This window comes from Brachyhypopomus gauderio, chromosome 7 (assembly GCF_052324685.1).
Source record: "Brachyhypopomus gauderio isolate BG-103 chromosome 7, BGAUD_0.2, whole genome shotgun sequence".
Taxonomy (NCBI): Eukaryota; Metazoa; Chordata; class Actinopteri; order Gymnotiformes; family Hypopomidae; genus Brachyhypopomus; species Brachyhypopomus gauderio.
This window is the reverse complement of record NC_135217.1, coordinates 28240950-28312326: the sequence shown is the minus strand read 5'-3', so window position 1 is coordinate 28312326 and position 71377 is coordinate 28240950. Positions and strand designations below refer to the sequence as shown.

At 42.4% G+C, this 71377-nt stretch overlaps 4 protein-coding genes and 2 long non-coding RNA genes across 21 annotated transcripts; 1 reads left to right on the top strand and 5 right to left on the bottom strand.

Moving 5' to 3' along the window:
• The first annotated feature begins 1537 nt into the window (after window positions 1-1537).
• LOC143518276 (uncharacterized) lies at window positions 1538-4245 on the top strand. 2 transcript variants are annotated; one of them, XR_013132133.1, is made up of 3 exons: window positions 1538-1708; window positions 2702-2874; window positions 3922-4245. It is a non-coding gene; the product is annotated as an uncharacterized LOC143518276 (long non-coding RNA). The 2 variants fall into 2 exon arrangements; XR_013132132.1 differs by having other exon boundaries at window positions 3919-4245.
• A 22729-nt stretch (window positions 4246-26974) lies between these two features.
• On the bottom strand, window positions 26975-27994 carry LOC143518275 (uncharacterized). Of its 2 annotated transcripts, XR_013132131.1 has the most exons (4): window positions 27762-27994; window positions 27600-27685; window positions 27457-27518; window positions 26975-27344 (listed from the first exon to the last, which is right to left on the bottom strand). It is a non-coding gene; the product is annotated as an uncharacterized LOC143518275 (long non-coding RNA). The 2 variants fall into 2 exon arrangements; XR_013132130.1 differs by having other exon boundaries at window positions 27457-27685.
• A 4616-nt stretch (window positions 27995-32610) lies between these two features.
• Window positions 32611-33810, bottom strand: LOC143519510 (protein kinase C delta type-like). Its single transcript, XM_077013029.1, has 5 exons — window positions 33699-33810; window positions 33477-33539; window positions 33230-33368; window positions 32939-33127; window positions 32611-32792 (listed from the first exon to the last, which is right to left on the bottom strand). Exons 1-5 carry the CDS (start codon window positions 33770-33772, stop codon window positions 32661-32663), a joined length of 597 nt encoding a protein of 198 aa, XP_076869144.1. The 5' UTR covers window positions 33773-33810; the 3' UTR covers window positions 32611-32660.
• Window positions 33811-41457: 7647 nt separating this feature from the next.
• On the bottom strand, window positions 41458-45659 carry LOC143519507 (protein kinase C delta type-like). Its single transcript, XM_077013023.1, has 11 exons — window positions 45555-45659; window positions 44916-45011; window positions 44419-44730; window positions 43600-43730; window positions 43164-43331; window positions 42836-42927; window positions 42646-42708; window positions 42401-42539; window positions 42086-42274; window positions 41793-41918; window positions 41458-41626 (listed from the first exon to the last, which is right to left on the bottom strand). The coding sequence occupies exons 5-11, from the start codon at window positions 43263-43265 to the stop codon at window positions 41468-41470; spliced, it is 870 nt and encodes a 289-aa protein (XP_076869138.1). The 5' UTR covers window positions 43266-43331; window positions 43600-43730; window positions 44419-44730; window positions 44916-45011; window positions 45555-45659; the 3' UTR covers window positions 41458-41467.
• Window positions 45660-49749: 4090 nt separating this feature from the next.
• Window positions 49750-62371, bottom strand: LOC143519506 (uncharacterized). Of its 14 annotated transcripts, none has more exons than XM_077013018.1 (5): window positions 57972-59542; window positions 52492-53097; window positions 52323-52371; window positions 50171-50282; window positions 49750-50097 (listed from the first exon to the last, which is right to left on the bottom strand). In XM_077013018.1, the coding sequence occupies exons 1-4, from the start codon at window positions 58107-58109 to the stop codon at window positions 50245-50247; spliced, it is 831 nt and encodes a 276-aa protein (XP_076869133.1). In that variant the 5' UTR covers window positions 58110-59542; the 3' UTR covers window positions 49750-50097; window positions 50171-50244. The 14 variants fall into 14 exon arrangements, with proteins under 14 accessions (XP_076869133.1, XP_076869135.1, XP_076869137.1 ...); XM_077013020.1 differs by having other exon boundaries at window positions 52749-53097; window positions 57972-59541; XM_077013022.1 differs by having other exon boundaries at window positions 49750-50025; window positions 52749-53097; window positions 57972-59541.
• A 172-nt stretch (window positions 62372-62543) lies between these two features.
• Window positions 62544-68618, bottom strand: LOC143519782 (uncharacterized). The gene is made up of 4 exons (XM_077013516.1): window positions 68444-68618; window positions 67224-67396; window positions 66503-66654; window positions 62544-62726 (listed from the first exon to the last, which is right to left on the bottom strand). The coding sequence occupies exons 2-4, from the start codon at window positions 67243-67245 to the stop codon at window positions 62544-62546; spliced, it is 357 nt and encodes a 118-aa protein (XP_076869631.1). The 5' UTR covers window positions 67246-67396; window positions 68444-68618.
• Window positions 68619-71377: the final 2759 nt, after the last annotated feature.

Sequence of the window (71377 nt, the reverse complement as noted above, 5' to 3'; positions counted from 1 at the left end):
TTTCTTAATGACAGTGATGAGAATGACGGGCTCAGTTACAGGAGGATCACAAGGGCCAATAGATCAATACCCAGTGCCCACCTCACCGGTGCCTGATAGCCAACAGGGCACATTTTTAGTTGCCACTACCGGTTTTTTTTTTTTTTTTTGTTCAATCTGAAAAATCGAACTATGCATTATTTATAATATATACGTAAAATATCCAATGAATATCAAGTTCATTTCAGCACCTTGGACAGTTAAATGACTTCATGACTTTATTTAATTGACTTCCTTCGTGTATATCAAAATCACCTTTCCACTATACAAAAGCTGTTCAGTCCATCTCATGACATTATGTCAATGCACAGAATTTGAAATGTGCCGGATATCCTGACGTCGTAATCGCAATGCGCATGCGCATATGTCGTGTATTTTAACTTTGTATATATATATATATATATATATATATTTTTTTTTTTTTTTTTTTGATGGGGCCATGTTCTCTTTAATATCCATTTCCATGATAGACACAGCACAGCTCAGTAAACAAGGCATAAAGAGACAAAGGAGCATAGCGTGCTCACACAATCACTATAACTCGGCCCAGACAGGAGAACAGCAGCAGACGTCTAGCAGGTCTGAAATGCACAAGGAATGCACAGCACTGACTGCACGAACCTGTGGGCTTAAAAATGGAGTGTGTGTAATGAGGAATTTCTTTTAGCAATTTGCTGTTAACAACAGGAATAAATAAATAAATGATTATTCAGGAAATAATATTTTTAATGTTTTAAAAATGAAAAACACAATGTGACATAAAATCACAATAAGGAAATAATATACATGAAATAACCCATGTAATAAGATAATGTGTGAAAACATCACTGTGCAAGATGTTAAGACAAAACTTTTTGCTTTGAAGTTTTTTTTTTTTTTTTTTTCCTTTATTTACAATAATCGCTTACAAACAAAATCAAGGCACAAATGGTAATACAAGGAATCAGTTAAATAAGTTGAGTAGCATATGAACAAAAAAAATAAATAAATAATACATAAATAAATAAATAAATAAATAAATAAATAAAATAATAAAACACATAATAAAACATGTATATTATATAGAGGTTTACATCAGACCAAAGTTTTTCATCAAAAAAATAAGTTTTTGAGCAGAATTACTTTTAACTAAAATTAGAGACTCCAAGAAACAATTAAGAAAATTTTTCAAATAACCTAAATTAGGATTCGTTTTGAAAAATCTACATTTATGAATAAAAAACTTTCCCATTAATATTAAATTATTTATTACAAATTCTGCACTGGAATTCTGCAGATAAATACCAAATTTAATTATTGTCAGATTCAAAGTCGGCAAATCGATTCCTTGACCTTGGAGCCAATCCCAAATACTACACCAAAAGTCTTGTATGACATGACACTGAAAGAAAAGATGATCTAAATCCTCCTCTTCTTTAACTTTGTATATTATGAATTCGCTCTGTGCACGTGACGCTTCCGCATGCCCATATACCGGCAGTATCATTTCCGGCTCGACTACAGAGACACGTCAACAATGACGTTTTACACGCGCTGTTTGCAGGACCTCCCTCGGGTGACGGTCAACGATGTTCATCGGATCGTCAAGACACACATGCCGCGGCTTCTTCGAGCGAGAAAGAGAAAGATTTCAAGATGTACATATCTAGTTATATTGACAACTACGAAGGTGAGTGTTCCGTGTTAGCGCTAGCACACAGCTAAGCGTAAATTAGTTAGCGTTAGCATTGTGTGTGTGTGTGTGTGTGTGTGTGTGTGTGTGTGTGTGTGTGTGTGTGTGTGTGTGTGTGTGTGTGTGTGTGTGTGTGTGTGCGTGCGCGCGTGTGTGTGTGTGTGTGTTAGCTAGCTGGTCGTGTCTGAACACTAAACTTCGTAAGAGCTTAAACTCAAGATCAACACAAACCCGGCGGATCCCTGTGTTTAGCCCGGCCATGACTGGGTTAAACAGCGGAATCTGTGTTTGTAAACAAAGCGCAACTCGACGGTGTTCGCCGACGCGTGTTTGTTTACAAAACAACGAATATTGTGCTTTGTTTACAAACACGGAATCCGCGCCGGAGACTGCTGTTTAACCTGTCTCAGGACTGAGTTATCTCACTTCACTATTAAACACATACTGTGATTAAGTCTATTCTTTTATTTGCATTTTAGTGTGGAACAAAGATCAGGTGACAGGAGAGATGTGTGTGAGGGCGACCTGTTTTAGGTCGATGAAGAAGTCGGAGAAGCCACACAGCTCGAGTGTAGGGTGACAGTGCTTTAGAAGATAGATGCTATGAATGTTGTTTTTAGATTTATGTTTATGGGGATTAAAAACATTTTGTTGGTGAAAAGTAAGTAGTGGAGTAATGTTTTGAGTAATGTTACCTGGCAATGTGAGTATGACTTAATGTCAGGAAAAGTGAATGTTAAAAGGCAAAACCCCCAGAAACTGTATTTGTTCAGATGTTTCCTGATTTACTTTATTGTAAATACTATTGAAGCTGGTAAATTGTTTATGTCAAATGAGGGCCACATTAGGCAACACTGTAGACTATTAGTGACAGTGTATTCTAATTATATAGCCTTTCCTGGCGGATTTTATTTTGTAAACAGTTTTTTTAAATTAAATTGCACTTGATACTGTTTCTCATTGTATTTGCTACATTTTGTATTTTTGCAGATTTCATTAGATGATTCGAGACCTGCTCATGTGTTGCTGGGACAACTTTGTGCAATCATGTGGTGGCATTGCTTTATCAAACTGCACATTATTCACAACTAAGAGTTCCTGCTGTTCCTCCTGTCCTGAGCTGCACAGAGAGTGAGCAGCAATGGCACAAGCCAAGAACTTTGGTAAGTAATAATATTCTAAACTTTGTACATTTGTGTAAAAATGTAGGGTGCTATGAAAAATGTCAATAAACACAGAATACAGTCATATTGTCACGTAGGGCTACGCCTCCTCTCGTAGCTGTCACTCTGGGTTCCCTCATGTCTGTATTCCCTGCCTGTTTATCCCGCCCTGCTCGTTGTCTCTGTGATTTCCCATTGTTTGCCACGCCCCTGTTATCATTGTTCGCACCTGGTCCTTGTCTAGTCCTGTGTATAAAAGTCCCTGTGTCTCCCATGTCCGTATTGGTCTTTTTGTTCAAACCTGTGCCTAGTCATTCCAGCTGTTCGTAAGTTTGCGCCTTTGTGTTATCCGTCTCCCATGTGTTTTGCCTTTTGTTCCTTAGTCTGTCTTGTTGTTTTCTGTACCCGTTGTCATGCCTGTGTATATTTCATGTATGGACTGCCTTCCCGATCTGACCTGCGCCCGTTATTTCGACTCTGTCAATGGAATTTCCTTTAATAAATCTCGCTCTCCTCAGCGTTTGTGTCCGCCTCCCTGTTCTGCCCAGCGCAGGTCGTTACACATATACTACTTATTTTAAATTACAAAGACATCATTTCAGATATTAAGACTGCAAAATGTAATTGATTTAAAAAATAAAAAGCACATATACCACTGCGCTGCTGACAGTGATCCACCACCCATATAATATCTGCTCAGGGGTGGTCTGGGCCATAAATGAGTGGAGTGAAGACAATCAATCTATGCAGAGAAATTGAATGATCTTTAGTTGTTGAACTACTAAGCTGGCCTGAAAAGAATTGTGCCAACTAAAGTGGCCAATAATTATACCTACTCACCATAACGGAAGTACTGTTTTGCATAAACAAACTTTAGTATGCATCATTACAGTAACATACAAATGAATATAAAATACCACAGTATAGATTGAGTTATTCAACCATGCACATTAGCAGTATGAGTATAAATAGTGATCTCTGTAGATATATCTCTGATCATTAGGATCCTCTGCTCTGTAAGTTATGTTGACTGCTCTTACCTAGAAGCAAAGCACGGCACACTGCAGCTGAAGCGTCATCATAACTACTACTGACAGATCCAGGGGCAGATGCTCATCACAGGAATGGACTGGTGTGACTTTGTTGTTTTTGCTGAGGAGGACATGTTGGTGCAGCGCATATTGAAAGATGCACAGGTAATTAACACCATTAAACAAAAGGTGGACCATTTCTTTTTTCACATATACATGCCCAGATGTCTATAAACTCAGTTTGTATGTTTGTATATATTGTTGTATTTGTTTAAAATGTTCTTATAACCCTGATAAGGATCTGTAGAATAGAAAAACATTTGAATGTCATTGGCACAGTTCTGATATTTTAAAAAACAACTCAATAGACAAATCACAAGCACTTTGTTTCAAAATAAAAATTTTTATTTTCCTTCACTTTGTCATTGTTTTACATTTCGTCAAGCTTAAGTACAAACAAGTGAAACATTTATATTAAATATTAAACATTAAAAGTGAAGCCCATTAGATGTGTACATGAAAAGTAAACACATGGATAACATGCATATGCACCCTTAAATATTTATCACAGATTTGCAACATTGGTCCTGGGGGCTATTCCACGAAGCGAGCTTATGAAAGCGGCGCTTATTAGAGTGAGCCTCGCTTGAGTTAGCCAAACAGTTCACTTCCGTCTAGTTCCGTTCCACTAACGAAATCCAGACTCAACCTGTTCCCGCTAATTCAAGCCCGGCTTTTGTAATCGGCGATCATGCGCGTGCACACAGTATTTACACAGCCTCACTAATCGATATTCGAAAAGGCAAGAAAATGTCGAAAGAGCTGAAAGAACGAGCAGCTTTTTTTTCTTCTGCTGAACAGGAGCTACTCATACGTCTTTATGAGGAATATAAAGACGTTATTATGAAGAAAGGCAACACGTCCTGTATTAATAAAGCCAGAGAAGCTGCCTGGCACAATATTGCAGACAGATTAAATGCGTGAGCATATAATTTAACCCATTCATTGGCATTTAAAAAGTGTTATAGTAAATTAATAATGTTAATAATTTCCTGATGTAGAAGTAACATGAGCGGGGTTAGGAGAACATGGCAACTGTATAAAATATTTTAGCAACCAGAAAGAAAACTGCTACTGCTGCTGGTGGGCCTCCTGTAGCAGCCCTCACTCCTGCAGAAGACCTTGCTTTAGAGCAAAACAGCGGACGCCCCATCATTGTGGGAATCGAAGGAGGAACATCATCTGATCCTGTCTGTCCTCATGATACACAGCCTTATGTTAAAGGTAGGTTCAGTTGTTTCTCAGATTTTACATTTTTGTTCTTTGTTTCTTCTGTCCACAGGCTCAGCAAGACAATTAATACATTTCTCTTTCCAAAAAAAACGCCTCTTGTTTTATGTTAATAGTGTTAATGAACAAATGCAAACAAAATATTCCCTTAACTAAAGTAAGTGTTTGCATACATGTCCCTCACAGCTCTACCATCCATGTGGTCTGCAATTAAAATGTCGTCTTCCCATTGCTCCAACTGCACTCTTGGCATTTCTTCTTTTTGCAGTATTGCCACATTGTGCAAAACTGCACAGGCTGCTTTAATGTCACAGGCTCTCTCAGGAGTCACTCTGAGATGGCGCAAGCAGTTAAATCTGCTGTTTAACTGTCCAAATGCCATCTCAATGCATGCCCTTGTCTTTGAATGTGCACGATTGAACCTCCTCTCTGCATCTGTTGTAGGGTCTGCATATGGGGTAAGAAGAAAAGGTTGGCAGGGGTAACCCCTATCCCCAAGCAGTAAGCCAGGAAAAGCACCTACGATTATAAGGAGAAGAGTTAAACACTGAGGCCAAATCTGCACTATTTTGTGTGGTTGGAGTATTCTTACCTTGGGCAAACCTCTGTGCCAGTGAGGACGCACGAAATATCCTGGAATCGTGCACCGAGCCGGGCCATTTTACCTCAATGTTGGAGAATAGAAATTGGCTGGTGCAAACCATCTAGAACAATGGCAAAAGTGACAAAGGGTGAAAGTTATTCAAACCCATGAACTGACATGCTTTACAATTTCTGTTGGGTAGGCAAAACTTGCATGTACCTGTACATTGATGCTGTGAAATAATTTTTTGGTTCACATAGTCTGCCTCCATGGGTACAGATGGAGCCTTTATCCAGATGTGAGTACAGTCTATAGCACCAATGACATTTGGAAATCCTAGACAATTCAATGCGTTTTGAATTGAAGGAATTTTAGCATGAAATAGTTGATTAAGATGAATACAAAGCACTTTGGTAAGTGCTCTGGATAAGAGCGTCTGTTAAAGTCATATAAATTTAACTCCAAGTTACTGATCAAACCAACACTACTTCTCATGAATACATGCCAGCTGTTCTGAAAAGGATGGGAAGGATGCCTCTGTGACCAGGGAATTTAATGAATATATTAAGGAAGCGCTTAAGCGCAAGGTAAACCTTTCGAATTTCGCTGCAGAACGTTGCCTTACTAAGATGTTATGCATCCCCAAAGCTGTACAGAAATGCACGACTGGCAAAGAAGCACAAAGCGATACAGACTGTTTGGGGTTTGGTAAGAGCTTTACTACGTCTAGTGGTCTTCTCAATATATGGCCCCGGTAATTTACAAAGATATATAATACTGTGTCTTCTGAACCTGTAGCATCGGCGCAGATGGAAATTCTGAAGTGAGGGGGACCAAGCTGTACAATATATGCGTTTATGCTTGTAGATGCTAGATTTCGGATGGGGTCAATATAAATCTGGAGGGGACATGTCCCCCCCGTCCCCAGTGCCATCTGCGCCCCTGACCTGTAGTGCTCAAATAAGTAGCCATCCGGAAAGCCCAGTGGATCTGTCCTGTCCTGGAATGACCTTGGAGCTGGTAGCATGAATGCTCTGTGCACTTCACACGCTCCCTCATCTACTGGATTCTCTACAAATGGGCATGCCATGGTCAATCAGCCTTCAGCCTTCACTGTTAGCTGCTCTTTTTATAGCTTACATTTTGGATTATTTGTATCACCTGTATGAAAATCTTGGTAAGGTATTTGTCTGTATCCATTTCCTTTTTGCACCATTAAGTTAACCACACATTTACATTATTTATACTGAACATATGTAAATTGCAAAGTGATATGATTTGCTTGTAATTTGAACACAAAAGAGGAAGTATGGGGATAAATATATACCTAAAAGTATCTTCAACTAAATTACTCAGTATTAATAATTATTAATACTCAGGTACAAAGAATTGTATTTTTTGTGATATAGAGTTTATGCTAATGTATGTTTCTGCACCATAACTGCGATTAGACACTGTATTCCATTTTACACTGACCTGAATTTGTGAAGATTAAACCAATACATTAAAATGTGCAGAAACCTCACTGAATAACATTGAATATGTACTCTTAAGATCGAAATATAAATTGCATTTTGAAATATAATTATTAAATTTTGATAATAATAACCTGCAATCATTCCAAACTAATAATTACAGTACTCAATTAAATGTATAAAGATGTTATAATATATGCTACATCCACAGCCATTTAATGGATAGAACTGCAGCGGAACCTTGTTCCTCAATTCAGTTTCCCGGATGGCGAGACTGACATCACGCTGCTCAGCCAATAGAAGCGGTCCGGCTAAGCTAAGCCTCAACTCTAGCCTGGTACGGAGCAGGTTAGTTCAAACGTATATGTTGCTGTAGTAACTGAGCGAGGCTCAAGTCTAGCCTCTTTTGTGGAACCGAATTTGAGCAAAATGAGCCAGGCTTGTCTTTAAAAGCCCGGCTTACTGAGTTAGCTCGCTTCGTGGAATACCCCCCTGGAGTACCATTGCCCTGCTGTTTTTCCTTATTTAGTAAACCTACCTCAAATCATGAAAGCCTTAATTGCAGCAGGGAAACATCAGGAGAAATTCTGTAACATTTCTAAAATAATAACAAAAAGCCCTGTACATGAATATAAAAAGTATTCTTGGGAAAGAGCAAATGTTATATATTCTGTACTCATACAGACCTTTCCACCATCCGAGGCCCATTTCTTGACAAGAGGACCATTCTGGTAGTTGGAGAGAAGACATGCCACAGTAAAAAATTTGATTGATACTTCCTGTGATGGAGAGTGGTATTACAGTGTCAAATAGTTTGTTTTCTTTAATTCGTCTAATCATCCTCTCCACAAGTACCCATTGACGTGCAATATGCTGGGTCTCTCTCACATCATCTTCCAGCATCTGTGTTCTCTTGTGCAGGAAAGCAGGCCTCATCAGCTCATCAATTGGTGTTAGCTTCTGGATTGGGCAAAAACAAAGAGAAAAGATTAAAATAATATACACAGTCCGGTCACATTATGAACACCCATTGAAACCATACTGTGAGCGTGGTACTACGAGTGGGTGAATATGGAGGTGGGTTCACTACAGAGAGTGAGGTGAATACAGACATTGGAGTTCCCAATCCAGGTGTTTTAATTGTGTATTCCAGCAAAGGAGTAAATCACCAATACTAGTAAACGAAAAGAAAAACTGTATAAAAGGAAAACAAACATATAAAAAGTACTCAAGCCCACAAAGGCTTATAAGCAGTACCTCCAGTAAGCACTGGCAATCAGCAGCCAGTCTAGCCCCTAAGTTTCTTGGGCTCAACACAATAACATCCAATATCAAACAACCAACATTAACCAACCAACCTCAACCTCCTTAGCCTCTGAGAGGAAGGCCTCTTATACTAGTAGCCCCTCCCCTTAATTAAGCTGGGACACACCACTACTACTAGCAGGGGTTACCTACAAACACAAACATGACATACATTACTGCAGTAACATAACATTTTACATTTAGTGCACTACTATGACAAGAATAATAATTAATATGTCCATTTGTTGCATACAACTCCGTCCTCAGGTATTCCCAGGAACTGTAACCCCCTCCCCTCCTTCAGTAGGCCGAGGGCCCTTCGGCCACTATAAGAGGAGGAGCTGGATGGGCCGCCAGTCCCCTGAGAATCCCGGAACAGATAAATACAACATTATAATCAATCACATGTCTTTTAGAGACTTGGTGATGGGTGAGTGTATCATGTTTTGTAAATTGTATCTAAGCATTTCTGTCGTCAAAGCAGTTGCTTAAACATGAATAACTTCTTTAAAGGGCTGTAAAACGTGCATTTTAAACATTCCAGCCACACCTGGAGAAGTTGTGTCGGCATTCGAATATTCGGGTTCTCCACAGGCAACATTGTCGACTCGGAATGCAAAAATTCGAGACATTTGAGTTTTTCTTGACAGTTTCACGATAATTTATTCAGTTGGTTTGATGTTCCTCGAGACCTTGTTAAGAGTAATGATGCTGTGATTGTGATGGTATACACCAGGGGCGTCCCAGCCCGCCAGGGGGTTCAGTCCAGCCCACGGAATAAACCTGCATTATTAAAAAAGAATAAACTCCATTTAGTTAAAATCTGCAGTTCCTATAAAAAAAAGAGAAAAGCGGACACAGAGTGTCGGATTTTTCAACAAAAATGGAATTACTTCAGAATAGGCTATATGCACACGGGGTGCTGACATATTTCCGTTTAAATATTAGCCAGGTCAGCCCATTGATCTATATATCTATATATGGATTGCGCTGCTGTAACACCAATTTCCCCTCTGGGATACATAAATAAATCTATCTATCTAGCTATCTATCTCAAAAATCCCAACAGAGGATGTAATGTAATTATCTGTAGTTATGTATATATATATTCATGTACATTTTTGTACATTAAATGTGGTTTACATGTGTTGTGACCAAATGCTGATTTACTGCAATAAATTCACTGTTTAAGTACTGTTTAATTTATTTTAGTAATAATTTGTCACCCACCTGAGAGTTCTGATTGCTTACCATACTGTATCAATTACACAAGACACTGACCAGATGAATGCTAATTTCTTTATTATAATAATTCATTTTCTATAAAATTACATGCATTTTTTAATGAATATAATTACACCTATAATAAAACAATGAAATATATTTAAACACACCTTTAAACACAACTTACACAATGTGTGAAACACACATTTAAGTACACACACAGGTGAAGTGAGCACACGTGCCCGGAGCAGTGAGCAGCCTCTACAGCAGGGATGGGCAACTTCCATGATAAAGAGGGCCAAAGATTTTTCAGCACTATTATTGGAGGGCCACATGACCACGCACTTCAAATAATTGGATATGAAAGACACTACAAATTATTCTCAATAAGAACATTTTCAATTAATTCAGATCTGTATGTTTATTGCACCAACATACATCTATTTTCTGCATATAAATGCATTAACATGTCCTTAACCCTACCAAGTCTATGGGCATTTTTGCTGTTTAAGCATGGTTACATAAATGTGTCTCTAAACATACTTAATTATAGCATTTTACCCACATGTCTCTTTTTTTTTTCTTTTAATTATTAAATTATTATTGATCTATTTGCGGGCCGCCAGTTGCCCATCCCTGCTCTACAGCCTCTAGGGCTGAAGTGCCCTTGGGTAAGGCACCTAACCCTGAAGTGCCCTTGGGTAAGGCAGCTAACCCTGAAGTGCCCTTGGGTAAGGCAGCTAACCCTGAATTGCTCCACGGGCGCTGTAGAGGCTGCTCACCGCTCCGGGCACTCATTGACAACTACAAATGATTATAGAATAGAATAGAATGCCTTTATTGTCATTATACACATGTACAATGAGATTGAAAGCTTACCTTTTTCAGTGCAAACATACAGAATATAAAAAGTATCAGAAAAATTTTTACACTATAGAATAATAAAGATTTGTAAATTTAAATACAATAAAGGTGTGGAGAATTTCCAGTTCTAGTTTAAACACTAAGATTTGCATGTTAAATAGTTAAATAGTAATATTGCACATATTCCACATATTATTGCACTTATTATTATTGCATTTATTATATGGTGAGAGTCTATGGGATTGGAGGTTCAGTTATGGGATCAGTGCATGTGTGAGTTCAGTGTGGTGATTGCTTTGGGGAAGAAACTGTTCTTGAATCGGTTTGTCCTTGTTCTGATGCACCTGTAGCTCTTCCCTGAGGGCAACAAGTCAAACGGATCAAAGCCAGGGTGGATGCTGTCCTCCATTATGTTTTTAGCTTTTTTGAGGCAGCGTGAGGTATAAATGTCCATCAGGGATGGAAGAGGGCAGCCAATTATTTTCTGTGCTGTTTTAACTACTTTCTGGAGTCTCTCTCTGTCTGCCATGGTGCAGCTGCCATACCACACTGTGACGCAGTACGTCAGCAGGCTCTCGATGAAGGCGCGGTAGAACACCAGCAGTAGGTTGGAGTCCAGCTTGTGTTTTCTGAGGACTCTCAGAAAGTGTAGCCTCTGCTGAGCCTTTTTGATGACTGCTGTGGTGTTTCCAGTCTAGGTTGGCAGAGATAAGGACACCAAGGAACCGGAAAGTGTGGACCCTCCACATACTCGCCGTTAATGTATAAAGGGGCTAGGTTGGTGTATAAAGGGGCTAGGTTGGTGTATAAAGGGGCTAGGTTGGTGTATAAAGGGGCTAGGTTGATGTATAAAGGGGCTAGGTTGATGTATAAAGGGGCTAGGTTGATGTATAAAGGGGCTAGGTTGATGTATAAAGGGGCTAGGTTGATGTATAAAGGGGCTAGGTTCGTGCTGTGTTTCCTGAAGTCGACGATTATCTCTTTGGTTTTCTTTGTGTTCAGAGATAAATTATTTTCTGAGCACCAATCTGCCAATTTCAGGATCTCCTGTCTGTAAACTGTCTCATCTCCTTAAGATGAATTGGGGTGCCCAAACTTTTTCAAATGACTGTACCTACAAATGTTTCCCATAAAGCAGCGTCTGAGCATGTATCTCTAAATATGAGAATCCAACAAAAAGCAGTGTATTATAAACCATTTGATCATATGCTCGTGTTTAATTGGCAAGTAGTAAAAATAGCTTAAATGCACCAATATTCATACAGTGCACATATATACCACACATAAAGCCAAGAGAGCCTATACCAAATATCTTTCCACTATACACCATACACATATACAGTATAAGACAAAAAGATTTTACACTTATGTAGCGCCCCCCTAGTTAGTAAGTGCCAAACTACGCCACCCCTTAATTAGTGCTTTTTTACTTAGAGTAAGGGGAACTCTAAAGAAGGTAGACAAACGTCGGTGATGCAAAAATACAGTCTTTATTGAAGACAATAGACTGTCAGTTTAAATTAAATAAAACAAGAAACAATCTAAGAGGTGTTGACACTACCTGTTTGTGGTTTGGAGACTGAGTAAAGACAGCCAATTGACAATACCACTCGTGAATAATCTCTAAAATTCAGCCACACACTGCAAATGTTTCCAAATCACACTCTAAAGTGAACACAGCACCCGATATGGCTGCCTCTATCTCAGTCTCAACATAGCCACATCTAAATAGTACTGGATCAGAATACTCAAGAGACTCAAGTTAAAAAAAAGGTACATCGACCAATAACTAGACACACAGGTAGTCACACAAGAGTAAGGGTTTTTAAAACAACGGGTCACTTAAATACCCCTGAGCAGCATATCATTAAAAGACCACTTTATGATTTGCTATGGTAGGATCTTTTAGATAAAAGAACACAAAATAAAACAAAACGGTAGAAAACAGCAACTGACACCCACTGAAGCTGTGGCCCTTCATATACACAAAACAGAAAGAAACATTACATTCAGTCAATAAAACATTGACTACGTTCAACATTACGAATATGATTTAAAAAGACGAAACATACCACATTCATCAGGGTTGACCAACTTCACTCATGGACAGGATAGCAGCTTGTCACAGAACACTGGATATACAGAGTGTAATTAAAAAAACCATATGAAACCTCTGGTTTAGGCATACTAAAACATTTTCAGGTGTTTATAAAGCTTTAGAGAATGCACGGTGGCTAATTGTACCTGGTAACCGATCATTCGTAAGTCAGTAGAAGACAGAATGGATGTGGCGTGTCACCAACAGACTAAAATAAACAAAGGAGCTTTACTCCGTATGTCTGAAAGGGTGCGACTAAAGCTCGAGCATGATTACCAAACTCGCATACCTCGTACTCTGTACACACACCGGCTGTTGCTACCTTAATGACCTGCGGCCACTCCACCTGAACACTCCTATCCTCGCGTCCCCACACTAATTAAAACCAAACCATGTTTAGTTGCTCCATCAGTCATCAGACTGTTACAGACACGCTTCTTCTAGACGCCGCCACCTGCATGCGCTTTAGCCACCACGCTATCCTCTAGGACCCCACAGGTGTCCCTATATATGCCTACCTGTAAATGGCTCACCCAATGCAGGTGCTACTCTACTCTAGGACGTCATCCTTCATGTGCGCACCAAAACAAAGAAAGCGTCGCCTTGGCTATGCTGGCTACAATCACCCCCTCCAAATGCATCGGCGACCCGACGATGGCACTCCAAAACGTTAACCCATCATTCTTCTTGTTCAGGCAGCTCTTCATACCTCTCAGTTATAACTGCCCGAGGGAGTCGGTGGGGGTTAGAGTGTTGACCGGAGTTCAGTCTTGTCGAACGGCGTAAGGGCATTGGCTCTTGTGAGGCTCCCTCTTCTTCAGGGGTAACGGGGTCATGTGGTCCAGGTCTCTCCTGGAGTTCTTCCACTAACAGTATAACATCCCCATCTTCATCTTCCTCCAGAACTGGGGAGTGGGGCCCACTTTCCTCACCTGTCATGGGGACAGTATCTTCTATATCTTCTGTGCCCTGTTCTTCATTCAGTGCAGCTTGTAGCTCAGACCGGTGCACCTGTCGGATTGGCCCCTCTTCATCAACCGGAGCCACAGAGTAAACCACCCCCGTTCCCACTGGACTTCTAACCACTCTGTACACACAGGGGTTCCAATGATCTTGGATCTTGTTTCGTCCTGCTGGGTGATTCCTCAGATAAACCAGCTGCCCTTCCTTGAACCCAGAGTCGTTTATTTGGTCGTTATGGTTTCGATTACGCCTGAGGGCCTGTTCCTCTGTCCTCTGCCTTACATGTTCATGGACAAGCCGTAGACTCTGCTGATGTGTCTGAATCCATTCATCCAACGTTCCCAAGTTTTGCGTGGGTTCTTCCAACCCCAACAGGAAATCTACTGGTAGCCTGGGGTGACAACCAAACATGAGAAAATAGGGGGTTCGACCCGTGGTCTGATGAGGAGTAGTATTATATGCAAATGTCAGTTGGGGCAAGTGCCGTGGCCAATACCTCTTTTGGTCAACAGGGAGTGTCCTAAGCAGATCATGTAAAGTGCGATTGAAACGTTCACATTGTCCGTTTCCTTGGGGATGATAAGGGGTGGTTCTGCTCTTCTGCACTCCATAAACCTTGCATAACTGCTGTATCAAAGTGCTTTCGAAATTCCGGCCTTGGTCGGAATGTATACGGGCTGGAGGACCGAACCGATGAAACCAATGTTGTACCAGCATCTGGGCTACTGTACTTGCCTGTTGATCTCTAGTGGGAACAGCCTGGGTGTATTTTGTAAAGATGTCGGTCAAGACCAGGACGTTTTGCCTACCATCCGATGCCGGTTCCAAGACTGTAAAGTCCAAGGCCAGGATCTCATTTGGCCGTGATGCTTGCAGCGTACCCCAATAGGGTCGAACTTTAGGCTGAACTGCCTTCCCCAGCACACATCTTTGGCATCGACTGCACCACTGCTCTACATCCTGAGCCATATTAGGCCAAAAGCACCTGCTCCGCAACAACTGTAGAGTTCGCTCTGTCCCTTGGTGCCCATGATCATTGTGGACACTATGTAAGACCTCTTCTTGTAGACACTGAGGAACAAGCAGCTGGAAATATTCTGGTCCCCCACCTGGGGGATGGACTGTTCGATATAGTACGCCCTCTCGCTCAACCAGTCGCTCTTGCTGGCGAACGAGGGCTCTACTGGCACTGGACAAAGTTCCACGTTCTGTTGCTGTTGGAGGTCGTCTTTCATCATAGAACCTCCATACCGGTTCAATAACTGGATCAGCCTTCTGCAGTAAGCCCAGATCTTGAGATGAGCGTCCAGGGAATGCAACGACTTCACCACACAGGGCCCCAGAACCACTGGGCTGCTCGTTCCAAGAGGCTAGCACCACTTGTGGAGGCATGCTTGTTCCAACTGCAAAGCGCTCCACGTACTGTCGGGACAAAGCATCGGCATTTTGATTGCTCTTCCCTGGACGATACTTGATAGTAAAGTTAAATGATGCCAATTGAGAAGCCCAGCGCTGCTCCACGGCCCCCAACTTGGCAGTCTGCAAGTGACTCAAAGGGTTATTGTCAGAAAAAATGGTGAAGTGATTGCCCAGCAGGTACTCTCTGAACTTCTCTGTCACAGCCCACTTGACGGCCAGCAATTCCAGCTTCATAGAACTGTAGTTATTCATGTTTCTCTCAGTGGGCCTCAGCCCTCTACTAGCAAAGGCAATTGGACGCACTTTCCCGTTCTGTTCCTGTGAGAGCACCGCCCCAAGGCCTCCATGGCTAGCATCCACTTCCAAAATAAATGGTTTCTTAAAATCAGCATATGCCAGAACTGGGGCAGAAGTAAGTTTCTCTTTTAATAACTGGAAGGCCTGCTCGCAGTCTTCACCCCAAGCTGTAGCTAGAGAGATTTTGGGAGTCTTTCCTTTTCGTCTGGGTCCACTAAGCTTCCCAACAAGATGGTGCAAGGGGGCTGCAAGTTTAGAAAAGTCTTCTACAAAACGTCTGTAATAACTAGCGAAGCCCAGGAACGAACGAAGTTCAGCGAGATGTAGTGGCCATTTCCATTCTTTGACCACCTCAATTTTAGCAGGGTCGGTCGCCACCCCCTCAGCAGAGACAACATGGCCCAAGTACTTCACCTGATGTTGGAAAAAGTTACACTTGGACAGTTTCACTTTCATTTTCTGTTTCTGTAGCCGAGCGAACACTTCTTCCAGCCTTTCCAAATGTTGTTCCACGGTAGCAGAGAAGACCACGACGTCATCAAGATAAAGAAGTACAGACTGATATCGACAGTCCCCAAACATGCGTTCCATGAGACGTTGGAACGTGCCAGGGGCATTACATAACCCAAAAGGCATTCGATTAAATTCAAATAAACCAAAGGGAGTGCAGAAAGCCGTCTTAAATTTATCCTTTTCCGCTACTGGGACTTGGTTATACCCACTGGCCAAATCGAGTGTAGAGAACCATTTTGCTCCTGACAAGGCATCTAGGGATTCCTCTATCCTAGGAAGTGGGTATGAATCACGACGGGTCTTCGAATTCAACTGCCTATAGTCTACACAAAGTCTGAGGGTCCCGTCTTTCTTGGTCACCAACACGATAGGGGAAGAGTAAGGGCTACTGCTTTCTCTGATGACCTGGTTATCTAGCAACTGTTGGATATGAGCTTTTACTGTTTCATATTGAGAAGGAATGATCCGACGATAAGGCTGGCGCACAGGAGCATCATCTAGCAAGGGAATCTCATGAGTAATAAGGGATGTACAGCCCAAGTCCCCCTCCCCTTTGGAAAATATACTGCCATATTTGGAAAAAAGAGCAGTAGCCTGAGCAGCCTGTTGTTCAGTAAGCCCCTCAAGATCCAACACAAGCTGGTCAGAAGAATTATTGGACGAGGTGACGTCGTGCGTGGATATAAAAACTGAACACTCTTCCCAAGAAGACTCTACAGAGACCTTTGACTCACTTCCCATTATCGTGGCTGAAACCGCTTGCACCGTGCCGACCACATGACGAGGAGGGAGCCACACATCGGAGCTACTGACATTTACTATGGGCACATACAGCAAACCCTTTCTTGCAGAGACCAGAGTAGGGGATAAAAGCAAACCTTCAGGAAGGGGTCCGTCTTCACAGCCCAATGGCTCCAACAAGAGCTCCACTGAGTCTACCTGAGGGCACGTAGCGGGGACCATGGTCATCGTACCAGCCTCAATACGAACAGGAAGTTGGCCATGAATGCGAACCTTGAAGGGTTTAGCAGCGTTCAAAACAGCCTCTACCTTCTCACAGTGGCGTAGTGCATGCCGAACCGCCGGGACCGCCGACTGCACTGGGGGGGAGGAAAAGAGTTGAGGACCATGCTGTCCGAACAGGGTTCTGTAACAATCACCCAGCACATTCATACCCAAAATGCCTGGCGTTTCTGCTTTACGACCCTGAAGCACAACATCCGTAGGATCCTTAACTATTAAAATCCCTCTACCCAAAATGCACTGTCCCAGGACTACCACGTCAAGCTCGAGATAGCCTATATAAGGAATGTCTAACCCATTCGCTGCTTTGAGGCCCAACCATTTACAGTCTCTCGTTTGCAAATGTGTAAAGTGCTTAGCAAAAAAACTCTCTGTGATGGTGGTAACCATTGACCCGGTATCAATTAGACATGGGACTGTTACCCCCCCCCCCCCCATATGCACACCTAATACGGGACAATTTCCAACTAGTTGACTGTACAAAGGGCGGTTAACATTAGAGCCAGGACTTCCCAATCCCAGCGTGTGGCTCTGCACACTGGGGAGTCCTAGTTTTCCGACTGGTTGACCGAGTTGCTACGGGATACAGTGAGATCCTGACTATTGGTAGCTGAAGGAAGAGGAGCAGATCGACAATAGCGAGCGATGTGACCTGGCTCGCCACACCTAAGGCAAATCGGTTGGCCATCTGATGTACGTCTAAAACGACCATTCCTAACGGAAGGACCTGGGGCATTACCACTAGGCTGACAGAAGCATTTAACTAACATATCAAGCTGAGCTTGCTGTCTCAAAACCATCTCCTTTAACTCTGCCAATTCGGAGGTTTGAGCGATAGTAGCCTCACATTGTGGCGCAAAACGCACTTCGTGACTACGTGGCAGAGCACGCTGACCCCAATCGCGACCTGGCTGACCCTCCTCCAACCACCTAATAGCCTCCCGCCTTACATCTAAAATAGACAGATCCTCGTCGTCCCGTACCAATCTTTTGAGCTCTCTACGTAAAGTATGATCTCTAACGTTCTCACAAAACTGATCCCTTAACACATCCCCGGAATTAAAAATAGCATCACCCTCACTCTGCTTCACTCTGTCCATGAGTTCCATTAGCGCATGAGAGAATTCGAACAATGACTCGTTCTCCCGTTGTTTGCGATCAAAAAACGCTGCTGCCAATGCACATAGGATTTAGTACACCCATACATTTCCTTTAAAATGCGAATAATTTCATCGGGGTTTTCTCGGCTTGCTACTGGTCGATACTTTATTTCATTACGGGCCTCGCCCTCTAAATGATCATATAAAAACATAGCTTTATCTAAAACAGACATATGTCTGGATCTAATACAACTTTGTGCCTCCTCAGTCCACTCCTCTACCGAAAGGGCTCCTGCAGCTGTCGAACCAGAGAACTTTGGGCACTTTCTTTCTTTAGGCAAATAAAAAGCATGTTCCCGCCGTACGGGTGGGATTTCGTCTCCAACATTTTCCCCAGTACCTCCATTCTGCACCCCAGAAGGTCTCGCATTTGCAGTTTGGAGCTGTTTCACTTGCTCCCGCAGTCTCTGTAGCTCCCCCTCCATGACGACTCCTTGCTGACAGCGTCCTCCTGTTGGAATGCCAGCTGCTGTTTTCTACCACAACAAATCACTAATACTGCTCGAATCTACTTACACTTTATTAAATTAAACTGACAGGTCAAAAGCGCTAACTGATGTTCGATCCTGCCGACTGCGCCAGATTGTAGCGCCCCCCTAGTTAGTAAGTGCCAAACTACGCCACCCCTTAATTAGTGCTTTTTTACTTAGAGTAAGGGGAACTCTAAAGAAGGTAGACAAACGTCGGTGATGCAAAAATACAGTCTTTATTGAAGACAATAGACTCTGTCAGTTTAAATTAAATAAAACAAGAAACAATCTAAGAGGTGTTGACACTACCTGTTTGTGGTTTGGAGACTGAGTAAAGACAGCCAATTGACAATACCACTCGTGAATAATCTCTAAGGGCGTACTCACACTAGGCACGGTTTGCTGGATCCGTGCTGGGGCCCGGTTATCCCCCCTCCCCACTCCCCCTCTGGCCTGCACTCACACTCGCTTCAGCAACCCGGCCCGAGCACGCTTACGTCATCACAACGCCGCTTTATTTGGAAAAAAAGCGCGCTCGCACAACACTATAGAGCTCATGATTTTCTTTTTATTGTATTTTTGGAGTCGTTTTGGAAGTGCAGAAACACGGTGCAAACACAGATTTATCGATCATTTAACACAACGATTGTCTGCTAATCGCTTTGCCGCTATGACTGTTTAACGTGAGCGTCGCATCACTGATGTCATGTTTGAGTTCCAGCGAAATGAACCAATCAGACGAGGCACCAAGCGGGCCCGGGCACGGATAGCGCTCACACTAGAAGCGAACCGTGCCCGAGTCCACATGAATCGTGCCCTGGCCCACCTCTTCAAAGCGGGCCCGAGCACGGTTAACTGATCCGGGCCCGGGCACGGTTGGAGCGCTCACACTAGCCAAACGAACCGTGCTTCGGCAGGCAACCGTGCCCGGGCCCGGATCGCAGAGCCTAGTGTGAGTACGCCCTAAAATTCAGCCACACACTGCAAATGTTTCCAAATCTCACTCTAAAGTGAACACAGCACCCGATATGGCTGCCTCTATCTCAGTCTCAACATAGCCACATCTAAATAGTACTGGATCAGAATACTCATGAGACTCAAGTTAAAAAAAAGGTACATCGACCAATAACTAGACACACAGGTAGTCACACAAGAGTAAGGGTTTTTAAAACAACGGGTCACTTAAATACCCCTGAGCAGCATATCATTAAAAGACCACTTTATGATTTGTTATGGTAGGATCTTTTAGATAAAAGAACACAAAATAAAACAAAACGGTAGAAAACAGCAACTGACACCCACTGAAGCTGTGGCCCTTCATATACACAAAACAGAAAGAAACATTACATTCAGTCAATAAAACATTGACTACGTTCAACATTACGAATATGATTTAAAAAGACGAAACATACCACATTCATCAGGGTTGACCAACTTCACTCATGGACAGGATAGCAGCTTGTCACAGAACACTGGATATACAGAGTGTAATTAAAAAAACCATATGAAACCTCTGGTTTAGGCATACTAAAACATTTTCAGGTGTTTATAAAGCTTTAGAGAATGCACGGTGGCTAATTGTACCTGGTAACCGATCATTCGTAAGTCAGTAGAAGACAGAATGGATGTGGCGTGTCACCAACAGACTAAAATAAACAAAGGAGCTTTACTCCGTATGTCTGAAAGGGTGCGACTAAAGCTCGAGCATGATTACCAAACTCGCATACCTCGTACTCTGTACACACACCGGCTGTTGCTACCTTAATGACCTGCGGCCACTCCACCTGAACACTCCTATCCTCGCGTCCCCACACTAATTAAAACCAAACCATGTTTAGTTGCTCCATCAGTCATCAGACTGTTACAGACACGCTTCTTCTAGACGCCGCCACCTGCATGCGCTTTAGCCACCACGCTATCCTCTAGGACCCCACAGGTGTCCCTATATATGCCTACCTGTAAATGGCTCACCCAATGCAGGTGCTACTCTACTCTAGGACGTCATCCTTCATGTGCGCACCAAAACAAAGAAAGCGTCGCCTTGGCTATGCTGGCTACAATCACCCCCTCCAAATGCATCGGCGACCCGACGATGGCACTCCAAAACGTTAACCCATCATTCTTCTTGTTCAGGCAGCTCTTCATACCTCTCAGTTATAACTGCCCGAGGGAGTCGGTGGGGGTTAGAGTGTTGACCGGAGTTCAGTCTTGTCGAACGGCGTAAGGGCATTGGCTCTTGTGAGGCTCCCTCTTCTTCAGGGGTAACGGGGTCATGTGGTCCAGGTCTCTCCTGGAGTTCTTCCACTAACAGTATAACATCCCCATCTTCATCTTCCTCCAGAACTGGGGAGTGGGGCCCACTTTCCTCACCTGTCATGGGGACAGTATCTTCTATATCTTCTGTGCCCTGTTCTTCATTCAGTGCAGCTTGTAGCTCAGACCGGTGCACCTGTCGGATTGGCCCCTCTTCATCAACCGGAGCCACAGAGTAAACCACCCCCGTTCCCACTGGACTTCTAACCACTCTGTACACACAGGGGTTCCAATGATCTTGGATCTTGTTTCGTCCTGCTGGGTGATTCCTCAGATAAACCAGCTGCCCTTCCTTGAACCCAGAGTCGTTTATTTGGTCGTTATGGTTTCGATTACGCCTGAGGGCCTGTTCCTCTGTCCTCTGCCTTACATGTTCATGGACAAGCCGTAGACTCTGCTGATGTGTCTGAATCCATTCATCCAACGTTCCCAAGTTTTGCGTGGGTTCTTCCAACCCCAACAGGAAATCTACTGGTAGCCTGGGGTGACAACCAAACATGAGAAAATAGGGGGTTCGACCCGTGGTCTGATGAGGAGTAGTATTATATGCAAATGTCAGTTGGGGCAAGTGCCGTGGCCAATACCTCTTTTGGTCAACAGGGAGTGTCCTAAGCAGATCATGTAAAGTGCGATTGAAACGTTCACATTGTCCGTTTCCTTGGGGATGATAAGGGGTGGTTCTGCTCTTCTGCACTCCATAAACCTTGCATAACTGCTGTATCAAAGTGCTTTCGAAATTCCGGCCTTGGTCGGAATGTATACGGGCTGGAGGACCGAACCGATGAAACCAATGTTGTACCAGCATCTGGGCTACTGTACTTGCCTGTTGATCTCTAGTGGGAACAGCCTGGGTGTATTTTGTAAAGATGTCGGTCAAGACCAGGACGTTTTGCCTACCATCCGATGCCGGTTCCAAGACTGTAAAGTCCAAGGCCAGGATCTCATTTGGCCGTGATGCTTGCAGCGTACCCCAATAGGGTCGAACTTTAGGCTGAACTGCCTTCCCCAGCACACATCTTTGGCATCGACTGCACCACTGCTCTACATCCTGAGCCATATTAGGCCAAAAGCACCTGCTCCGCAACAACTGTAGAGTTCGCTCTGTCCCTTGGTGCCCATGATCATTGTGGACACTATGTAAGACCTCTTCTTGTAGACACTGAGGAACAAGCAGCTGGAAATATTCTGGTCCCCCACCTGGGGGATGGACTGTTCGATATAGTACGCCCTCTCGCTCAACCAGTCGCTCTTGCTGGCGAACGAGGGCTCTACTGGCACTGGACAAAGTTCCACGTTCTGTTGCTGTTGGAGGTCGTCTTTCATCATAGAACCTCCATACCGGTTCAATAACTGGATCAGCCTTCTGCAGTAAGCCCAGATCTTGAGATGAGCGTCCAGGGAATGCAACGACTTCACCACACAGGGCCCCAGAACCACTGGGCTGCTCGTTCCAAGAGGCTAGCACCACTTGTGGAGGCATGCTTGTTCCAACTGCAAAGCGCTCCACGTACTGTCGGGACAAAGCATCGGCATTTTGATTGCTCTTCCCTGGACGATACTTGATAGTAAAGTTAAATGATGCCAATTGAGAAGCCCAGCGCTGCTCCACGGCCCCCAACTTGGCAGTCTGCAAGTGACTCAAAGGGTTATTGTCAGAAAAAATGGTGAAGTGATTGCCCAGCAGGTACTCTCTGAACTTCTCTGTCACAGCCCACTTGACGGCCAGCAATTCCAGCTTCATAGAACTGTAGTTATTCATGTTTCTCTCAGTGGGCCTCAGCCCTCTACTAGCAAAGGCAATTGGACGCACTTTCCCGTTCTGTTCCTGTGAGAGCACCGCCCCAAGGCCTCCATGGCTAGCATCCACTTCCAAAATAAATGGTTTCTTAAAATCAGCATATGCCAGAACTGGGGCAGAAGTAAGTTTCTCTTTTAATAACTGGAAGGCCTGCTCGCAGTCTTCACCCCAAGCTGTAGCTAGAGAGATTTTGGGAGTCTTTCCTTTTCGTCTGGGTCCACTAAGCTTCCCAACAAGATGGTGCAAGGGGGCTGCAAGTTTAGAAAAGTCTTCTACAAAACGTCTGTAATAACTAGCGAAGCCCGGGAACGAACGAAGTTCAGCGAGATGTAGTGGCCATTTCCATTCTTTGACCACCTCAATTTTAGCAGGGTCGGTCGCCACCCCCCTCAGCAGAGACAACATGGCCCAAGTACTTCACCTGATGTTGGAAAAAGTTACACTTGGACAGTTTCACTTTCAATTTCTGTTTCTGTAGCCGAGCGAACACTTCTTCCAGCCTTTCCAAATGTTGTTCCACGGTAGCAGAGAAGACCACGACGTCATCAAGATAAAGAAGTACAGACTGATATCGACAGTCCCCAAACATGCGTTCCATGAGACGTTGGAACGTGCCAGGGGCATTACATAACCCAAAAGGCATTCGATTAAATTCAAATAAACCAAAGGGAGTGCAGAAAGCAGTCTTAAATTTATCCTTTTCCGCTACTGGGACTTGGTTATACCCACTGGCCAAATCGAGTGTAGAGAACCATTTTGCTCCTGACAAGGCATCTAGGGATTCCTCTATCCTAGGAAGTGGGTATGAATCACGACGGGTCTTCGAATTCAACTGCCTATAGTCTACACAAAGTCTGAGGGTCCCGTCTTTCTTGGTCACCAACACGATAGGGGAAGAGTAAGGGCTACTGCTTTCTCTGATGACCTGGTTATCTAGCAACTGTTGGATATGAGCTTTTACTGTTTCATATTGAGAAGGAATGATCCGACGATAAGGCTGGCGCACAGGAGCATCATCTAGCAAGGGAATCTCATGAGTAATAAGGGATGTACAGCCCAAGTCCCCCTCCCCTTTGGAAAATATACTGCCATATTTGGAAAAAAGAGCAGTAGCCTGAGCAGCCTGTTGTTCAGTAAGCCCCTCAAGATCCAACACAAGCTGGTCAGAAGAATTATTGGACGAGGTGACGTCGTGCGTGGATATAAAAACTGAACACTCTTCCCAAGAAGACTCTACAGAGACCTTTGACTCACTTCCCATTATCGTGGCTGAAACCGCTTGCACCGTGCCGACCACATGACGAGGAGGGAGCCACACATCAGAGCTACTGACATTTACTATGGGCACATACAGCAAACCCTTTCTTGCAGAGACCAGAGTAGGGGATAAAAGCAAACCTTCAGGAAGGGGTCCGTTTTCACAGCCCAATGGCTCCAACAAGAGCTCCACTGAGTCTACCTGAGGGCACGTAGCGGGGACCATGGTCATCGTACCAGCCTCAATACGAACAGGAAGTTGGCCATGAATGCGAACCTTGAAGGGTTTAGCAGCGTTCAAAACAGCCTCTACCTTCTCACAGTGGCGTAGTGCATGCCGAACCGCCGGGACCGCCGACTGCACTGGGGGGGAGGAAAAGAGTTGAGGACCATGCTGTCCGAACAGGGTTCTGTAACAATCACCCAGCACATTCATACCCAAAATGCCTGGCGTTTCTGCTTTACGACCCTGAAGCACAACATCCGTAGGATCCTTAACTATTAAAATCCCTCTACCCAAAATGCAGTCCCAGGACTACCACGTCAAGCTCGAGATAGCCTATATAAGGAATGTCTAACCCATTCGCTGCTTTGAGGCCCAACCATTTACAGTCTCTCCTTTGCAAATGTGTAAAGTGCTTAGCAAAAAAACTCTCTGTGATGGTGGTAACCATTGACCCGGTATCAATTAGACATGGGACTGTTACCCCCCCCCCCCCCCATATGCACACCTAATACGGGACAATTTCCAACTAGTTGACTGTACAAAGGGCGGTTAACATTAGAGCCAGGACTTCCCAATCCCAGCGTGTGGCTCTGCACACTGGGGAGTCCTAGTTTTCCGACTGGTTGACCGAGTTGCTACGGGATACAGTGAGATCCTGACTATTGGTAGCTGAAGGAAGAGGAGCAGATCGACAATAGCGAGCGATGTGACCTGGCTCGCCACACCTAAGGCAAATCGGTTGGCCATCTGATGTACGTCTAAAACGACCATTCCTAACGGAAGGACCTGGGGCATTACCACTAGGCTGACAGAAGCATTTAACTAACATATCAAGCTGAGCTTGCTGTCTCAAAACCATCTCCTTTAACTCTGCCAATTCGGAGGTTTGAGCGATAGTAGCCTCACATTGTGGCGCAAAACGCACTTCGTGACTACGTGGCAGAGCACGCTGACCCCAATCGCGACCTGGCTGACCCTCCTCCAACCACCTAATAGCCTCCCGCCTTACATCTAAAATAGACAGATCCTCGTCGTCCCGTACCAATCTTTTGAGCTCTCTACGTAAAGTATGATCTCTAACGTTCTCACAAAACTGATCCCTTAACACATCCCCGGAATTAAAAATAGCATCACCCTCACTCTGCTTCACTCTGTCCATGAGTTCCATTAGCGCATGAGAGAATTCGAACAATGACTCATTCTCCCGTTGTTTGCGATCAAAAAACGCTGCTGCCAATGCACATAGGATTTAGTACACCCATACATTTCCTTTAAAATGCGAATAATTTCATCGGGGTTTTCTCGGCTTGCTACTGGTCGATACTTTATTTCATTACGGGCCTCGCCCTCTAAATGATCATATAAAAACATAGCTTTATCTAAAACAGACATATGTCTGGATCTAATACAACTTTGTGCCTCCTCAGTCCACTCCTCTACCGAAAGGGCTCCTGCAGCTGTCGAACCAGAGAACTTTGGGCACTTTCTTTCTTTAGGCAAATAAAAAGCATGTTCCCGCCGTACGGGTGGGATTTCGTCTCCAACATTTTCCCCAGTACCTCCATTCTGCACCCCAGAAGGTCTCGCATTTGCAGTTTGGAGCTGTTTCACTTGCTCCCGCAGTCTCTGTAGCTCCCCCTCCATGACGACTCCTTGCTGACAGCGTCCTCCTGTTGGAATGCCAGCTGCTGTTTTCTACCACAACAAATCACTAATACTGCTCGAATCTACTTACACTTTATTAAATTAAACTGACAGGTCAAAAGCGCTAACTGATGTTCGATCCTGCCGACTGCGCCAGATTGTAGCGCCCCCCTAGTTAGTAAGTGCCAAACTACGCCACCCCTTAATTAGTGCTTTTTTACTTAGAGTAAGGGGAACTCTAAAGAAGGTAGACAAACGTCGGTGATGCAAAAATACAGTCTTTATTGAAGACAATAGACTCTGTCAGTTTAAATTAAATAAAACAAGAAACAATCTAAGAGGTGTTGACACTACCTGTTTGTGGTTTGGAGACTGAGTAAAGACAGCCAATTGACAATACCACTCGTGAATAATCTCTAAGGGCGTACTCACACTAGGCACGGTTTGCTGGATCCGTGCTGGGGCCCGGTTATCCCCCCTCCCCACTCCCCCTCTGGCCTGCACTCACACTCGCTTCAGCAACCCGGCCCGAGCACGCTTACGTCATCACAACGCCGCTTTATTTGGAAAAAAAGCGCGCTCGCACAACACTATAGAGCTCATGATTTTCTTTTTATTGTATTTTTGGAGTCGTTTTGGAAGTGCAGAAACACGGTGCAAACACAGATTTATCGATCATTTAACACAACGATTGTCTGCTAATCGCTTTGCCGCTATGACTGTTTAACGTGAGCGTCGCATCACTGATGTCATGTTTGAGTTCCAGCGAAATGAACCAATCAGACGAGGCACCAAGCGGGCCCGGGCACGGATAGCGCTCACACTAGAAGCGAACCGTGCCCGAGTCCACATGAATCGTGCCCTGGCCCACCTCTTCAAAGCGGGCCCGAGCACGGTTAACTGATCCGGGCCCGGGCACGGTTGGAGCGCTCACACTAGCCAAACGAACCGTGCTTCGGCAGGCAACCGTGCCCGGGCCCGGATCGCAGAGCCTAGTGTGAGTACGCCCTAAAATTCAGCCACACACTGCAAATGTTTCCAAATCTCACTCTAAAGTGAACACAGCACCCGATATGGCTGCCTCTATCTCAGTCTCAACATAGCCACATCTAAATAGTACTGGATCAGAATACTCATGAGACTCAAGTTAAAAAAAAGGTACATCGACCAATAACTAGACACACAGGTAGTCACACAAGAGTAAGGGTTTTTAAAACAACGGGTCACTTAAATACCCCTGAGCAGCATATCATTAAAAGACCACTTTATGATTTGTTATGGTAGGATCTTTTAGATAAAAGAACACAAAATAAAACAAAACGGTAGAAAACAGCAACTGACACCCACTGAAGCTGTGGCCCTTCATATACACAAAACAGAAAGAAACATTACATTCAGTCAATAAAACATTGACTACGTTCAACATTACGAATATGATTTAAAAAGACGAAACATACCACATTCATCAGGGTTGACCAACTTCACTCATGGACAGGATAGCAGCTTGTCACAGAACACTGGATATACAGAGTGTAATTAAAAAAACCATATGAAACCTCTGGTTTAGGCATACTAAAACATTTTCAGGTGTTTATAAAGCTTTAGAGAATGCACGGTGGCTAATTGTACCTGGTAACCGATCATTCGTAAGTCAGTAGAAGACAGAATGGATGTGGCGTGTCACCAACAGACTAAAATAAACAAAGGAGCTTTACTCCGTATGTCTGAAAGGGTGCGACTAAAGCTCGAGCATGATTACCAAACTCGCATACCTCGTACTCTGTACACACACCGGCTGTTGCTACCTTAATGACCTGCGGCCACTCCACCTGAACACTCCTATCCTCGCGTCCCCACACTAATTAAAACCAAACCATGTTTAGTTGCTCCATCAGTCATCTTGTGCAAAAGTATAATATGCAACTTAATCCTACCTTCGGACTCGCTGTTACAGACACGCTTCTTCTAGACGCCGCCACCTGCATGCGCTTTAGCCACCACGCTATCCTCTAGGACCCCACAGGTGTCCCTATATATGCCTACCTGTAAATGGCTCACCCAATGCAGGTGCTACTCTACTCTAGGACGTCATCCTTCATGTGCGCACCAAAACAAAGAAAGCGTCGCCTTGGCTATGCTGGCTACACTTATTTAAATGTTAACCTGTGCAAATATGCATGGTTAATATACATGTCACATAGGGCTACGTCCCCCTCTCTAGCTGTCACTCCGGTACTGTTCAATGTGCCTGTGTTCTCCTCGTCTGTTTATCCCGCCCTGTTTCTATGCTTTCCCTCTGTCTGTCACACCCCTGTCGGTGTTCTCTCCTGCTGTCAGTCCAGTCCGTGTCTTCTGTGTGACCTTGTTTAGATCCGTTCCCCAGTAAGTCCAGTCCATGGCTGTGTTTGAAATAGCCTACTACAGGGTTGCCAACTCTCACGCATTGAGCGTGAGACACACGCATTTGACCGTTTTCACACGCTCTCACGCCACACTTCCGATATCTAATATCCAGTTTATTTACCTCAGATCCACATATATGATTCAATACGTTACTAGTTCGCTAGCTCTGGCGCCATCCACCGGCGATATAACACTGAATCTGTGTCCATCTGTGAATCTGTGTTCGCCCCCCCCCCCCCCCCCCCCCCTCCGCTCAACAACTTTCGTTCGACACCCACCCCCCCCCCCCCCCCCCCCCCCCTCAACAAAATACACTCGCCACCGGCTCCAGGTTAAAATCTCACTCCAAGCGAACGTCAAAAGTTGGCAACCCTGCTACTACATACTACTGGCGTACTGATTGAGCCCCAAATCAGTATGCCCAGGGGCGGACTGGGACAAAAAATCGGCCCTGGCATTTTTGGACCAGACCGGCCCACTCACACTCGATAACGCTTTTCATACTTTTCAGTTTTTTGAATGTGTATACCAACAGTTTACACTCTTCAAAACCATGTACCCTAAGCCATGCCATGAGTTTACAGGAATTAGTGAGAGTGAAATAAAATAATTTTTAAATCATTAAATACTTTCAAAAAGTTTTGTTTATTAACAGTATGAAAATGCATATTGAACCACTCCATCACAGTAATGAATGCAGCATTCATCCAACTGGGTGTGCCTATGTGTTTCAGGGAGGAAGACAAGAGAAAGAAAGAATAGAGATGAAAAATAAAGGATCAGATGCTAACTCTTCCAAGAGTAGTACTCAATAAATTGTGAACTTACCCAGTCAAAAGAATGAATGTATGTTTTTTTTTATCTCAACATAAGGAATTAATTATTGTTGTTTTATCTGAAAAACAGACACACAGCTGCATTGGCATAATACTGGCAAAAAAAATTGTCATTGTAAAAAATAAGATTTTCTTTAATTAGAGCCTACATTTTCTTTAGCCAGCTAGGCTAAATGGCCCCAAACACATCCAGGAGAAAAAGTAGCTAAACCTAGGCTTACAAGTTAAACAATCAATGGCCTAATAACAAAATCAGAAAACTGCCCAGTAACTCAGTTTAATTGAATGGTGGCTTTAAAAATACACCTAGAAATACTGGATTTATGAAGATTTGTGAAGAGGCACACAGCAGCATTGGCATATGGCACAGGCAATAAACAAAATTACCATTTTAAAAAGTGTAATTTCCTTTAATTTCTGTACATTTTCCCTAAACACCTCCATAAAAGCTACCAAACATTTCCCCTTCCTACCAAGCATAGCCTTAGCCTAGCCTACTACTCACCCCACAAATATTAATAGTATAATAATGAAAATAGAATGCTGCCTGCTGAGTGACTTAGTACTGTTTTTGTTGGTGAATGGAGGTTTTAAAAGTGTTCTCACATTTAAGACTATTTAGTTCAGAATGGAAGACATAAAAGTACTAAAATAGGCTTATTTTCTCATTCAGTCAGTGTACACAAAGTCTTATAATAGAGGTAAGTGCGTTATTCACTTATTTTACCTTTTGCATTTACAATACAAACTAACTCGGCCATAGAACATTAGCCAAAATGATTTTATTGATGTTTTATCAATTTATCAGATTTGGCAAAGGGTTTGGTTGCTTAACCCTACTCATTTTATAGCTGCTCTGAAAGGAGTCAGGCTTACCGCACGTTCAGTACATGTTTCTGTTCACTGGCCACCGTCACCACTGTCATCAGCCACGGGAGCTGATGAAGGCCCTGCTGTGGCAAACATTTGAGTAATTTTTATACATTTGGCAGCGTTTACTTGAAGTTCAAGCTTCTTTTTTGTCGTAGTTTCTCTGCACCTCCTTTGCGCTTTTTCTCCATCTCAGATACTCACATACGTTATGTTAATCAACGTTAGATTGCACTACGCACCGGCGCATGGAGGAGGGGGTGTTTGATGATATGATTGGTACAGCTCTGTGTCAGTAAAGAAAATAACCAATGGGCTGCATACCAGCGTGTTTAAGGACCGGTAAACTCTCGCGCTGACTTTTTTTTGCCAAATGCATTATGCAGGCAGCAGGAGCATCGCGAAAGGTGTGTTAATGTGATTCGCCAGACAAGTGTCAATCAGCCAGCCTCCATCTGAATCGGCCCACTGATCTACTTGTTTTATGGGCCGGTCAGACCAATATATAAATAGATAAAAAAGTGTCAGGACTGTCGGCCCAAATAGCACGTCGGCCCACCGGGAAAATGCCCGGTATGCCCGATGGCCAGTCCGTCCCTGAGTATGCCGTATGCAGTATGTGACCAAAATGAAAATTTCCAGTACGCGAAACATACCCGGATGACCTACTACTTCCGCAAAATATTCCAGTACGCGAACAGAGCTATCTTCGTGGTGTACTGCATCCCATCATGCAACGCTACGTTCACGTGACCCCGTAGTGTGCTTTGCTTTTGTCGCATACTGGAAACTGTACTGCATACTACTACGAGGACTAGTATGCAGTATCCAGTATATACTGAGTCCAGTATGCAGTATCCAGTATGTAGTAGTCTATTTCGAACACAGCCCAGGTCTTCTGTTGTTCACCTTGTCTTGTCTGTCCCTCCTTCCTTGCTTTCAGCTCAGGTGTTTCTAGTTTGTCTTGATGTGTTTGGTACTTGTACTCCCTGTGTTTCAGTCCCTCTTTGGAAGTCACTCTGGTGGTAATCCTGGTTCTGTGTTTATCTACCTTGTTCTGAGTTCTTGTGTTTGTTTTATCCTCTGTCTTTTGTTATCTGAGTTATCCTGTCTGGTTGTTAGTTCTTGATTTGTGATAGTTGTATTTTAATTAGTATGCCTCGTTACCCTCGTATCCTCTATGTTAACACTCCAGCTATTAAACCCTGCTATCCTCAGTATTTGTGTCCTCTTAGCTCTCAGTCGTTACAATACCTTTTAAAATGCATTGTATTTATTTCCTTTCTAAGCTTTATGCACACAAAAATGAAACCATATGCACATGTGCTTAAATTAAATATACCCCTGCAAACTCACAATACGATTTCAACTGTACATAATCTATATCTTTTTATCTATACTTTCAGTAACCTCTTTTGCAAACTGGGTTATTAACCCTTACTCTGCCGTTCCACATACTTTAAAGGTGTTATCAGTGATTCATGGACACAATCAATGAGGGATTATCTAATGTTTTTGAATTACAATAATGAATGGTTACTTGAACAAAACATCTACATCGGGGGTAATCAATTAAATCTTTCCGCGGTCCATTTTTGGCAGATAGCTCAGACCTTAGGTCCGGGTCCGCAGTGGCGAACGAAAGTTGTTGAGCGGGGGGTGAACGTAACACTCAAATGGGTGGTGAACGTTACACTCGTCTGAAAATAAATTCTCCGGTTTAAAATATAGTCTCCCGTTAAAAATTTTTTGGCATTTGGGTCCGTATCCAGTTAATCAGGAATGTGATTGGGTCCGGACAGGACGGTGTTCAGGTCCGGATCCGGACCGCGGTCCGCCATTTGGTGATACCTGATCTACATGGATTTGGCAAGGGTGTATCAAATATTGCCTAAAATGGAATACATAACCTGGAGGAGCCGTTATGGCCAGTTGACACCTCTGTGAATCACCCCCAGACCATGCCCAAAATACAGGTTTTATTTTGAGAAGGGAGAGCCAGTGACACATAAAAACACTGGCTGTATAGTTTAATCACACATTTGTACTGTATCTTCTTCTGCCATGTTAAGATGTGGAGCAGGTTGTCCATCACTTGTCCAGGTCAGTCATGGTCTGGTGGTAGGGAACTGGTCTTGTGACCGGAGGGTCGTGGGTTCAATTCTCAGACCTGAGGCCATGACTGAGGTGCCCTTGAGCAAGGCACCTAACCCCAACTGCTCCCCGGGCACCAGCTAGGGCTGCCCACCGCTCTGGGCACATGTGATCCACAGCCCCCTAGTAATCACTAGTGTGTGTGTGTGTGTGTGTGTTCTAACTGCACAGATGGGTTAAAAGCGGAGGACAAATTTTGATTGGGGTGTATAAATCACAATTGACAAAATATGGCACATTTACATTTTTTTTATTTACACCCCTGCAGGAGATGCTCCATGTGCTGGTTGACGAAAGAAAAGCCAGCAAACGCACTCTGGTCCGTTAAGCCAATCAAGCCTTTCTCACACATGGACAGGCGGTCGTTTAATAACTCCTGCTCGCAGTTGCCTCCGTCATTGGATGATTTCTGTGGTTGGAGGAGAATGGAAGCAAATCACATGATGAACAGAGGCTGCTTTTCAGTATCTGTATTTTTGCAATTTGCTCTATGAGCATACAGTATGAAAAGTAAAAAAAAAACAGGAATGAGAGATGACTGTAAGAAATGGAAAGAGATGGAAAGAAAGCTCATACCACTGGCACGTAAGGGGGTTGGATCTCTCTCCTCTCCAGAGCAGACCAGTCGACGATCTCAAAGAATGAGTGACCTCGGATATTAGGCACAACACCCAGTCTATAAGAAGGGTCTTGCTCAAACAGCTTTGTTCATGGAAGAAAACCAAAAGCAAGAATATTATTCATAATAGAAATATCTCAGTGTGTCTATTCATGTCTTGGTTGTGAAGTATTATTATTATTATTACTATTATTAATGTGTCATCAGGTGTGGTTTTGTGCATGCTTACTCGTTCTAGCATGTCTCTGGTATCCAGAGTGATCCAGTCAGGGAAGTCAGGTATGTCCATAATGATGGAATCAAAAATATCATCTATCTCCTCACCATCGAATGGAGGCTTACCAATCAGCATCCCATATAGGAGCACACCAAATGACCACCAATCCACAGAGAATGAATACCGCTCACCCAGAATGATCTACACACACACATGCACACACATTCAGGGCATACTGAATTACATTGACATTGCTACAGGTGAGAACATTCAATGTCAAATTCATTTGATGCCATCTCATACCTCAGGGGCCACGTAGTATGGTGTCCCACAGAATGTTTTGCCAAGATTGTCTCCAAAAACATTCTCTTTGCACATGCCAAAATCCGCAATTTTTATGTGACCTTCTCCATCCAGCATCACATTGTCCAACTTGAGATCCCTAATGCAGGAGAGAAATACAAAAATGTGGCAAAAATGTGGTTTAGTAGACAAGAACAGTAAAGGTGAAAATACAGAATGTCCATGTAGATTTGTTTGTGTGTGTTACCTGTGGATGATGCCCTTTCCATGAAGGAACTGGAGTCCGCACACAATTTCAGCTGCATAGAATCTGGAAGAAAGAAACAAACCAGGAGCCATCAGACCGGACTATAATTACACACACCTACGTTTATATTTATATAAGACATACAAAAAAACATCATTGTGTGTGTGTGTGTGTGTGTGTGTGTGTGTGTGTGTGTGTGTGTGTGTGTGTGTGTTGCCTCACGTGGCTGTGTAGAGGTCAAAGCTTCCTGTTTCCTGTATGTGGAACATCAGGTCACCTCCGGTCAGGTACTCCATGACAAAGAACAAGTGCTCCTAACATGCAGACAATGCCATAAACACTTTGGTATGAGTACAAGCAGAATTACTGACTCAACAATCATCTAAATACCACAGTGATTCCATGAAGTATAAGTTACAGTAAACAGTTGTGACAATGCCTGGTGTGGTTAATTACTGCCTATACAAAAGAGTCCTGCTGGACATCCCATTACTGTTGACAGAGAGGTGGAGGAACTGTATAATGTAACCTTTAATTTGTTCTTTACTACCTCGGTCTGAAAGGTGGAATAAAGGTGGGTAAGGAAGGGACAGTCCCATGCCAGAGCTAGCACCCGCTTCTCCACCATGGAGACACCATTAAACAAAAGGTGGACCATTTCTTTTTTCACATATACATGCCCAGATGTCTATAAACTCAGTTTGTATGTTTGTATATATTGTTGTATTTGTTTAAAATGTTCTTATAACCCTGATAAGGATCTGTAGAATAGAAAAACATTTGAATGTCATTGGCACAGTTCTGATATTTTAAAAAACAACTCAATAGACAAATCACAAGCACTTTGTTTCAAAATAAAATTATTTTCCTTCACTTTGTCATTGTTTTACATTTCGTCAAGCTTAAGTACAAACAAGTGAAACATTTATATTAAATATTAAACATTAAAAGTGAAGCCCATTAGATGTGAAGTAACTATTTACAAAAAGTAAGTGGTCATAGTTCAAACTGCAGGAAGTGTACATGAAAAGTAAACACATGGATAACATGCATATGCACCCTTAAATATTTATCACAGGTTTCCAACATTGGTCCTGGAGTACCATTGCCCTGCTGTTTTTCCTTATTTAGTAAACCTACTTCAAATCATGAAAGCCTTAATTGCAGCAGGGAAACATCAGGGGAAATTCAGTAACATTTCTAAAATAATAACAAAAAACCCTGTACATGAATGTAAAAAGTATTCTTGGGAAAGAGCAAATGTTATCCATTCTGTACTCATACAGCCCTTTCCACCATCCGAGGCCCATTTCTTGACAAGAGGACCATTCTGGTAGCTGGAGAGAAGACATGCCACAGTAAACAATTTGATTGACACTTCCTGTGATGGAGAGTGGTATTACAGTGTCAAATAGTTTGTTTTCTTTAATTCGTCTAATCATCCTCTCCACATGTACCCTTAGACGTGCAATATGCTGGGTGTCTCTCACATCATCTTCCAGCATCTGTGTTCTCTTGTGCAGGAAAGCAGGCCTCATCAGCTCATCAATTGGTGTTAGCTTCTGGATTGGGCAAAAACAAAGAAAAAAGATTAAAATAATATACACAGTCCGGTCACATTATGAACACTCATTGAAACCATACTGTGAGCGTGGTACTACGAGTGGGTGAATATGGAGGTGGGTTCACTACAGAGAGTGAGGTGAATACAGACATTGGTGTTCCCAATCCAGGTGTTTTAATTGTGTATTCCAGCAAAGGAGTAAATCACCAATACTAGTAAACGAAAAGAAAAACTGTATAAAAGGAAAACAAACATATAAAAAGTACTCAAGCCCACAAAGGCTTATAAGCAGTACCTCCAGTAAGCACTGGCAATCAGCAGCCAGTCTAGCCCCTAAGTTTCTTGGGCTCAACACAATAACATCCAATATCAAACAACCAACATTAACCAACCAACCTCAACCTCCTTAGCCTCTGAGAGGAAGGCCTCTTATACTAGTAGCCCCTCCCCTTAATTAAGCTGGGACACACCACTACTACTAGCAGGGGTTACCTACAAACACAAACATGACATACATACATTACTGCAGTAACATAACATGACAAGAATAATAATTAATATGTCCATTTGTTGCATACAACTCCGTCCTCAGGTATTCCCAGGAACTGTAACCCCCTCCCCTCCTTCAGTAGGCCGAGGGCCCTTCGGCCACTATAAGAAGAGGAGCTGGATGGGCCGCCAGTCCCCTGAGTATCCCGGAACAGATAAATACAACATTATAATCAATCACATGTCTTTTAGAGACTTGGTGATGGGTGAGTGTATCATGTTTTGTAAATTGTATCTAAGCATTTCTGTCGTCAAAGCAGTTGCTTAAACATGAATAACTTCTTTAAAGGGCTGTAAAACGTGCATTTTAAACATTCCAGCCACACCTGGTGAAGTTGTGTCGGCATTCGAATATTCGGGTTCTCCACAGGCAACATTGTCGACTCGGAATGCAAAAATTCGAGACATTTGAGTTTTTCTTGACAGTTTCACGATAATTTATTCAGTTGGTTTGATGTTCCTCGAGACCTTGTTAAGAGTAATGATGCTGTGATTGTGATGGTATACACCAGGGGCGACCCAGCCCGCCAGGGGGTTCAGTCCAGCCCACGGAATAAACCTGCATTATTAAAAAAGAATAAACTCCATTTAGTTAAAATCTGCAGTTCCTATATTGTCTGCACCCTGTTAAGTGAAATGTCTGTCAAAAAAAGAGAAAAGCGGACACAGAGTGTCGGATTTTTCAACAAAAATGGAATTACTTCAGAATAGGCTATATGCACACGGGGTGCTGACATATTTCCGTTTAAATATTAGCCAGGTCAGCCCATTGATCTATATATCTATTTCTGCATATAAATGCATTAACATGTCCTTAACCCTACCAAGTCTATGGGCATTTTTGCTGTTTAAGCATGGTTACATAAATGTGTCTCTAAACATACTTAATTATAGCATTTTACCCACATGTCTCATATTAAATTGTTCAGAACAATCTCAGCTCTCTTCCTAATGAGGTTACATTGACTTAGAGTATTGCATAAATAAATAATATGGTCCTAAACCTGGAAATATGAGGCATATTTTCAATATTTTTCATATTTTATATGAAATTACACATTTACTGAAAGAGATCAACAATATTGTTGCTTGAAATATGTTTGCTCAAGGGTTTGCTTCACAAAAATAGTGAAACATGTAATATATATAGTAGTATACAAGTATAAAGTAGTGTACAGAAATTTGTACACCCTAAACTACAGAACTCCCAAACTACAGGCTAGTCAGCTTAGCCAAAACCATATCCATTCATCTAGATTATATACTATACTTTCACATCTACAAAGCAAACATATAGGCAAAAGACAAATACGAAATAATAAAAAAATAAGTAAAAATAATTTTATAAAGAATAAATTGCGAATTTTGCACAGAAGCAGTTTCTAGCTAGCCAGCCAGCTAGCCAGGAGGCTAGCTAGGCAAGGCAAGGCAAGGCAAGTTTATTTATATAGCACCTTTCATACACAATGGTCATTCAAAGTGCTTTACAAATGAAAAGAAAACACAGAAAATGTAGAACAATAGATTTAAGAAATTAATCACATATATAAAGAAAAATATATAATAAAATAACATAGAATGTAAGAAGTACAGTAAATAAAATAATAACAAGTAAATAAGATATAAAGGGGGGGAGCAAAGATAAGAACAGTAAAAATAAAATGTTAGACTTTCTTCGTAGACTGAAGAAACAAACACAATAAAATCTAAAATAGGAAGCATGATTAAAACAGTAGATTTAAAGGAAGTTAAATTAATGAAGATAAAAGTGCTGTTACAGAGTAAAGGTAATTAAACTGAGCTGAAGGCCTGCTCAAACATGAAGGTTTTCAGTCTGGATTTAAAGGTATCTAGTGTTGGGGCTCTTCTAATGCTCTCTGACAACCGGTTCCATTTCTGAGCGGCGTAGTAGCTAAACGCCGCCTCTCCATGTTTAGTTTTTACCTTAGGCTGCACTAACTGACCAGTTCCTAATGATCTGAGAGTTCTGCTCGGCTCATATTGTTGGAGCACATCCAATAAATATACTGGTCCTACACCATTAAGACATTTATAGACCAGTAATAGTACCTTAAAGTCTATCCTGTAACATACGGGTATCCAGTGTAAGGATTTAAGGGTGGGAGTGATGTGCTCCCTTCTTTTACTCCTAGTGAGAACTCTGGCAGCTGCATTTTGAATCAGCTGAAGCTGTTTAATTGTCTTTTTTGGGAGTCCAGTTAGGAGCCCATTACAGTAATCAATCCTACTAGAAACAAAGGCGTGGATAAGTTTCTCCAGGTCTGCTTTAGCCATACAATCTCTGATTTTGTTGATGTTTTTGAGGTGATAGAAAGCTGATTTGGTGACAGCTTTGACATGACTGCTAAAGGTGAGATCAGAGTCCATTAGTACACCAAGGTTACGTACTAGTTCTTTAGATTTTAGGCCTCTCGAATCTAGATAGGCAGCTAGTCTGTGTCTTTCATTGCTGTTCCCAAATAAAATAATCTCCGTTTTATCTTTATTTAACTGCAGAAAGTTGTGTTTCATCCACTTGTTTATGTGCTCAAGGCATTTACACAGTGAGTCTAGGGGACCGTAGTCGTTTGGGCAGAGAGCCATGTAGATCTGAGTGTCATCTGCATAGCTGTGGTAAGATATCCCATAAGAATGCATGATTTCACCCAGAGGAATCATATATAAATTAAATAAGAGTGGCCCAAGAATTGAACCCTGGGGTACACCACAGGTCACTGGCACAGTCTCAGAAACATTACCCTCCATTTCCACAAAGAAGTTCCTTCCTTTAAGGTATGAACTGAACCATTTTAGGACAGTTCCTGAGAGTCCAACCCAGTTTTCAAGTCTATTTATGAGAATTTTGTGGTCAATGGTGTCAAAGGCAGCGCTGAGATCGAGCAGTAGAAGAACAGACATGTTTCCTGAGTCTGTATTTAGCCGAATGTCATTGATAACCCTAATTAGTGCAGTCTCAGTACTATGATTAGGTCTGAAGCCAGACTGAAATTGGTCTAGACAGCTATTTGTGGACAGAAAGTGCATAATTTGCTTGAAGACAATTTTTTCTATTATTTTTCCAATTAATGGTAGATTAGAAATTGGTCTATAATTATTCAACAAGCTTGTATCTAGGGTTTTCTTTTTCAAGAGAGGCTTCACAACTGCAGTTTTTAATGCACTCGGAAATACACCTGACATGAGTGAGGAATTTACTATTTGAAGAATGTTCACAGATATTGCAGGAAAGACATTCTTTAAAAAATTGGTTGGTAATGTATCAAGGCTGCAAGTGGATGATTTGAGATGACTCACTGTATCAATTAAACCTTCTTCATTAATAGTACTGAACTGGGACATGTTGAACATTTTGCGTGGTTTTGGAGAGAAAATCGGCTCGTTGGTGGACGTAGGCGTACAGATGGCTTGTCTGATATTGTGGATTTTAGTATTAAAAAATTTTGCAAACTCATTACATCTCTCAACTGAAACTAGCTCAGGGTCCATATATGTAGGTGGGTTTGTTAGTCTGTCAACCATAGTGAAAAGCACTTTGCTATTGTTAACATTATTGTTAATAATGCTAGAGAAGAAGGATTGTCTAGCTTTACACATTATTATATTGTAATCACGCAGCCTATCTTTGAAAATCTCTTTATGTACGTGAAGGTTGGTTTTACGCCATCTGCGCTCAGCCTTTCTGCATTCTCTTTTTTGGTGCTGAACTGAAGGATCATTTCTCCATGGAGCTTTCTGCTTACATTGCATGGTTTTAACTCTAACTGGTGCAATCTGATCCAAGATACTGGCAGTTTTTGAGTTGAAACTATCCAGTAGAGTATCAACAGAGCCTGATAGTTGGCAAGGTGCAGAGCACATTTTGGTAACAAAGTGGTAGCTAGACAGCTAGTAACACATCGCGAGCCGATCTGCGATCGTCTGCTATTATAGTGAGCAATATTGCAAAATAACATTCATTTAGCCTGCGATCTGTTATACTTTTCATAAAACCCTTCAGGAAATCAACATAGGTTCATAACCGCTATGTAGTAGTAGTAAGGGCTAGTAGTAGTAGTAGTAAACTACTGAGCAAAACCGGTTTGTTTACCTCAGGCGTCAAAAAGCGGCCAAAACTTCCGCAAAGAGCGATATGTTTCCTGAGGTCGTAGGTCATCGGGTCATCGGTCACGAGTCTCTCAGGCCTACAATATGGGGGTCATCAGTAGACGCTAGCTAGCTAGATGCTACATAGAACTACAAACAGGACTACAGTACACCATCGCGAAATTCGCGACCCTATCTGTGATCGCCCGCTATTATAGTGATCGATATTGCATGCATTTAGTCATCGATCGTTTATATTTTCATAAACCCCTCAGGAAATCAACACAGGTTCATCAGTAGACGCTAGCTAGCCAGATGCTAGCTAGCTGCTAGCTAGCGAACTAACTACACGGGACCATCGCGAAATTCGCGACCCTATCTGTGATCGCCCGCTATTATAGTGATCAATATTGCAAAATAACATTCATTTAGTCATCGATCATCAACATACCTTCATCATCACCATGTAGATAAGTAAACGCTAGCTCGCTAGCTAGCGGCCGTTAAAGTCTGTATTTCCGTGTTTGTCCGAGGTGAAACGGATCTAATGCCGTCCTAAAACCCTCCTACATCCGTAAAGGGCGATGTGAGTGATGTCAGCGGTCATGTAATGACTGACACTTGAATCCACCAGTCACAGCAGTCACAGGCAGTCACACCGGGGGAGCAATAAACCCCCCCTTGTGCAAGCCATAAAAGGATTAGCCATATACGGGCGTGCTTCAACTCGGTCATGTATTGCCATCTTGTGGCCAGTCTGCTCAAGCATGAATTAACATTTAAAGGGACAGTTTCCAGTTTTCAAAAACGTATGAACCGTGTGTCTGCGATGTTGTATCGCTGAGATATTAATAACATTAATGTATATACTCGCACGGCGGCCATCTTTGACGCACGGGTGCGTCAGTAGACAAAACATTTGCTTAATATAAAAGTGCAAAAAGGAATTTGAACTCCTTCATATCAAATAACTGTAACGCGTAGCGCGCTGCGGAGGGAGGAGGCGGACACAAACGCTGAGAAGAGCGAGATTTAAAAGCGGAGGACAAATTTTGATTGGGGTGTATAAATCACAATTGACAAAATATGGCACATTTACACATGCCGTTCCACATACTCTAAAAGTGTTATCAGTGATTCATGGACACAATCAATGAGGGATTATCTAATGTTTTTGAATTACAATAATGAATGGTTACTGGAACAAAACATCTACATGGATTTGGCAAGGGTGTATCAAATATTGCCTAAAATGGAATACATAACCTGGAGGAGCCGTTATGGCCAGTTGACACCTCTGTGAATCACCCCCAGACCATGCCCAAAATACAGGTTTTATTTTGAGAAGGGAGAGCCAGTGACACATAAAAACACTGGCTGTATAGTTTAATCACACATTTGTACTGTATCTTCTTCTGCCATGTTAAGATGTGGAGCAGGTTGTCCATCACTTGTCCAGGTCAGTCATGGTCTGGTGGTAGGGAACTGGTCTTGTGACCGGAGGGTCGTGGGTTCAATTCTCAGACCTGAGGCCATGACTGAGGTGCCCTTGAGCAAGGCACCTAACCCCAACTGCTCCCCGGGCACCAGCTAGGGCTGCCCACCGCTCTGGGCACATGTGATCCACAGCCCCCTAGTAATCACTAGTGTGTGTGTGTGTGTGTGTGTGTGTGTGTGTGTGTTCTAACTGCACAGATGGGTTAAAAGCGGAGGACAAATTTTGATTGGGGTGTATAAATCACAATTGACAAAATATGGCACATTTACATTTTTTTTATTTACACCCCTGCAGGAGATGCTCCATGTGCTGGTTGACGAAAGAAAAGCCAGCAAACGCACTCTGGTCCGTTAAGCCAATCAAGCCTTTCTCACACATGGACAGGCGGTCGTTTAATAACTCCTGCTCGCAGTTGCCACCGTCATTGGATGATTTCTGTGGTTGGAGGAGAATGGAAGCAAATCACATGATGAACAGAGGCTGCTTTTCAGTATCTGTATTTTTCCAATTTGCTCTATGAGCATACAGTATGAAAAGTAAAAAAAAACAGGAATGAGAGATGACTGTAAGAAATGGAAAGAGATGGAAAGAAAGCTCATACCACTGGCACGTAAGGGGGTTGGATCTCTCTCCTCTCCAGAGCAGACCAGTCGACGATCTCAAAGAATGAGTGACCTCGGATATTAGGCACAACACCCAGTCTATAAGAAGGGTCTTGCTCAAACAGCTTTGTTCATGGAAGAAAACCAAAAGCAAGAATATTATTCATAATAGAAATATCTCAGTGTGTCTATTCATGTCTTGGTTGTGAAGTATTATTATTATTATTATTATTATTATTATTATTATTACTATTATTAATGTGTCATCAGGTGTGGTTTTGTGCATGCTTACTCGTTCTAGCATGTCTCTGGTATCCAGAGTGATCCAGTCAGGGAAGTCAGGTATGTCCATAATGATGGAATCAAAAATATCATCTATCTCTTCACCATCGAATGGAGGCTTACCAATCAGCATCCCATATAGGAGCACACCAAATGACCACCAATCCACAGAGAATGAATACCGCTCACCCAGAATGATCTACACACACACACACACACACACACACACATGCACACACATTCACATTCAGGGCATACTGAATTACATTGACATTGCTACAGGTGAGAACATTCAATGTCAAATTCATTTGATGCCATCTCATACCTCAGGGGCCATGTAGTATGGTGTCCCACAGAATGTTTTGCCAAGATTGTCTCCAAAAACATTCTCTTTGCACATGCCAAAATCCGCAATTTTTATGTGACCTTCTCCATCCAGCATCACATTGTCCAACTTGAGATCCCTAATGCAGGAGAGAAATACAAAAATGTGGCAAAAATGTGGTTCAGTAGACAAGAACAGTAAAGGTGAAAGTACAGAATGTCCATGTAGATTTGTTTGTGTGTTACCTGTGGATGATGCCCTTTCCATGAAGGAACTGGAGTCCGCACACAATTTCAGCTGCATAGAATCTGGAAGAAAGAAACAAACCAGGAGCCATCAGACCGGACTATAATTACAAACACCTACGTTTATATTTATATAAGGCATACAAAAAAACATCATTGTGTGTGTGTGTGTGTGTGTGTGTTGCCTCACGTGGTTGTGTAGAGGTCAAAGCTTCCTGTTTCCCGTATGTGGAACATCAGGTCACCTCCGGTCAGGTACTCCATGACAAAGAACAAGTGCTCCTAACATGCAGACAATGCCATAAACACTTTGGTATGAGTACAAGCAGAATTACTGACTCAACAATCATCTAAATACCACAGTGACTCCATGAAGTATAAGTTACAGTAAACAGTTGTGACAATGCCTGGTGTGGTTAATTACTGCCTATACAAAAGAGTCCTGCTGGACACCCCATTACTGTTGACTGAGAGGTGGAGCAACTGTATAATGTAACCGTTAATTTGTTCTTTACTACCTCGGTCTGAAAGGTGGAGTAAAGGTGGGTGAGGAAGGGACAGTCCCATGCCAGAGCTAGCACCCGCTTCTCCACCATGGTGAACTCTACGTTATTATTCATCACGTCCTTCCTCAAGGCTTTCACAGCAAACAAATCCTTGCTGCCCTTTAGTTCAGCCAGAAAAACCTGAGCAGGGACCAAGGGAGAAAAATAGACAAACAGACCAGAGTGAAAGAAAAATAAAACACACATACACACACATCCATGAAATATGAAGATTTGATGGAATAGAGTTTGTTTGGTCTATTCTTGTGGAGATAGTATTTAACAATAGAAGGGCAAAAGGACAGACATGTAAAAATGATAAGTGAATAGTCAGGAGAAGTGAAGAGAGACACAGAGTCAGTGTGTGTGTGTGGAGGACGTGGGAGCAGCGTGACGGGGAAGACTCTACCTTGCCATAGCTTCCCTGGCCCAGTACACTGTGAAAGGTGAAGTGCTCCACAGTGATGTGTGTCTGGTGGCTGATCCTGGACAGGGGGCGAGGACTCGAACCCTCACACAGTCGACCACATGGAGACGCATCTACAGAGATGTACAGTACATTTTTACACATCCAGACATCTAGCTGACTTGGGTGAATACCTCAGCCAGTAGTTTCTGGCTGATGCCACACAGATTAGCCACTTTAGTTTGGCACTTGGTCTAACCCAAGTTCAAGTGCATATAGTTTTTTTTTTTTTGTAATAAATATTTTCCATCATTGGGTGAATTACAAAGGCAGCCCTGCTCTTCCCTACAGGGATGCATGTGACACCATATGCCCTGTGGCAAGAGACGCCAAAAGTAACGCAAAGCGTAAGCTCAGAGGGGATAGAGCTTTTTCCATTGCTGCTCCTAGATTATGGAACAACCTACCACTGCATGTTAGACAAGACCCTTCACTGCCCATTTTTAAAACAAGTCTTAAAACCCACTTTAATTCATTGGCTTTAAACACAGCATGAGACTTTGTATATTTTTAGTTTTTACTGCTTTAGTTTAATTCTTTGATTTGTTCTATTGATTCCTTTTACCGCTTTAGTTAATATTGTTTTATCATTATTTGTTTTATGTCTAATGTTCTATTCTTATGTACAGCACTTTGTTTCGGCTGCCGTTCTTAAAGTGCTCTATAAATAAAGTTGAGTTGAGTTGAGTTGAGTTATATGAAAATAACTATTGAACATGTTGATATCAGCAAATTACAATATGTTATCAACTTGAGATTCACCTAGAGATGGGTTGTAGGAGTCCTCAGTCTCATCCAGGAGAACGTGGAGCAGCTCCTTCCAGGCATCGTCCAGAGCACTTGTGTTCAACGAGACCTCAGTCTCGTCCAGGAGAACCTGGAGCAGCTCCTTCCAGGCATTGTCCAGAGCACTTGTGTTCAACGAGACCTCAGTCTCGTCCAGGAGAACCTGGAGCAGCTCCTTCCAGGCATCGTCCAGAACACTTATGTTCAAAGAGACCTCAATCTCGTCCAGGAGAACGTGGCGCAGCTTCTCCCAGGCCTCATCCAGAACACTGTTATTCAACGGTGCTACTGCAAAAAAGATTTTTTCAAGAAGCCATAATTAAATATTACATGAAATTAACAGGTGAATGTTTTTCATCTGAATTGTGTTAATGTGTGCTTGTTTGATATGAATAGCTACTGAACACGTTGATGTCAGCAAATTATGAAATATGGTATCAAATTGATATTCTGTGTGAATGTGTCTTGGTCACCTAGAGATGGGTTATAGGAGTCCTCAGTCTCGTCCAGTAGAACGAGGAGCAGCTCCTCACAGGCCTCATCCAGAATACTGTTATTCAAAGGTGCTACTGCAAAAATGATTTTTTCAACAAGTCCTAAGTACACGTTACAATGTAATAACAGGTCAATGTTTTTTTAGCTGAACTGTGTTAATATAAGCATTAGGTAAGCAGTAGATATATGCGACATATAGCCGGGTGCGGGTTATACAACATTTTCCATTTAAAAAGACTTGGTAGGTGCGGCTTATATTGAGGTGCGCTCTATAGTCCAGAAAATACGGTATACACAACCCATTAAAAAATCCCTTCAAATACTTTTTCTAATCAATAAATATACAAAGCCAAGAAGAAAGACACAAATGTAATAGAATCGTTATTATTTGATTTATATTGAGACTATCACTATTTGTGGACCTGGGTTTGTTGGTATGTTGCCATAGCAACACCACTGACTTCATAAAAATTAACCTGTCAAATTATCAGTTTTTTTTTCTATTTTTCACTTATTGGTTTTACCAATAAACACCAAATTCAGCTGTGTTAAAAGAACAAAATAAGCCCCAATATATGCCCCAAAATAAGTTGTCACTATTGTACTCATTTACTCACTGAGGCCATGGGTGTTTTCGGTCTCCTGTATTGGTTCTGTTCCTCCGTATATCTCCTCTGTGTCTGTGTCATCCAAATCTTGGGTGCCGATGCACCAGCACCAGAGACAACACCTTTTAATATCTTCCCACTTCATTGTCTTTATGTGGACTGATATGGAATTATACTGTACATGCAATTTTATATATACCCTCATTTGTTGTGCCGTCGTTATGACGACAGAGCAGGTATTATGACGTCATGTGGAATTATGGGAATATATATTTTTTATTCGCTCTGTGCACGTGACGCTTCCGCATGCGCATATACCGGCAGTATCATTTCCGGTTATCTCGGGCTCGACTACAGAGACACGTCAACAATGACGTTTTACACGCGCTGTTTGCAGGACCTCCCTCGGGTGACGGTCAACGATGTTCATCGGATCGTCAAGACACACATGCCGCGGCTTCTTCGAGCGAGAAAGAGAAAGATTTCAAGATGTACATATCTAGTTATATTGACAACTACGAAGGTGAGTGTTCCGTGTTAGCGCTAGCACACAGCTAAACGTAAATTAGTTAGCGTTAGCATTGTGTGTGTGTGAGTGCGTGCGCGCGCGTGTGTGTATGTGTGTGTGCGTGCGCGCGTGTGTGTGTGTGTGTGTGTGTGTTAGCTAGCTGGTCGTGTCTGAACACTAAACTTCGTAAGAGCTTAAACTCAAGATCAACACAAACCCGGCGGATCCCTGTGTTTAGCCCGGCCATGACTGGGTTAAACAGCGGAATCTGTGTTTGTAAACAAAGCGCAACTCGACGGTGTTCGCCGACGCGTGTTTGTTTACAAAACAACGAATATTGTGCTTTGTTTACAAACACGGAATCCGCGCCGGAGACTGCTGTTTAACCTGTCTCAGGACTGAGTTATCTCACTTCACTATTAAACACATACTGTGATTAAGTCTATTCTTTTATTTGCATTTTAGTGTGGAACAAAGATCAGGTAGACAGGAGAGATGTGTGTGAGGGCGACCTGTTTTAGGTCGATGAAGAAGTCGGAGAAGCCACACAGCTCAAGTGTAGGGTGACAGTGCTTTAGAAGATAAATGCCATGAATGTTGTTTTTAGATTTATGTTTATGGGGATTAAAACATTTTGTTGGTGAAAATGTGTGAGTAATGTTTTGAGTAATGTTACCTGGCAATGTGAGTATGACTTAATGTCAGGAAAAGTAAATGTTAAAAGGCAAAACCCCCAGAAACTGTATTTGTTCAGATGTTTCCTGATTTACTTTATTGTAAATACTATTGAAGCTGGTAAATTGTTTATGTCAAATGAGGGCCACATTAGGCAACACTGTAGACTATTAGTGACAGTGTATTCTAATTATATAGCCTTTCCTGGCTGATTTTATTTTGTAAACAGTTTTTTTTAATTAAATTGCACTTGATACTGTTTCTCATTGTATTTGCTACATTTTGTATTTTTGCAGATTTCTTTAGATGATTCGAGACCTGCTCATGTGTTGCTGGGACAACTTTGTGCAATCATGTGGTGGCATTGCTTTATCAAACTGCACATTATTCACAACTAAGAGTTCCTGCTGTTCCTCCTGTCCTGAGCTGCACAGAGAGTGAGCAGCAATGGCACAAGCCAAGATCTTTGGTAAGTAATAATATTCTAAACTTTGTACATTTGTGTAAAAATGTAGGGTGCTATGAAAAATGTCAATAAACACAGAATACAGTCATATTGTCACGTAGGGCTACGCCTCCTCTCGTAGCTGTCACTCTGGGTTCCCTCATGTCTGTATTCCCTGCCTGTTTATCCCGCCCTGCTCGTTGTCTCTGTGATTTCCCATTGTTTGCCACGCCCCTGTTATCATTGTTCGCACCTGGTCCTTGTCTAGTCCTGTGTATAAAAGTCCCTGTGTCTCCCATGTCCGTATTGGTCTTTTTGTTCAAACCTGTGCCTAGTCATTCCAGCTGTTCGTAAGTTTGCGCCTTTGTGTTATCCGTCTCCCGTGTGTTTTGCCTTTTGTTCCTTAGTTAGTCTGTCTGGTTGTTATCTGTACCCGTTGTCATGCCTGTGTATATTTCATGTATGGACTGCCTTCCCGATCTGACCTGCGCCCGTTATTTCGACTCTGTCAATGGAATTTCCTTTAATAAATCTCGCTCTCCTCAGCGTTTGTGTCCGCCTCCCTGTTCTGCCCAGCGCAGGTCGTTACACATATACTACTTATTTTAAATTACAAAGACATCATTTCAGATATTAAGACTGCAAAATGTAATTGATTTAAAAAATAAAAAGCACATATACCACTGCGCTGCTGACAGTGATCCACCACCCATATAATATCTGCTCAGGGGTGGTCTGGGCCATAAATGAGTGAAGACAATCAATCTATGCAGAGAAATTGAATGATCTTTAGTTGTTGAACTACTAAGCTGGCCTGAAAAGAATTGTGCCAACTAAAGTGGCCAATAATTATACCTACTCACCATAACGGAAGTACTGTTTTGCATAAACAAACTTTAGTATGCATCATTACAGTAACATACAAATGAATATAAAATACCACAGTATAGATTGAGTTATTCAACCATGCACATTAGCAGTATGAGTATAAATAAATAGTGATCTCTGTAGATATATCTCTGATCATTAGGATCCTCTGCTCTGTAAGTTATGTTGACTGCTCTTACCTAGAAGCAAAGCAGGGCACACTGCAGCTGAAGCGTCATCATAACTACTACTGGCAGATCCAGGGGCAGATGCTCATCACAGGAATGGACTGGTGTGACTTTGTTGTTTTTGCTGAGGAGGACATGTTGGTGCAGCGCATATTGAAAGATGCACAGGTAATTAACACCATTAAACAAAAGGTGGACCATTTCTTTTTTCACCTATACATGCCCAGATGTCTATAAACTCAGTTTGTATGTTTGTATATATTGTTGTATTTGTTTAAAATGTTCTTATAACCCTGATAAGGATCTGTAGAATAGAAAAACATTTGAATGTCATTGGCACAGTTCTGATATTTTAAAAAACAACTCAATAGACAAATCACAAGCACTTTGTTTCAAAATAAAATTATTTATTTTCCTTCACTTTGTCATTGTTTTACATTTCGTCAAGCTTAAGTACAAACAAGTGAAACATTTATATTAAATATTAAACATTAAAAGTGAAGCCCATTAGATGTGAAGTAACTATTTACAAAAAGTAAGTGGTCATAGTTCAAACTGCAGGAAGTGTACATGAAAAGTAAACACATGGATAACATGCATATGCACCCTTAAATATTTATCACAGATTTGCAACATTGGTCCTGGGGGCTATTCCACGAAGCGAGCTTATGAAAGCGGCGCTTATTAGAGTGAGCCTCGCTTGAGTTAGCCAAACAGTTCACTTCCGTCTAGTTCCGTTCCACTAACGAAATCCAGACTCAACCTGTCCCCGCTAATTCAAGCCCGGCTTTTGTAATCTGCGATCATGCGCGTGCACACAGTATTTACACAGCCTCACTAATCGATATTCGAAAAGGCAAGAAAATGTCGAAAGAGCTGAAAGAACGAGCAGCTTTTTTTTCTTCTGCTGAACAGGAGCTACTCATACGTCTTTATGAGGAATATAAAGACGTTATTATGAAGAAAGGCAACACGTCCTGTATTAATAAAGCCAGAGAAGCTGCCTGGCACAATATTGCAGACAGATTAAATGCGTGAGCATATAATTTAACCCATTCATTGGCATTTAAAAAGTGTTATAGTAAATTAATAATGTTAATAATTTCCTGATTTAGAAGTAACATGAGCGGGGTTAGGAGAACGTGGCAACTGTATAAAATATTTTAGCAACCAGAAAGAAAACTGCTACTGCTGCTGCTGGTGGTGGACCTCCTGTAGCAGCCCTCACTCCTGCAGAAGACCTTGCTTTAGAGCAAAACAGCGGACGCCCCATCATTGTGGGAATCAAAGGAGGAACATCATCTGATCCTGTCTGTCCTCATGATACACAGCCTTATGTTAAAGGTAGGTTCAGTTGTTTCTCAGATTTTACATTTTTGTTCTTTGTTTCTTCTGTCCACAGGCTCAGCAAGACAATTAATACATTTCTCTTTCAAAAAAAAACGCCTTTTGTTTTATGTTAATAGTGTTAATGAACAAATGCAAACAAAATATTCCCTTAACTAAAGTAAATGTTTGCATACATGTCCCTCATAGCTCTACCATCCATGTGGTCTGCAATTAAAATGTCGTCTTCCCATTGCTCCAACTGCACTCTTGGCATTTCTTCTTTTTGCAGTATTGCCACATTGTGCAAAACTGCACAGGCTGCTTTAATGTCACAGGCTCTCTCAGGAGTCACTCTGAGATGGCGCAAGCAGTTAAATCTGCTGTTTAACTGTCCAAATGCCATCTCAATGCATGCCCTTGTCTTTGAATGTGCACGATTGAACCTCCTCTCTGCATCTGTTGTAGGGTCTGCATATGGGGTAAGAAGAAAAGGTTGGCAGGGGTAACCCCTATCCCCAAGCAGTAAGCCAGGAAAAGCACCTACGATTATAAGGAGAAGAGTTAAACACTGAGGCCAAATCTGCACTATTTTGTGTGGTTGGAGTATTCTTACCTTGGGCAAACCTCTGTGCCAGTGAGGACGCACGAAATATCCTGGAATCGTGCACCGAGCCGGGCCATTTTACCTCAATGTTGGAGAATAGAAATTGGCTGGTGCAAACCATCTAGAACAATGGCAAAAGTGACAAAGGGTGAAAGTTATTCAAACCCATGAACTGACATGCTTTACAATTTCTGTTGGGTAGGCAAAACTTGCATGTACCTGTACATTGATGCTGTGAAATAATTTTTTGGTTCACATAGTCTGCCTCCATGGGTACAGATGGAGCCTTTATCCAGATGTGAGTACAGTCTATAGCACCAATGACATTTGGAAATCCTAGACAATTCAATGCGTTTTGAATTGAAGGAATTTTAGCATGAAATAGTTGATTAAGATGAATACAAAGCACTTTGGTAAGTGCTCTGGATAAGAGCGTCTGTTAAAGTCATATAAATTTAACTCCAAGTTACTGATCAAACCAACACTACTTCTCATGAATACATGCCAGCTGTTCTGAAAAGGATGGGAAGGATGCCTCTGTGACCAGGGAATTTAATGAATATATTAAGGAAGCGCTTAAGCGCAAGGTAAACCTTTCGAATTTCGCTGCAGAACGTTGCCTTACTAAGATGTTATGCATCCCCAAAGCTGTACAGAAATGCACGACTGGCAAAGAAGCACAAAGCGATACAGACTGTTTGGGGTTTGGTAAGAGCTTTACTACGTCTAGTGGTCTTCTCAATATATGGCCCCGGTAATTTACAAAGATATATAATACTGTGTCTTCTGAACCTGTAGCATCGGCGCAGATGGAAATTCTAAAGTGAGGGGGACCAAGCTGTACAATATATGCGTTTATGCTTGTAGATGCTAGATTTCGGATGGGGTCAATATAAATCTGGAGGGGACATGTCCCCCCCGTCCCCAGTGCCATCTGCGCCCCTGACCTGTAGTGCTCAAATAAGTAGTCATCCGGAAAGCCCAGTGGATCTGTCCTGTCCTGGAATGACCTTGGAGCTGGTAGCATGAATGCTCTGTGCACTACACACGCTCCCTCATCTACTGGATTCTCTACAAATGGGCATGCCATGGTCAATCAGCCTTCAGCCTTCACTGTTAGCTGCTCTTTTTATAGCTTACATTTTGGATTATTTGTATCACCTGTATGAAAATCTTGGTAAAGTATTTGTCTGTATCCATTTCCTTTTTGCACCATTAAGTTAACCACACATTTACATTATTTATACTGAACATATGTAAATTGCAAAGTGATATGATTTGCTTGTAATTTGAACACAAAAGAGGAAGTATGGGGATAAATATATACCTAAAAGTATCTTCACCTAAATTACTCAGTATTAATAATTATTAATACTCAGGTACAAAGAATTGTATTTTTTGTGATATAGAGTTTATGCTAATGTATGTTTCTGCACCATAACTGCGATTAGACACTGTATTCCATTTTACACTGACCTGAATTTGTGAAGATTAAACCAATACATTAAAATGTGCAGAAACCTCACTGAATAACATTGAATATGTACTCTTAAGATCGAAATATAAATTGCATTTTGAAATATAATTATTAAATTTTGATAATAATAACCTGCAATCATTCCAAACTAATAATTACAGTACTCAATTAAATGTATAAAGATGTTATAATATATGCTACATCCACAGCCATTTAATGGATAGAACTGCAGCGGAACCTTGTTCCTCAATTCAGTTTCCCGGATGGCGAGACTGACATCACGCTGCTCAGCCAATAGAAGCGGTCCGGCTAAGCTAAGCCTCAACTCTAGCCTGGTACGGAGCAGGTTAGTTCAAACGTATATGTTGCTGTAGTAACTGAGCGAGGCTCAAGTCTAGCCTCTTTTGTGGAACCGAATTTGAGCAAAATGAGCCAGGCTTGTCTTTAAAAGCCCGGCTTACTGAGTTAGCTCGCTTCGTGGAATACCCCCCTGGAGTACCATTGCCCTGCTGTTTTTCCTTATTTAGTAAACCTACCTCAAATCATGAAAGCCTTAATTGCAGCAGGGAAACATCAGGAGAAATTCTGTAACATTTCTAAAATAATAACAAAAAGCCCTGTACATGAATGTAAAAAGTATTCTTGGGAAAGAGCAAATGTTATATATTCTGTACTCATACAGACCTTTCCACCATCCGAGGCCCATTTCTTGACAAGAGGACCATTCTGGTAGCTGGAGAGAAGACATGCCACAGTAAACAATTTGATTGATACTTCCTGTGATGGAGAGTGGTATTACAGTGTCAAATAGTTTGTTTTCTTTAATTCGTCTAATCATCCTCTCCACATGTACCCTTAGACGTGCAATATGCTGGGTCTCTCTCACATCATCTTCCAGCATCTGTGTTCTCTTGTGCAGGAAAGCAGGCCTGTGTACTTTACAAGGAACCAGGTCATCAACAAGGAATCCCTTGTCTACCATAATGGCCATGTGAGGTGTCAGTAGAGATGTGATGCCTGACTGCCTGAAGATTTCCTTGTCACCGAGAGACCCCTGGTAAAGTGCTGATACAAATGTCACAGCTCCATGTGGTGCCATCCCCAACATACCTTTGAAAGTGCAGTGGGACTTGTATGTTGAAAATACTTCACTTTGCAGCAGTAAAGATGATGGAGTCTGGCAGCGAAGCTCTGTGCAGTCAATCACTACCTGTGTGTCTGGGTACCTTGAGAACTCCTTGGGCAGGTGAGCCTTTATGACTTCGGGTGGCATCCAGATACACATGGATCCCAGCAGGGTGTAAAGGCCTGTAAAGGGTGTAAAGAAGTTGGCCCACGTAATGATGATCCGGCTCACAGTGGTGCGGTGAATAAAAAATCTGTGCCCAAGATCCCTCTGTTTTAGGCCAACCGACAAGTACATCAGAAAGAGGAACAGCTCTTCAATTGGTGTTAGCTTCTGGATTGGGCAAAAACAAAGAGAAAACATACACAAATTATATTTTTAAAAGATTAAAATAATATACACAGTCCGGTCACATTATAAACAGCCCTTGTAACCGTACTCTTTGTGGATGTTTTCAGTTAATTAGGTTATATAGGATCAGATCATATAGCACTTTGTAGTTATACAATAATCAGACTGTAATCTCAATGTGACCTCAATGTGACAGACTCCCCCACCAAGGGCACTACCCGTCCCGGGGTGCCAACAGGACCCAGTGCCCCGAACCCACATCGGGAGCGGGAACATGTGCATGTGTTTCCCTACTCCAGTTCTTAACACACCTCTACCATATTGTTCTTACTGATAAACATTGTAAGCGTGTGTTAAGAGCTGGGTGAGGGAGAAAAAACATGAACTGTCAACATGGATAGCAAGGGTGAAATACCTGATTTAAGAAAATGCAAATATTTGTTACTACCAAAATAACGACATGAACTGAATTTTAGCCAGTCTTTTCAACATCCAAATAGTGCATTGAATACACCAGGGATATATTTTAGGATTCAAGCAACTGCTGCACGTTCGCCTGCTAAACTTAAAGTACATTAACTGCCTGTAAATAAAACGTATTTTGTATTCTACTTAGTGCACTACACAATGAGTGGGGAGCTATTTGGGTCATGATCTAATCAAACACAGCTACACGGTTACGCGGTTATGTCTTGTGATTATCCGTCTCACCTGTGGCTCGTCTCGTCATCACTTGGGGTTTATGGGGTCTGTCTATTTAATGTACGTTCGCGCAGTGTCCTGTGCTCGTCGTTGTCTGAGTCATACGTTTTCTGTGAGTAGCTGTGTGTTTTACGTGCGCCATCTGCGCAATATATGTACTCATATTAAAGTGACTCTGAGTGCACGGACAGCGAGCTATGTACGGAGGACGAGGGTAGTTCGCCACCCACTGAGCGTTCTGCCGGGACCGTCAAGGGGAGTAACAGCCTGGGGGTGAGCGCTCCCCCTTACCGCTCCGAGGGGAGCGCGATGGACGGCTCCCGGGGTGGGAGCCCAGCCACGCCCATGAGCTGGAGCCTGGGCAGTGAGGAGGAAGAGGAGATAGAGGTTACAGACAGCGCTCCCACTGCCAGGTTAGGAAGGCTCACACCCGGTGGAGGGTTCGCGCTGCACCCGGTGGAGGGTTTGCGGCGAGGGCAGGAGGAGGACCGCCCACCGCAGCGCCTGCAGCTCCCGCTCCCGACGTAAAACACACAGCTACTCACAGAAAACGTATGACTCAGACAACGACGAGCACAGGACACTGCGCGAACGTACATTAAATAGACAGACCCCATAAACCCCAAGTGATGACGAGACGAGCCACAGGTGAGACGGATAATCACAAGACATAACCGCGTAACCGTGTAGCTGTGTTTGATTAGATCATGACCCAAATAGCTCCCCACTCATTGTGTAGTGCACTAAATAGAATACAAAATACGTTTTATTTACAGGCAGTTAATGTACTTTAAGTTTAGCAGGCGAACGTGCAGCAGTTGCTTGAATCCTAAAATATATCCCTGGTGTATTCAATGCACTATTTGGATGTTGAAAAGACTGGCTAAAATTCAGTTCATGTCGTTATTTTGGTAGTAACAAATATTTGCATTTTCTTAAATCAGGTATTTCACCCTTGCTATCCATGTTGAAAGTGCATGTTTTTTCTCCCTCACCCAGCTCTTAACACACACATGTTTATCAGTAAGAACAATATGGTAGAGGTGTGTTGAGAACTGGAGTAGGGAAACACATACACATGTCTGGAGGAGTGCAAGGATCAACTTAGGAATCGGTGTTGGTTATATATATATTTTTGCCACACACTATGTTTGCCACATATGAGCATCTAATGGCCTTCTGGAGTCTTATTGAGCCATCAACATCCAAAATGCTTCGTGTTGGTCAGGCCAGTGGAGGCTCCCACTTGAGTGCCCTTGAGGAAGCGTTGTCAAGACCCACTGTAAGTACATCTGTTTTTTTTTCTTTCTCATATTTAATGTGTAATCTATACATGCCAGTCAGATTATTATGACCACCTCCTTGTAAATCAAGTCTTTGTGGATGTTCTCAGTTGCACTGATCATATAGGTGAACTTTAGGGTGGTAGATCTCCAGGACCAGGATCCAGCACCCCTGTTCTACAGTATCAGACTGTAGTCAGTACCTTTTTGTATACTTTATTGATCCTATTTAAACACTACAGAGCAGCTATTATTCAGGACTGGATCAGATAAAGCTTGATCCAATGTACATTTTTAAACACTCAGATTTACTGCTTGCTAAAAAAAGTCCACTAACCCAGTGTTTCTCCAAACCTGGTCCTGTGCATGCCCTGAACATTTGAGTGCTTTCACTGCTTTAACACCCCTTGCAACTTGAAAAGTGTGCTGGGAGCAGCAAAGACACTAAAATGTAAAGGACAGGGCGTCTACAGGACCAGGATTGCAATTACCAATAATTTACAGCCAAAGGTATAATGTGTGCAGTGCTCTGTGAACACTGATGAATATCTAGATGACTTAGAAACTGTGAACAGACAGATCAGTTATTGTCTCTGACTTTACACCTACAAGGTGGACCCACATGGTAGGTATGCCTAGTAAAGTGGAAAGTATGTGGACAAAGCCACATTACCACACCACTACCACATCAGGGTCACGACCAGAGGCGGACGAAGTACTCAATTTCATTACTTGAGTCAAAGTACAGATACCACTGGTCAAATGCTACTCCGATACAAGTGAAAGTTGCATGTTCAAAATCTTACTTAAGTGAAAGTACTGAAGTACTTGCTTTTAAAAATACGTATTAAATCACATTAAATAATGTGACGGAAGTACACCTTCCGTCACATTTGTATAAAATACTTTATAGTTTAAAAGTATTATACATCCTACCAAATCCTCTTTGGGCATAATATTCATACAGTCTTTGATAATAATCAATAAGGCATATTCCAATGATGTACATCATTCAGGTAGTGGTAGCAGAAAAGTTTAACCTACACTTTAGTTTAAGGAACAAAAACATTTTCTAAAAACACAATTCACTGATTAGCCTAGCCTAACCTGTTTAAGCAAATTATGTTACCATATTAAAAGTCAATAATAAAATGACGGTTTTCTCTCTTTGCTAGTTAGGTATTCAGTCATCCAATACAACATTATGCTACAGTCAATATAAACAAAGACAAAGTAAAATTAGCAGTGTGGCATCTTGGTAGTCTAACCTTGCTACAACCTTTTGCAGTATGGCTAAAGCCCACCAACTCCATGCCACCCAACATGCTAACAAACTCTTTTCAAACTAGAAATCACAGCCACATTAGAATTATTGACATTAATTCTACACTGACATTAGAATGGAAACATTATTTGACAAGATTCGATTAACCCACACAGTTTCCCTTATTGATGTTTCCGTAGTTTGAATTACTTGCCAATATAATGTTAACATTATTTATAGTGATCCTAGCAGACCTAGCAGTGGAGTGAGCAGGCAAAGTCATTTCACTAGCCTTACTGCAAAGCTCCTCTGACTACATAGTCACTTAACAAAACATTTAGGCTGCATACCGTAATATACTTCCTCAGGTGGGACGGTGAATTTTGGTATGCAGTGATATAGTTTGTTTTTGGCAAACAAAGCATGCATTTAAAACGATAGGAATGATTCATCCGTTCAGAAAACTGGAACATTTTGTCGAGATACGGCCATGGGTGCAAAAGAGCATGCCAGGGTTGCCAGCTCTCACGCATTGAGCGTGAGACACGCGCATTTGACCGTTTTCACACGCTCTCACGCCACAGTTCCGATATCTCACGCCAATAAAAAAATCTAGTTTATTTACCTCTGATCTATATCTATCAACCACCGGCGATCGCGATATAATACTTAATTTGTGTCCATTTTTCACCGCCCCGGTAACGTTCGCCACCCCCCGATCAACAATTTACACTCGCCACCAAGTCCAGGTTCAAATCTCCCTCCAAGCGATCTTGAAAAGTTGGCAACCCTGGCATGCTCCATCACCGCCGTCTCCGCTCATGTTGCTGTTATTTAGGAAAAGAACGACTAGCGACACCGAACTTGATTTTACACCTCACAGACACATCCTTGATTGCTGATAGGCTGTCACCTGTGAAAATACTATCGGGGGAGGGGAGGAGAGTTGTGTGTGGAAGTAACGAGTAACGAGAGCTGGACAGAAATGTAGTGGAGTGATAAGTACTGTATTTGTTATTCAACTGTAGTGAAGTGAAAGTCATAAGTATTTTTTAAAAAATCAACTTAAGTAAAGTACAAATACTCAAGAACTGTACTTAAGTACAGTACTTAAGTAAATGTACTTCGTTACTGCCCACCTCTGGTCACGACAGTGCTGGCAATGCTCACCCAAACAATAGCTGCTATTTACCGTAGAACAGGACAAAATCTGGTTAATAAAGTATACAGAGAAAGAGACAGATTACAGTCTTTTTTTTTTGTTAATGGCCCACCTCCACCCCCCAATCTTTGGAGGACAACTTTGTTCTTATGTACAGTTCAAATGACAATTATAACAATTCTGTATAATATAGTGATAACAATATGCAAAGTGATAATTATTGGGGTTAGGTGGACCAAGAAAAGAGGGGGAGAGAAAGAATAAAAAGGGAAAAGACAGAAGGGCAGGAGGAAAAACAACCAGCTCAAATGACCACTGTAAAGAAGAGCAGAAAGTGTACCCAAGACATATAGCACACATGACTGTGATGCATGTGTATGTGTGAGTGTGTGTTTATGTGCAACCTAAAAGTGCAACATAGTATAAATGTACGGAATATGCTTACCAGCAAGGGTAAGAAAGCCGCGACAACATTCCCCCAGAGGCCAGAGGCAGGCAGAGAAAGACCCGGGAATCCCACCCACCCACGGCCCCTCCAGGAGCAGTGGAGTCCCAGGGCCGCACATCCCAGTGACCCTCGCATGCCCGCCCCCGCAGGCGGGAGAGGGAGACCCCGGAAAGCGGGGTCACGCAGGGTCACCTGCGGAAGAGAAACAGGTTAGCAGACTCTTCTAAAAGCAAGGCAAGCTACAAGACTGGGAGAATGCCGCCAAAAAGAGTTCCACCAGCAATGAGTCAACCACAGCAAAGAGAAGATGACCCGCTTCTAATCTCTAGCACCGAAGCTGCGTCTGGCGACCCACCCGCAGATGTAGAACAGCTGTGTGCAATGCTCCAGAGCTTTATGACAGAGCAAAAAGGAAGGGATGACTATTTCCAAAAAGAAGTAGCAAAACAGGAGCAAAGATGGTGCTCAATGCAGCACCAGTTCGGTTTACTGCAGGAAGAAGTCCACAAGGACCGGGCTGCAGGGAGACGCGAACAAGACTAGAGTGAAGAAACAACGGACTTCGCTCATTCTCGGATTATACGACGCACTCAAGCAGAGAGTGCAGACCAAGCAAATGAAAGTGAAACACGGCAATCTACATCGCAAGTTTCATCACACACAGTGTGGCCAACACCAAGACTGCCAACGCTAAAAGAGTCAGATGACATCGAACACTTCCTCACAATGTTCGAACGCATAGCGCAAACGGCAAACTGGCCAAGTGGAAGTTGGGCGCTACATCTGGCCCCGCTCCTGGAAGGAAAAGCCAGGGCGGCTTACGTAGCTATGGATGGTACGGACATCGGCGACTACCACAAAGTAAAAGACGTTATCCTGCGAAAATACAAAATAAACAAAGACACTTACCGCCAGAGGTTCCGGATGAACGACATACTCGAGGCAGAGACACCACGGGAGCTCTACACTAGGCTGAAAGGTCTCTACGAGAAGTGGATGACGCCACAGGAGAAGACTAAGGAAGAGATTGGCGACGTGATCATGCTGGAACAGTACCTGCGCATGGTCAAGCCAGAGCTCAGGAGGTGGATTATTGAGCGTAGTCCCGGGTCAACTCTCCAAGCGGTAGAGATGTCAGAGGCATTCGTGGCAGCGAGACAGACAGAAGGCAACTTCCGCTTTGACGAAGTCAACAAACCGCGTCAGCACAACGAGTTTGGTATGTTTGCTGGGGGACGGGGTAGTATTCCGATGCCACAATATAGCAGACCACCTACACACGGGCGCTCGAGTGCGATTAATGTGAGAGCAGCTAGCGATAGACGCCCCGCAGATAAAACACTACGGTGCTTTAACTGTAACCAAACCAGCCACAAAATTAGTGCTTGTCCTAATTTATCGAGTAGCTCCAGTCGTTTGTCGTACAGCCTGTGGTGGAAATTTGGTGACCTCCTGGTGCGTGTATACACAGGCGACGCCAGACGCAGTTCATAGGGAACTGTCAGGATCAGGGGATCTAACTCGACAAGAGTCGAGAGGTTTGGCGGTCGAACTCCACGGGGGTGGGGGGGGGTTATACAGGTGGCACCATCGGTGGTTACCGGACAGGGTAACTGAGTGATTGGGAGTTTCACCCTCGACTGGGAGTCGAGCACCAGGTGGCCACACGCAACTGTGGGTTGACGAGCACACAGTTTGCATAAAACCAGTGAGAGTGAAGGTCGCGCTCTGTGTGAGTGTTTGTGGTATGAGAGAGCGTGGGTGAGTAGTTGTCTCTCTCCGCAGAAGCAGCAAAATGGGTGCATGTAATAGTAGCCGTACTGACGGTGAGGTCAGTGAGATACTGTGTGAACATCCTAGAAGGGAGTGCAGTGATTTGTTTTAACGGGGCATGGATTAACCCTGAGATCTTCGGGGGAGAACGGGCCTGAGTCCGTTTGAGATCTTATTTGGCAGGCCGCCAAATACAGTAATGATGCAATGATGCCATGTTGAATTATTGTGCAAACCTGTCCTCTCTCTTGTCACAAGTTCGAAGGGCGGTGAAAGAGGCGTTACCTAAGGTCCACAGCACAACCTGGAACATGGATTCACGCCAGCCATTGCAAGAAGGTTCTTGAACCTGAGCAGACGAAGAGCAGTCCTGAAGCATCCCAGCTTCTGTAGAGTGAAAGGAGGGTGTTCAGGCGCCTCAGCTGAGTGGGTGGAAGTGCAGATAGGGCGTGCCCGCACTCCAAGCACAACAGCTGTCAAGAATGGTCAACTATCACCCACCATGAACCCTGTGCTCTTGCTCATCCGGTGATGGAGCACAATGGCAATTGTTGTTGAAGGTTTTCTGTGTGCCTTGTATGCTGTCACTTCTGAGGAGTTGTGTCTTGCAGGCTGCAGACACGGCGCCAACACCTGAGGACCTCACGATGTGGACGGATGTCAAGGCCACAAATCTACCACCTGATGTTGATTCTGTTTGTAATCAGGTGTAGTTTGTTTGACCATCCATGTACTTTCTGTAAGTGACACTACGATCGAAAGCCTGTATTGGAGTGGTCTGTAGTCGATGTGATTTGTCCATAAAGGACAAAAAGGACGGAAATGTGGTGGAAATTTGGTGATTTCCATTTATGTCAGGCTTTCTTAGTATACATTAAACACATTAGATATAGGTGTTAGATCTTTTTACATATACGTGTGTTAATCATGGCACTGAAGCCATTCTCGTGACTTCAGTAGGGCTCAGATGTGTGTGCGTGTGTTCTCTGGCCTCGGCTGAGGCCTAATCTGATGTTCCTCTGGTGTTCCTAAACTGACCTCGCTGGAGACGGCTAATCTCTACTTGGAAGGGACTACGGCGACACTCAGTCTGTCATGACATCACGAGGATGCTGAGCTTGGAGGGGACATGCGTCATATGCATCTGTCAAATCAGTGTTAATTATTTCATGTATTGTCCAATCACATTTGGTTGATCACCTCGTGTTCACCTCGTGGACACCGTGTGTATTGATGATTAAACGTATAAAAGATGAGAGTTTGGAATGGGGAATTAGCTCTCTCTGTGACAGACACCTGGCGTGTTTGTAACGGAGATCTCAGGGGTTAATCCATGCTTTGTTGAAATAAATCATTGTACTTTATTATCTAACCCAACTGCTTCTGACTTTTATTGTGCTCACCATTTAAGGGTTTCAGAATTTCTATCACAAGCCCAAGGAGAGTTTAGCTTTAAAACTGTTGATGATACTAAAGACAGCACAATTACTGTAAAAATAGGCAGTAGAAAGTTCAAAGCGCTCATTGATACGGGAGCTAGTCAGACGCTGGTATCGGCTAAATGTTTTCCCAACAATGAAGTAGTACACACCGGGAAATTACGGGTAAAGTGCATACACGGGGACGAGCAGGTATATCCCACAGCAGAAGTAAGCATAGAGGTACAGGGGCAGGCTTATCTGTTAAACCTGGGTATAATTCAGCAATCTCCCTACTCCGTGATTTTAGGCAGAGATGTACCCGTTTTAATAGACCTCTTAGCAGATAGGCAGAAAACAGCTGATGTAATGGTTGTAACCAGGCTGCAGGCTAAGCAGGAGAGTGTAGCAGGGGAAAATCAGACCCTCTTGAGGGAGTTACCCTATAATGAGACTCCTAAAATTTAAAAAGTCCAAACGACAAAAAAGGCAAGATAAAATCAGAGGCACTGCTATAGAGGAACAAGTAGAATGTCCTGATATAGAGGTAGACGCATTGCCTGGTAGCGTGGCGCAGTTACAACGTCAGGACAAGTCACTTGAGCCACTATTCCTAAAGGCAGAGGAACAGAGATCCAGTTCACAATAATTAGGGACATTCTTTTCCGAGTAAAAGGTGAAATAGAACAACTTGTGGTACCTGTAGGTTTGAGGCAGGAAGTACTTAAATTAGGGCATTCTGACCCATGGGCAGGTCACCTCGGACACGCTAAAACTCAGAGCAGAATAGCGAACCGATTCTACTGGCCACGTCAGCAGTTAGACATAATAGAATTCTGCAAAGCATGTCCAGAGTGCCAGCTAACCGCACCAAAAAGAAAATCAGACAGACAGAGTACCCATGATAAGCTTACCGGTTATTGACGTCCCGTTTTCACGGATCGCCATGGACGTAGTAGGTCCCCTATCCAAGAGTCAGAGCGGCAAACGCTATATTTTAGTAATTGCTGACTATGCAACGCGCTATCCAGCAGCATTTGCACTAAGTAAAGTGAAAACACGCCAGCTGGTTAATGCCCTTCTACAGTTAATATCCAGAGTAGGCATACCACGTGAAATACTCACAGATCAGGGAACAAACTTTATGTCCAAGCAGCTTAAAGACGTCTTTGCGTTAATGGGTATAAAAGGCATCAGGACGACCCCCTTTCACCCAAAAACTGACGGCTTGGTTGAGCGCTTCAATAAGACCCTGAAGTGCATGCTTTGCAAGTTTGTGTCAGAGACTGGCTCTGACTGGGACAAGTGGCTCCCATACGTGAGCCTTTATTCCAAAGAATAAAGAATAAAGAATAAAAGATGATAAAGCTAGGGGTGATTAAGCCATCCAGCTCTGGCCCATCACCAAGACTCTAAAAGACACGTGATTGATTATAATGTTGTATTTATCTGTTCCGGGATACTCAGGGGACTGGCGGCCCATCCAGCTCCTCCTCTTATAGTGGCCGAAGGGCCCTCGGCCTACTGAAGGAGGGGAGGGGGTTACAGTTCCTGGGAATACCTGAGGACGGAGTTGTATGCAACAAATGGACATATTAATTATTATTCTTGTCATAGTAGTGCACTAAATGTAAAATGTTATGTATATATTGTGTTACTGCAGTAATGTATGTATGTCATGTTTGTGTTTGTAGGTAACCCCTGCTAGTAGTAGTGGTGTGTCCCAGCTTAATTAAGGGGAGGAGCTACTAGTATAAGAGGCCTTCCTCTCAGAGGCTAAGGAGGTTGAGGTTGGTTGGTTAATGTTGGTTGTTTGATATTGGATGTTATTGTGTTGAGCCCAAGAAACATAGGGGCTAGACTGGCTGCTGATTGCCAGCGCTTACTGGAGGTACTGCTTATAAGCCTTTGCGGGCTTGAGTACTTTTTATATGTTTGTTCTCCTTTTATACAGTTTTTCTTTTCGTTTACTAGTATTGGTGATTTACTCCTTTGCTGGAAAACACAATTAAAACACCTGGGGGGTATTCCAGAAAGCGGGGTTAACAAACTCTAAACTTAACCCTGAACTCTGGGTTGTCTTACCCCGATCTGACATACTCCGAGTTTTCGGTTCCAAAACGGCGGATCGGAGTTAAAGTAATCAGGGTCGCTCAACTCTGAGTAGGTTGACCCAGACAGAAGCGCGTTCACGCGTAACTATGAAAGGCATTCTTAATGGAACGCAGATAAATAGGATTTATCATGGAGTTAAACGCGAAAATCAGCCGAACATCGTATTTCACACCACTGTAGCTTGAAGTATTAATGACTGCGTATGCAGAATATTTAGATATTATTAAACGTAAATGTAATACTGCGGTAGCTGCTAGAGAAAGGCAGTCAGCATGTCAAAAAAATTGCCAACAGAGTTAATGCGTGAGTGAAAATGATATTTTTATATTTAGCAGAAGGGTGCGATTATATTATTATTTTCTCCACCTTTATAATTGAGTTTTTAAATATTTTTTATTGAACACTTACTAATTCCAGGTCTAATCTGAGTGGTGTGAAACACACATGGCATCAGATAAAAATGAAGTATAAGAATACTGTACAAAGTGGTATGGCTGTACATAACTATATCTTATTCTTAAAATATATTATAAAATATATTTATTTACAGGAAAAATTAAATAATGAAACATAACAGTGAATTTGACTGTAATGTATATTAAAAGGTTACAGGGTGGATGGTGGGGTGGGGTGGGTGGTGGTACATGATTTAATGTGGAAAGCAGTGATTGCAGATGGAGTCTCTGACAACTCCACCATCTCTGTTGTCACCCACATGCATGTAAGGTTCCTCGTCTGTGGGCATGTCAGAGATGGTAGGCTGTCGCTCTTCCTGGATGGTTGCAATGTTGTGTAATACCACATATGCCAATATTATGTGGCACGCCTTATCAGGGGTTACTCTGAGCCCCTTCAGGCACTGGAACCTGGCCTCGAGGATTCCTAGGGTCATTTAAATTCTTGCCCTGGTTTTGCTGTGGGCCTGATTGTAGCAGGACTGTGGTCCAGGTGCAGGATCTGAATAGGGAGTCATAAGGTAGGCCTATAGGAGAGGCAGGGATACCCTCTGTCTCCATGAAGGAGGCCGTCATGTCCTATAATCACACTAGGGTTTGCAATGATTTAACTATTACACTGCATGTGAACAACTAGCAAAACTACCGCAGGCCTACTCTGTTCAGATTTGTTGTATAGTGTGGAATCATACACGGATCCTGGCCATCTGGCTTCAACATTTGTGATGAGGTGGGAAGCATCACATATGATCTTGATGGGAAGAACGGTCAGTTACAATAGCTACGTTATTTTTGTTACCATTAAAGATAAGTACATTATTCATTAAGGATTATAAAGGTTAGTACCTGTACATTAATGCTATGGATGAATTTTCATGTTCTAATGGTGCTGGAATAGGTAGCATATGTAGGTTCCATCAATACAGCCAATCACTCTAGGAAATCCTTAAAATGTAAATGGAATGAAGTTCGTTATATATTGCTTCTCCTTTGCTTAATTTCTTTATTGTCCGTGTGAATTAAAGACAAACCAATGATGCTGTGGAATTCCTCTTTGATGTCCATAACTGGCTTAAGCCCAGGAAACACCACAAAACCGGGCACTAGTCATTTTAATGCCGGACATAGTTTTCGGCCAGACCGACATACAGTAGCTTTGCTGACAGATTCCGCATCTCCTACACTATAAAGAAAACTTCCACTAGCAAAAAACGAAGACCGATATATAACAATCTGGAGAGAATTTAGGGCTGATCCGCGATGTGTAATATTTGAAATGTTATTATAATAATAAAGTTATTGATGTAAGTAATGGATTGTGCTGAAAACGATAACGTTCATTAAAAAAATAATCCGAAAATGATAGTAGGCCTATGTCTATTCGGGGTTTTATAAGGCGTTCCCGACGAAGAACTCAGCGAATAAACTGAGCTTCAATATCCACATGATCTTCGAGGAAAGGACACGTCATGATGACGTGTTTGTAACTCTGGGTCAGGTCCAAGTTAACCTGCCAGCGAGCAGGTTAGGTTCAGAGCGTAAGTTGCTATAGCAACTGACATAGAGTTTGTTTTAACCCGCTTTCTGGAACAGGAAACTCCGGGTTTTAGTGAACTCAGAGTTAACAAACCCTGAGTTAGTCACTTAACCCGCTTTCTGGAACACCCCCCTGGATTGGGAACACCAATGTCTGTATTCACCTCACTCTCTGTAGTGAACCCACCTCCATATTCACCCACTCGTAGTACCACGCTCACAGTATGGTTACTAGGGGTGTTCATAATGTGACCGGACTGTGTATATTATTTTAATCTTTTGTCTTTGTTTTTGCCCAATCCAGAAGCTAACACCAATTGATGAGCTGATGAGGCCTGATTTCCTGCACAAGAGAACACAGATGCTGGAAGATGATGTGAGAGAGACCCAGCATATTGCACGTCTAAGGGTACATGTGGAGAGGATGATTAGACGAATTAAAGAAAACAAACTATTTGACCACTCTCCATCACAGGAAGTATCAATCAAATTGTTTACTGTGGCATGTCTTCTCTCCAACTACCAGAATGGTCCTCTTGTCAAGAAATGGGCCTCGGATGGTGGAAAGGGCTGTATGAGTACAGAATATATAACATTTGCTCTTTCCCAAGAATACTTTTTACATTCATGTACAGGGCTTTTTGTTATTATTTTAGAAATGTTACTGAATTTCCCCTGATGTTTCCCTGCTGCAATTAAGGCTTTCATGATTTGAAGTAGGTTTACTAAATAAGGAAAAACAGCAGGGCAATGGTACTCCAGGACCAATGTTGGAAACCTGTGATAAATATTTAAGGGTGCATATGCATGTTATCCATGTGTTTACTTTTCATGTACACTTCCTGCAGTTTGAACTATGACCACTTACTTTTTGTAAATAGTTACTTCACATCTAATGGGCTTCACTTTTAATGTTTAATATTTAATATAAATGTTTCACTTGTTTGTACTTAAGCTTGACGAAATGTAAAACAATGACAAAGTGAAGGAAAATAATTTTATTTTGAAACAAAGTGCTTGTGATTTGTCTATTGAGTTGTTTTTTAAAATATCAGAACTGTGCCAATGACATTCAAATGTTTTTCTATTCTACAGATCCTTATCAGGGTTATAAGAACATTTTAAACAAATACAACAATATATACAAACATACAAACTGAGTTTATAGACATCTGGGCATGTATATGTGAAAAAAGAAATGGTCCACCTTTTGTTTAATGGTGTTAATTACCTGTGCATCTTTCAATATGCGCTGCACCAACATGTCCTCCTCAGCAAAAACAACAAAGTCACACCAGTCCATTCCTGTGATGAGCATCTGCCCCTGGATCTGCCAGTAGTAGTTATGATGACGCTTCAGCTGCAGTGTGCCGTGCTTTGATTCTAGGTAAGAGCAGTCAACATAACTTACAGAGCAGAGGATCCTAATGATCAGAGATATATCTACAGAGATCACTATTTATTTATACTCATACTGCTAATGTGCATGGTTGAATAACTCAACCTATACTGTGGTATTTTATATTCATTTGTATGTTACTGTAATGATGCATACTAAAGTTTGTTTATGCAAAACAGTACTTCCGTTATGGTGAGTAGGTATAATTATTGGCCACTTTAGTTGGCACAATTCTTGTCAGGCCAGCTTTGTAGTTCAACAACTAAAGATCATTCAATTTCTCTGCATAGATTGATTGTCTTCACTCCACTCATCTATGGCCCAGACCACCCCTGAGCAGATATTATATGGGTGTTGGATCACTGTCAGCAGTGCAGTGGTATATGTGCTTTTTATTTTTAAAATCAATTACATTTTGCAGTCTTAATATCCGAGATGATGTCTTTGTAATTTAAAATAATTAGTATATGACTGTATTCTGTGTTTATTGACATTTTTCATAGCACCCTACATTTTTACACAAATGTACAAAGTTTAGAATATTATTACTTACCAAAGTTCTTGGCTTGTGCCATTGCTGCTCACTCTCTGTGCAGCTCAGGACAGGAGGAACAGCAGGAACTCTTAGATGTGAATAATGTGCAGTTTGATAAAGCAATGCCACCACATGATTGCACAAAGTTGTCCCAGCAACACATGAGCAGGTCTCGAATCATCTAAAGAAATCTGCAAAAATACAAAATGTAGCAAATACAATGAGAAACAGTATCAAGTGCAATTTAATTAAAAAAACTGTTTACAAAATAAAATCAGCCAGGAAAGGCTATATAATTAGAATACACTGTCACTAATAGTCTACAGTGTTGCCTAATGTGGCTCTCATTTGACATCAACAATTTACCGGGTTCAATAGTATTTACAATAAAGTAAATCAGGAAACATCTGAACAAATACAGTTTCTGGGGGTTTTGCCTTTAACATTCACTTTTCCTGACATTAAGTCATACTCACATTGCCAGGTAACATTACTCAAAACATTACTCACACATTTTCACCAACAAAATGTTTTAGTCCCCATAAACATAAATCTAAAAACAACATTCATAGCATCTATCTTCTAAAGCACTGTCACCCTACACTCGAGCTGTGTGGCTTCTCCGACTTCTTCATCGACCTAAAACAGGTCGCCCTCACACACATCTCTCCTGTCACCTGATCTTTGTTCAACACTAAAATGCAAATAAAAGAATAGACTTAATCACAGTATGTGTTTAATAGTGAAGTGAGATAACTCAGTCCTGAGACAGGTTAAACAGCAGTCTCCGGCGCGGATTCCGTGTTTGTAAACAAAGCACAATATTCGTTGTTTTGTAAACAAACACGCGTCGGCGAACACCGTCGAGTTGCGCTTTGTTTACAAACACAGATTCCGCTGTTTAACCCAGTCATGGCCGGGCTAAACACAGGGATCCGCCGGGTTTGTGTTGATCTTGAGTTTAAGCTCTTACGAAGTTTAGTGTTCAGACACGACCAGCTAGCTAACACACACACACACACACACACACACACACACACACACACACACACACACACACACACACACACACACACACACACACACACACGCACACACACACACACACACACACACACACGCGCACGCACACACACGCACACACACACACACACACACACACACACACACACACACACAATGCTAACGCTAACTGATTTACGTTTAGCTGTGTGCTAGCGCTAACACGGAACACTCACCTTCGTAGTTGTCAATATAACTAGATATGTACATCTTGAAATCTTTCTCTTTCTCGCTCGAAGAAGCCGCGGCATGTGTGTCTTGACGATCCGATGAACATCGTTGACCGTCACCCGAGGGAGGTCCTGCAAACAGCGCGTGTAAAACGTCATTGTTGACGTGTCTCTGCAGTCGCGCCCGAGATAACCGGAAATGATACTGCCGGTATATGCGCATGCGGAAGCGTCACGTGCACAGAGCGAATTTTGATCCGTAAGCGGCCCTATGTTGGCCTAATGGGTAGGGCACTGGTCATTGAAGCACTTGGGTCAGCAAGACCCGGGTTCGAACCCCACGCTAGGTTAAGTGTAACAAAAAAAGGTATACCAAAAAAACGAAAAAAAGACAAAAACAAAAAAAAACAAAAACAAAAAAAAAAGCCCAGTGCTGATCTGACCGGTGCCTGATAGCCAACAGGGCCTATTTTTAGTTGCCATGTATCAACGTTATTTTTTCTCCTCAATCTGAATATATATACATATTATCATAACATGTATGTAAATTATCGAATGAATATCAAGTTCATTTCGGCATCATGAACAGTTAAATGACTTCATGAATTCAGTTAAATGATTTCGTTCATGTATATCTTATAATTTTAGTTACATTTTAAAAATATAAACAAAAACCTTTGCGAAATATTTAATGATATTTTTATTGCTTTGCGCCCTACATCGCCGTTTGCCGCTTGTTTCCCGCTTGCAAACGCGCGGTTCAGTTTCAGCTCAAGCAGCAATGACAGACGCCTTCAAGCACTGGACATTTAAGAAGCGTTTGTTTTGTTTTCGTGTTGTCAATAAATGTGAACCATGTGCCACCATCGGCAACTATTTGTGATTATGCCAAGCCTTTGTGTAAATTTCGGAGTTTGGAGGTTTATTTCCGATCAGAAGGCAACCACTATTGAGGTTGTAAGCGAGCTAACAGCAAGGTATGCTGACCGTCACACTGTGGTTTCCACAGTTAGCTACCTGCTAGGCTAGCTACTACCATTCACTTGAATGTGTTTGTTCTTTAGCATGCTAGCTTGATTTACAGGCTAACCAAATTAGCTGTTTAAAGTCCTAAACAGGTATTCGCTGGAATCATACATGACTATTAGAGACAATGACAGACGGTATCAAATGAATATTTATTACTGTTTGGTGTTGGAAAAACGTTTGTCGATGTCTATGACACGACCTAGCCTACCCAATTGGTAGGCTATCATTGGACCTATCTTAGACCTACCGTTCGACAAGCAATACATTTGAATTAAATTTGTATGAAGTAATGAAATGCAGTTTGGTATCTAATCAAGTGCAACACGTGCAGATTGTATAGAATGCAGTATTTAGAGATACAATGCAGTTAGTTACAGCTAGTGTAAGTAAAGATGGTTAATAGATATGTGCAGAGTAGATAAATTACCTAGGGAAATGCATGTGTGTGTAATGTAGTTATGGCAGTACAATGCACAGGGCAAAGAAAAATAGCATGGCATAAATAAATGTGATAAATACAGATGGAATCATACAGATTATCCTATACCACTGTAGATAGGGCTATACAGATGTGAATTGAAGAGGAACACTGTACAGATTTTGTATGGATGGTAAGGTATGGATAGAGGGGAAGGAAAGAATGGTCTTTGGGAAGAGTTCAATAAGGTGACCGCTGTGGGAAAGAAGTGGTTTCTGAACCTGCTTGTGTTAGTCCGCAAACTGTGAAAATGGTAGAGCCTGGGGGAGGAGCAGAAAAGAGCATGGCCCGATGACAGTAGTCTGATCTTACATGCCTGGTGCAGGCATCTCTTCTTGTGGACCTCCTGTGATTGCCTGTCAGCAATTCTCTCTCAGCTTAGTACTCTTTTAAGGTTCACACTGTCAGTTCTCAAAAATTAAATGTTGATCATGGGTCAATACTCATTTAAACCTTAAAGTAATCAAAATGTAATCCAAAAGTAATTAGTTACATTACTTTTCAAAAGTAATCAGAAAAGTTACACTACAATTACATTTTAAACAAGGTAACTTGTAACTGTAACGAATTACTTTTTAAAAGTAACTTACCCAACACTGCTGATAGCCAACAGGGCATATTTTTAGTTGCCATCAGAGGTGGGGACTCGAGTCACATGACTTGGACTCGAGTCAGACTCGAGTCATTAATATTAAGACTTTTGACCTGACTTGAAAAAATATTCAGAGACTTAGACTTGACTTGGACTTTTACACCAATAACTGGGGACTTGAATTGGACTTGAACTTGTTTACTTGCAAAGACTTGATTTTTTTACCCCAAATCTAAATTTTAAAACGCATATTAATATTTATAAAGTGCACCCCATTAATTTCATTTCCGTCCTTCTGACGCAGACCGGTCCTCTGCTTTTCCACACTCTGTACGTTGTGTGTGTGTGTATGTGTGTGTGCATGAGCTGCAGCACAACCAATCAAATGGGGGGGTCAGCGAACGTGAATTGTTACCGGGCGGGGTGTAAAATGGACACAAATTAAGTATTATATCGCGATCGATCGATCGCCAGTGGTTGGTGCCAGAGCGAACTAGTAACTCATTGAATCATAGATAAGGATAAGAGGTAAATAAACTAGATTTTTTTTTTCGGCGTGAGAAATCTGGGGGGCCTTATAAGAAAAGGCTCTTCCCCCTACTGTTACCTTATTAATTTGTGGAACTAATAAAAGACCAGCACCTGTATTCTGTAAGATTCTGTTTGGTCATGTAGAGTTTTCTTTTCACCTATTGCTTGAGTCCACATCAGGTTCTTCCAAATGGACAGCAGAATCCTTTTCATATGTAAAAGGTAAAGACATTGAAGAGAATTCGATACAGGACACCAACATTTTTATTACTGAATCATGATTGATGCAATGACATTTTATATTTTTCAC

Excerpts from the sequence above, each read along its gene's own strand:
- LOC143519506 (XM_077013008.1), bottom strand. The coding sequence starts at position 58,109 with ATGCGAGGGTCACTGGGATGTGCGGCCCTGGGACTCCACTGCTCCTGG. Across the intron at positions 53,098-57,971 it reads CGGCTTTCTTACCCTTGCTG|AAGCTAACACCAATTGAAGA; the intron begins GTAAGCATATTC and ends TGCCCAATCCAG.
- LOC143519507 (XM_077013023.1), bottom strand. The coding sequence starts at position 43,265 with ATGAATAATAACGTAGAGTTCACCATGGTGGAGAAGCGGGTGCTAGCT. Across the intron at positions 42,928-43,163 it reads ACTCCACCTTTCAGACCGAG|GAGCACTTGTTCTTTGTCAT; the intron begins GTAGTAAAGAAC and ends TCTGCATGTTAG. Across the intron at positions 42,709-42,835 it reads TTTGACCTCTACACAACCAC|ATTCTATGCAGCTGAAATTG; the intron begins GTGAGGCAACAC and ends TCTTTCTTCCAG.
- LOC143519782 (XM_077013516.1), bottom strand. The coding sequence starts at position 67,245 with ATGGCACAAGCCAAGAACTTTG. Across the intron at positions 66,655-67,223 it reads GGCACAAGCCAAGAACTTTG|AATCAAAGCACGGCACACTG; the intron begins GTAAGTAATAAT and ends GCTCTTACCTAG. Across the intron at positions 62,727-66,502 it reads GCATATTGAAAGATGCACAG|GTATTCCCAGGAACTGTAAC; the intron begins GTAATTAACACC and ends CTCCGTCCTCAG.
- LOC143519510 (XM_077013029.1), bottom strand. The coding sequence starts at position 33,772 with ATGGAGTACCTGACCGGAGGTGACCTGATGTTCCACATACAGGAAACA. Across the intron at positions 33,540-33,698 it reads TTTGACCTCTACACAGCCAC|ATTCTATGCAGCTGAAATTG; the intron begins GTGAGGCAACAC and ends TCTTTCTTCCAG. Across the intron at positions 33,369-33,476 it reads GGAAAGGGCATCATCCACAG|GGATCTCAAGTTGGACAATG; the intron begins GTAACACACACA and ends CTCCTGCATTAG.